Here is a 71,038-nt window from a genome sequence, read left to right as displayed (position 1 = left end):
CTCTAGCGTTTAGTTATTGGATGGGACAATAATATGTTTTGACATAACGATATCTCATTGTAAGGACGAACTAGGCCTAAAATTGATAAATCTTGAAGTCACATTGTTTAAATAGATGCCAAGTTACTCTATGATCAGTGGGAGATTGAGAATATTGAGATGGATGTCAGTTGATTGTAGTGAGGTATATATGTTTTAATCGATCCTTCTATGACAACTTTACGAGGATGAGATCGCTTAGGAATCTCTTGAGGTATTGAAGTGAAACTCTTACGTTTTTCGATAATGATGAGTTCAGGAGACTATTACATTGATTTTATGCCCTAAGATAGTTTCAATGGAACTAGTGAATCATCTATTGTGGTTTTCTTATAATTAAGGCTCAAGATATGACATAGATCATAAGTGGACAAATTTTGGATGAATACGACAATAGATATGTGATCATTATCTATTTCAATGTGATAATCGTATTACTTGGAGACATTCGTAAACACAATGAATCCAAATTAAATGGAATAACGCATGTGTACCCAATATCATGTCGTTGTTGCTACTAAATTGAGGATAGCTAAGTTATATTTAGGCAACAATTTTGGTTTGATTGAAGTCAATGAAACCCTTGTAAACGCGAGCAGGAGAATATAGATGGGTCTGTCTTGTCTTAGACTAGCCAAAGCTTGCCATATAGAGATGTTGATGACTTAGTATTCTTTTTTGGATAACCAATGGAAAGAATAAGGGGAAGTTAGGTTTTAACTTATTCAAGCATAGTACACATGCTGATCATATTGATTCTTTTGTCCATAAAGTTTTTATGATCTATAATATCATGTATAAGATTTGAGAGATATCGAGTATTTATTACTCTTTTGTTAAAATCTCTCTCACATGATCATTATCTTGAGCACAGTCTTCTCAAGCTTTGACTCATCAAAGTTTTAAACGTTTTTTGTGTTTTAGAAAGCTTCAAAGTGGAAAACACCTAAATGATTAATCCAAACATGCATAATGTTGTGCAATCACTTCTTATATGCATTGTTTGACGAAGTGACAAGTACAAAACGGGACGTATATATATAGTCTCAATGGTTGTATTGCATGCATATTGTTTTAATGGTTGTTATTGTAGTGGCCAAAAATTACGCCAGGCCCAAATCAATTATGCCATCAGCCCAATCAGAAACTATAGCCCAATAAACACTAAAGAGACCATCAAGTTAAGTCCGTAAGGAACTACTCTAAACAACCAGGCCCAGTCTATGCCCCAAATAAATCTTAGCCTACTCATCAAGGGTAATGTTGGATTCTGACTACTCTGTAAGCCCAAAAAGCTTTATAGCGGCAAAACGAGTCCAAAACATGGGCAAAGGAGTTGGGTCAATCTATAACTCACCCAAAAGAATAGGTCTTCCTCCTTTTCAGGAGGAAGACCGCTTCTCACGTTCACTCCTCAGTGGCTAAGCAACAGACTATTGAAAACTTTATAAAAGCAAGTTTCAGGACCTGAAGGGGGGAGACCTTTTTTATTCAAAAACTCAATCTCCCTCTAATACTGTCAGACCAATCACTTAGATCATCCTTCACTACCACATTACAGTGGATTTATTCGCTTGTTGTTTACTTTCCTTACATTTTCTTTATTCTATATTTGAATTGCTTACTGACTTGACCGTCGGAGTCCCTTCGGCTGGCATCACCCCGGTGTCCCAAGGCTTTTACGGTCATTCTTCCTTTATTCTACAGGTTGTTAGTGCCCGCGATCCATCCTTTCCGATCATTGTAGATTTCAGCCTCTACAATTTGGCGCCCACCGTGGGGCCCTGACAGACTGAATCAGGAGCAAAGGACGCACATCCATCTCCATGGAAAACTTGGAAGAAGGTGAGATCAACGTCCAAGCTCAGCTAGCTGCCCTGATGGCCCAGATGAAAGATACTAATGAAAGCCTCAGGATGGTGCAGCAAGAGAACATAGCATTCAGGGAGGAGAATGCCTTATTGAAGTCAAAAATGGAGATGTTGGAATCTACTCAACGCAGCGCAGCTGAATCCCAGATAAGGTTCCTGATAAGGTCGTTTTTGTATTAATATTTGTTAAGTTTTTCTATGCTTGGATGGTGTTATGATAGCATTTTTAATAGTTTTCACTAAGTTTCGTGATTCTACAACATATTTTCTACGTTACGTTTTATGATGATAAATCTGACATTTTGATGGCAAGTGTAGTTAAAATAAAGTTTTAGGAGTATTCAAAGCTTTCGGGATTGAAATGTAGAAGTGGTGACAACATGGAAGCTTTCTAAGATCAAGAATTGAAGAATTTTGAGGTAGGTCGCGGCTCATAAAACTCAGGTCGCGGCACTTTAAATGGAAATTGCAATGTCAGAATTTTTCTTCCAGACAGGCCGCTGCGCATAAAATTCAGGCCGCTGCCTATGGTGCCAGGCTGCTGCGCGAAAATTTCAGGCCGCTGCCTGAGGGACAGATTTAGGCATAGATTTTGTTCTAGGTCGCGGCTTGCGACGTCGTTTTCAGATTTTTTGTTTCTTTTTAATTAGAATTTAATTGAGACTATAAATAATTATTAGGGTTAATTTTAGAAAGAATCTTGATTACGGTTTAGAGAGACAAAAAGACTGAAAGGAGGCTGAAGAAAAGACTACAAGACTACATTACTTTTGTTCATCAATCTAGTTCTTTTCTTCCCTTTATCTCTTCAATTTTAATTATGATTATGTTTGTGATTATGATTACAATTATGGAGTAGATTCTTTTTAGGTTAAGGGTTAATTCAAAACCCAAGACATGAATTCTTGATTATTGATAATGAATATTGTTCTTCAATTTCTCTAAATATTAGATTGTTTCTATTTTTCCAATTTAATGTTATGAATCTTGTAATTTCTTGTTAGGTGGCCAACTAATTAAGGTTTTACATTGTTCAATTGTCATCTGAGAATTACTACTCACCTAATAGTTTAGGATTCTAAGTGTGTGTGATAAATTGCAATTGATAGTGAAGTCAAAAGAATTGTTGATTGTGATGAAAAATAGAACCTAGGTTAAATGAATTATATGCTTCATTAATTTATTGCCTAGATTAACTTGTTTCCATAGAACTTAATGCTTTATCTAAGTTAAATAGATTGTATGCTTCATAGATTTATTGCTTAGATAAAAGAGTTAATTATTGAGCGCTTCACCTTGATTACTTATAATAGGGAGACTGAGATAATTGACTGCTTCAGCATTATCTGCGGGGTTAATAGTTTAATTGAGAAATTGGAATAATATTTATTATTAGTGATTAGGAATGATTGTTGAGGGTGGAGATTAACCTTTAACTGCTTTTTTTAATATCGTAATCCCAATCTTTATTTTGCTTTCTAGTTTATGTTATTTAAATTTTGAGTTAAAAATCAAAATCCCCTTTTAAGTTTTAGTGTTAATTCTTGAATAATAAAGTGAACGATAGTCCTCGTGGGTTCCACCCATGTAACTGTTCGATACTACCCCAGGAGCAATGTCCAACCAAGCCTCAGGCCAACAGTTGACGATCACCGAAAGACCACAAGATCAGTTAGCAGGCCAACAGTTGACCCCGACAACTAATGGAATTGGTGGGTCAATCCCAGGGGGATCAACCCAAACCCATGGACCCCCGCCGATAGTCGACAATCCTATGACAAATGAGCAAATGCCAACTGCTCCAATAGGAGACAACCCAATGTCGAGTACTCCAGGGGGGCCACCCAAGACCTTTGATCCAACCCTTCCAACTGCAGGACGGAGCACTACGCTAACACCCGAAGAGATAATTGAGCAGCTGGTGGCAAAGAAGCTGGAAGGCATGGAAGCCAGGATCCATAGAATCCCAAGGGTCCCAGCGCCAATCCGGAAGAGCTTACCCAGTAGCTTTGCAGACTCTCCATTCGTGGATGCCATAGCACTCGTAGAGATGCCAAAAAAGTTTGTCTTCCCACTAATGAAGATGTACGATGGAACGACAGATCCGAATGATCACATAGCAAGCTACAAGCAACGAATGTTCACAGGTGCCATCCCTCGCGAACTACGCGAGGCTTGTATGTGTAAGGGGTTCGGATCCAGTTTGGTAGGCCCAGCCCTCCAATGGTATACGAACCTACCGAATAACTCTATATTTTCATTTGCTCAATTAACTGACATATTTGTAGAGCAATTTGCTTGTAGCAGGAAGCTGGAGAAGTTATCTGATGATCTTTATAGGATCAAACAAAGGAGGGGCGAGTCACTTAGAGACTACGTTGCTAGGTTCAATACGGAGAAAGTATCCATCACGTCATGCAACATTGATACAGCGATTACGACCTTTCGAAAAGGACTAATGGTAGATTCAGACCTTTATAAAGAACTAACCAAGTATCCTTGCAGGACCATGGAAGATGTGCTAGCCAAAGCTTGGGCTCAAATCAAATGGGAAGAAGATGAATCAAACAAACCTACATATTCGCCCTACCCAAATACAAGAGAAAGCAGAAGCACAAGGAGAATAGAACGCAGATATAGCCCATACTGCGAATTGCAACCAACTACCAGAACCAGTAGACCAGGAAGAGAGCCTAGGCACACACTACCATCCACAAGACCAAGAGAACAAGAGAAAACACCCATCCCAGAGTATAATCTAAATATAGACTCAGTGGAGATCGTAGCGGTGATGAAAGGGATGGGAAACAAAGTCAAGTGGCCTGAAAAGATAAAAAAGCCAGCTGATAAACGAGATACCACCAAGTGGTGCGAATTCCACAATGATCATGTCCATACGACAGTAGAATGCATTGCTCTACGTTTTGAGGTCGCAGGACTTCTCCGCCGAGGTCAACTTAGAGATTTTTTGTCAGACAAAGGAAAAATCACCATGACCAGGGGAGATACCAGACCAACCACGCCACCAGAGCCACCCCAACACACACGGACATGCAACGTAATATCTGGAGGATCAGAAGTGAGTGGAGTGACATACTCAGCTGCCAAGAGACATGCAAGGGAAGTCTCGGGGATGGACGGAAGACCAAAGAGGCCACCAACAAACTATACCGGACAAACCATAAGCTTTGTCAATGATGAAGCCTCAGATTTGCTTAATCCTCATCATGATGCTTTAGTCATTTCACTATTTATTTCAAACTGTTTAGCTAAACGAATATTGATTGACAATGGAAGTTCAGCTAACATCTTATTTTTGCATGCTCTTAGGGGGATGTGGATTGACGAATCTACCGTCATCCGTAAGTCAACCGTACTTGTGGGACTCAGCGGTGAGCAAAAGCATTCTGTTGGTGAGGTGACATTGTATGTGTATGCCAAAGGGGTCAATCTCCAAACCAAATTTTTAGTAGTCGACTCACCCTCAGCCTACAACACCATCCTTGGCCGTCCTTGGATTCACGCAATGAAAGCAGTCCCATCTACATACCATCAGGTCATCTGTTTTCCAACTAAGTGGGGAGTGAAGGAGATCTGTGGAGCACAAAAGATGGCTCGAGATTGTTATCAGACTACATTGAAAGACAAATAAGCCTCAGCATAGCAACTATAGCACGCTACATCATCGTGTGCACCTGTAGAGCCCGAGATGGAGGATCTCGATGATGTGAGCATCAGTGAAGACTTCCCGGAGCATACCATCCAAATAGGATCAAAGTTGACACCTGAGTTTCATGCTCGACTAATCGAGTTCCTGAAAAAGCACCATAACTGTTTCGCATGGTCTCATAAGGACATGACAGGTATTGACCCTAATATTATTGTTCATAAGTTGCAGGTAGACCCAGACTATCCCCCGATCAAGCAAAAAAGGAGAAAGTTTGCTCCAGACCGCAACAAAGTAATCAATGAAGAGATCCAAAAGCTGATCGACATAGGGTCTGTTCGAGAAGTTGACTATCCTGACTGGCTAGCTAATGTTGTTGTGGTAAAGAAGAAGAATGGTAAGTGGCGAATTTGTATTGATTTTACAGATCTAAACAAGGCGTGCCCCAAGGATTCGTTCCCATTGCCACACATAGATATGATGGTGGATGCAACAGCTGGACATGAGCTACTCAGCTTCATGGATGCCTTCTCAGGATACAACCAGATACTCATGCATCCGGAAGATCAAGAAAAGACAGCATTCATTACCGAACGAGGGACGTTCTGCTACAAAGTCATGCCCTTCGGACTCAAGAACGTGGGGGCAACATACCAAAGGCTAGTTAATCGGATGTTCGCAGAGATGCTAGGAAACTCGATGGAGGTCTACATAGATGATATGCTAGTCAAGTCGTTGGTTGCCCAAGACCACCTTGACCATCTCCAACAAGCGTTTAAGGTACTTGAAAAATATAACATGAAATTAAATCCTGCCAAATGTTCTTTTGCTGTATCATCAGGGAAATTCTTAGGCTACATGGTGACCAAGCGCGGAATAGAAGCCAATCCAGAGCAAATAAGGTCAATCCAAAACATCCAACCACCTAAGAACATCAAAGATATACAATGTTTAAATGGGAGGATAGCAGCACTAAGCCGATTCATATCAAAGTCATCTGAACGCTGCCATATCTTCTTCTCAAAGCTTCGGAAGACTGAAGACTTCATATGGACAGAAGAATGTCAGAAAGCACTCGACGAACTCAAGGCATATATCTTGTCACCACCACTGATGGCCAAGCCTAAAGATGGAGAAACGCTCTACATTTACCTAGCAGTATCAGAAACAGCCGTCAGTGCCGTTCTCATAAGAGAAGAAAATGGTAAGCAATAACCTGTGTATTATATATCTAAAACTCTATTGGATGCAGAAACTAGATACAACCAGCTAGAGAAGACGGAAGCTCAGACCCTATTTCCAGTGTCACCCTATAGTGGTACTTACGCAATATCCACTCCGTGCCATACTACACAAACCAGAGCTCTCAGGAAGATTAACAAAATGGGCTGTAGAGCTCAGTGAATACGATATCACATTTCAACCAAGGACCGCAATCAAATCTCAGGTATTAGCTGACTTTATTGCAGACTTCTCTAGTGATATGCAGATTCAAGCGGAGAAGGAGTTGTTATGTCTGGAACAATAATCAAATACCAAATGGAGGTTGTCGGTTGACGGGTCAATCAACAGCAAAGGATGCGGACTTGGGATAGTGCTCACAACCCCAACTGGAGACATTATACAACGATCCATTAGGTGCGAATTCAAAGCTACGAATAATGAAGCAAAATATGAGGCATTGATAGCTGGACTCGACTTAACAAGGGAATTGAATATAAAGAATATCAAAGTCACTTCGGACTCCCAGCTGGTGGTCAACCAACTCAATGGGACCTACCAAGCAAAAGACTCAAAAATGACAACATACTTGGAGGTAGTAAAAAAAAAGGTAAAACACTTCAATGAATTTTCAATTGTTCAAGTTCCTAGATTAGAGAATGACCATGCAGATGCACTCGCAAACTTGGGCTCGACAATCCAAATTAAGAATGGGGTTACAATCCCAGTAGTATACATGCAATGGCCAACCGTGTGGAAGCAACCAGAACAATCTACGAACACCATCGACAATCAATCTTGGATGACACCAATTATTGAGTACCTGCACCATGGTACTTTACCGGCGGACAAAAATGAGTCAAGAAAGCTAAGGACAAAGGCAGCCAGGTTCACCCTCAGCAGCGGTCGACTGTACAAAAGATCGTTCACTGGTCCTTTACTCAGGTGTTTGAATCCAGCCGAGGCAAAGTATATACTGACGGAGCTACACGAAGGCGAATGCGGAAACCATTTTGGATCAAGGAGCCTGTGTAACAAAGCCCTTACAACCGGGTATTATTGGCCAGCAATGAGGAAAGACTCAATTGAATTTGTTAAAAGGTGCAACAAGTGCTAGAGGTTTGCTCAAGTGTCGCATATGCCGCCTGAAAAACTCCATTCAACATTGACGCCATGGCCCTTCATGAAGTGAGGAATGGATATCGTAGGAAAGATGCCAACGGCTCCGGGACAAAGAGTATTTATGCTAGCAGTGACTGATTATTTCACCAAGTGGGTTAAAGCAGAAGCATACGTGCAAGTCAGGGACCGAGAAGTCAAGAGTTTTATCTGGAGAAATATCATATGCAGATTTGGGGTGCCAAGGGAGATTGTGATGGACAACGGTTCTCAATTCATAAGTATCGAATTTCAAGATTTTTGTAAAAAATGGGGAATAAAACTCTCGTTCTTGACACCCAGATACCCACAATCAAATGGACAAGCGGAAGTGACAAACAAGACTGTGGTAGCATCGCTAAAGAAAAGACTAGACAAAGCAAAAGGAAGGTGGGCAGATGAACTTCCAGGAGTACTATGGGCCTACCGAACAACAACAAAGACTTCAACTGGAGAAACCCTATTCTCGCTAACCTATGGAACCGAGGCAGTCATTCCCGTAGAGACAAGACTCCCTTCCACAAGATTCGATCACACGACAGATGCAAGAAACTGGAAAAACATGGGTCACGAGCTTGACATATTAGAGGAACGAAGGGAACAAGCATTAATAAGGGTCGCAGCCTACCAACATAAAGTGGCACAACACTTTAATAAGAATATTAGAGTTCGACAATTCCATGTTGGTGACTGGGTCTTAAGAAGGGTCTTCCAGAATACAAAAGAAGCAGGAGCTGGAAAGTTGGGTCCGACATGGGAAGGGCCCTATAAGATTACCAAAATAGTAAGACAAGGTGCATACAGACTTCAAGCGTATGATGGACGCAACATAAGTAACAGCTGGAACGTTGTTCATTTAAAACATTATCACTTCTAAACTCTTAACTCTAAGTACTTTACCTTTATCATTATTTAATCACAATACTAACTTAAGCATCGGAGGGTCAACGACCTTGCCATCGACCACACCCCCTAACATTCCAGGATTCGAAGACCGGCCAAGGAAACCCAACACATACCCATTAAATAGGTAAAAAGTTTCAATTGTTTATTATTCTTTATTATAAGATCTCAATACTGACTTACGCATCGGAGGTCTGCCGTCGACCGCACCCCCTGACATTACAGGATTCAAATATAATAGTCAAGAGGCTAGTGTGATGATCCATGTATCAGAAGTCTGAAGTAAACCTGGATGAACACCTGATAATGCATAATAATTCATACTTGACACAAGTCCAAGCATCGCCATATAACATACCAACACTTGGACTGGGGAGAAAGGAGAAGGTCGAAGAAATGCTTGAAAAGACCAAGACAATAATCGTAGACAACTTATGACGATTCCAGGTTTGAATATCTTCTATTTTTTTACTTTACTTTTCTCAAAAAATGTTGATTATGAATATTGTCATTTTACAATAAAATTTACACTTGGTCAAGTTTTACATACAAAATCAACCATCCCCAGATGGATGGATTGCCATAGGCTGGCACTCCTTGTTGCACAACCATCCCCAGATGGATGGTTGGCCCAAGGTTGTCACTCCTTGTTACGTGACCATCCCTAAACAGATGGCTTGCCCTAGGTTGGAACATCTTGTCACACAACCATCGCCGGACGGATGGATGGACCCCGGACGGATGGAAGACACCATCCCCAGATGGATGGATTGCCATAGGCTGGCATTCCTTGTTGCATAACCATCCTCAGATGGATGGTCGACCTAAGGTTGCCACTCCTTGTTACGTGACAATCCCTAAACGGATGGCTTGCCCTAGGTTGGCACTTTTTGTCACACGACCATCCCCGGACGGATGGATGGACCCCAGACGGATGGTGGATACCAGTCGGATGGATGGCCATAAATAGGCATTGTTTGGCACTTGACGGTCCTCAGACCAATGAATGGATCTCTAACAGATGGATGATGAATAACTATTGTTTGTCGCCTAACGTCTGATATTATTGTAGAATACTACCAATGGTGCTATCTGAGATAATCACATACCTTCTGTAGAGGACCATGATCACAATCACTTTATGCTTGGTCAAATTGTATGATATTCATTAAACTTCAATCACAGTTGACTACCAACATTCAACTGTAGTGAAAAGCATGATTTAACATAAAAAACCTCAACAATACAACAGAGAGCACAATTCGACATTCAAAAGGCTCAACAAAGAGCATCAAAAGGCTCAACAGCCAACATCACAATGTTAAACCAACAAAAGAGCAAAGCATATGACCAAAAATATAGTTTAGGTGTTGACAAACCAAACATCGTCCAACCGAGGAACAACACTCGACATACTACTGAGTCACCTCAGAATCAACAATAAACTGATGCTCAACAATATCCCCAACAACATGTCCAACAATCTGGTTGCCCTCATCCTCATCTTGAGGAATATCTGTGCAAAACCTAGGACCAATAGACCCCCCGTCGGTAGGGCCAGCCTCATCCTCAAACATACCAACGTAGAGTTCCAACTCTTACTTGCCTTCTTTGAACTCTGTCAACAGTTCTTTACGAGCTTTCCACATGGCCTTCACCGCAATATCCTCCAGCTGAGCACATAAATCATTCGAATTCTTCTTCTCCTTAACCAGTTCGCTCTCTTTATCCTTTAATTGCCTCTTCAACTCTTCGTTTAATTCTTTACTTGCCTTAAGCATCTCGTCAACTTTCGTAAGACCCGATCGAAACTCGGTGTTGGACTTTTTAAGATCACGGTTTTCCCTTCCGAGGCGTTGATGGTCTCGACGAATATGAATCGCATCAGAAAGCATCTGTAAAAATAAATGAGTCAGTACAAACAAAATATACAAAAATGAAATAAGTAAAATAGGTTGCTTACCCGATAGGCTCTAGACACCAAATCATTAGATGACTCGACGGATCCCATTTCCTTCAAACGAGTCTCATCACGATGACACAAGAGGGCTTCGACATATCCTTCAATAGACAAAGGGTTCGAATACACACAAGTATTCTTTGGAATGATGATAGAGATATTTTCTTCCTCATCAAAATCAACCCTAGGCCTCTTGCTTGATCCTCCTTCGATGGCCTTTGAAGGAACAATACTCTTTGAGGGCACGGGGTTTATTGATGGCTCTACAGCCGACGAATGACCTTTCTTCTTACTCGCCCCTTTCTTGGCTTTTGCCAAGGCATCAGGACCGGAAGGCATTTTGAATGACATCTTTTTCGAAAATTTATCCGCTAGATTACGTTCTTCTTCTGTCAGATGGTTAAGAAGAATAAACTTGATACTAATCAACTCTAAAGCTCGCTTCAACAAAAAAAAACAGGAATACGACCATCCGGTCCAATAAGAAGATTACCTTCACTCCGCCCCTCGACTTTGCTCCAAAGAAAACTCGAAGTCAAATTTGATTCCTTTAGCAATTTCTTCCAACTTCGTTGTTTTTCAGGGATTGCTAAAATTTTCTTCAAATTCTGGTCACTATCGTACGACAAAGCAGGAAGTATGGTCAATTCTTTATCTACAAAAAGAAAAAGAAAATACCAACATTAGGATTTCAATGGGTTGGAAACAAAAGACACAAGAAAAATAGGTAAAAAAAAATCTAGCATGCAACACCTACCTAATACCCGCCAACTAGTAGGAAACCTATCGGCTCCAGGCGAGAACATTTCTTTTCCATGGAAGAAACAATAGTGTTATTTCCAACCACGGTCATTGGATTTTATATTACAAACCAAGGACTTGTCTTCATTACGTGACACAAAACTATATCTTCCCTTCGCTTTATCATGTTCTCTCACTGTGTAATGAGCACGAAACTCTAATAACTCAACACTCATCCTGAACACCTCAGCAAACCTTTCGATGCCTAAGAGCACTCTCCATGCATTAGGCATTAGCTGACTAGGGGCCATCTGATACCAGTTAAGTACTTTTGAAACAAAAGGAGGGAAGGGGAACCTGAAACCTTGATGAAAGGTGTACTCATACATACCACACCAACCGGGGGTATCCTAATCGACCCATTCGACAAACTTGGGTAACCTCATCTTAATATTACGAGGAATATCGAAAGATAATCTCATCTTATCTAAAAGGGGAACTGTTAGTTGGGTTTCAGGATTTGCCCGTAAAATACCTTATGATCGGCCAGAAAAGCTTGGCCCATCATCTTCACCCACTAGTTGCGCCAAGACATAACCCATCACTGGAGCTTCTTCGCCAGGTACCGCCAACCCGACGACATCGTGGTCTTCAATATCCCCACCATAATAATCATCTACCACTGTAACAGGATTAATAGGCAAAGCATCTAGGACATCATCACCAAAGTCGTCATCCATATTGATAACCTGCTGACCATTACTATCAGTATCGGAATCTACCTCTACAAATGCGGGGTAGAACGCACTCCCGACGCTCGACATAAACTCCTATTTATGACATACGTTGTCAAAATCTTAAAGATATATATATGTAACGCCCTGGTTACCCCAGAACAGTTACGGTGAACCGGAAATTTGACCCGCTACCCGAGTCCTTTGGTTAAAAACGTGATCTAAGTGTTAATATCAGGTTAAGGTGAAAAACCAGCAAAAAGGAAAGGGTGCATTTTATTAAGTAAACAAACTGCTCATGAGCCTTTCAAAATGTTTACAAATAGTTCCTAATACAAAAGAGTCGCTACAGTTCCAAATTTACAATCCCCGCCGGCCTAGGCGGCAAATATAGGGTAAACCCCTAGTCCCTCTGAGAACTCCTTGACCGTGGCGGTCAAGCGGCCCTGTATGTACATCACATCGCCCAAGCTCTCCGCTCAAGGCTGGCCAAGCTTTTCCTTTCCTTTACCTGCACCACATAGCACCCATGAGCCAAGGCCCAGCAAGAAAACATAATAAAACATGATATAATATCAACAACGATCATAACAACCATTCGGGACTATCAGTCCGACAAATAGGTGACAATAGCCAAAAGTCACAATAATGAGCATCGCTCCTTCTAGCCATATGACGATAGGGTCACCAGGGCTTAGCTGATAGGTGATTTCTTTCATAAGCATGTTCAGGACAGGTGCATGGTGATTGGTCACCAACATAACCTTCCCCACGACTCTAGGGTCAAAACTATGGACAACGTCCCTTAGCCACGTGACAAACGGTCACTGGGGTCATATACCTTGGCTATAGTCATCTGGTCGTAGACCAGGCAAGCGCTTATAAGTTTATCGACCTTAGGGCCGGTCCCGCATTAACGCCATAGAGCCATTCAATGCGTGATCATCGACTTTAGAGTCGGTCCCTGACTAGTCAGTGTCTCAAGCAGGTAATCAGCATTCATTAGCATTTAATATGCAATCCACGTTCACATATATCAACCAACATGCCTCAATATCAAACCGTGCATGTCATATACCTGTACAGGGTGCAACTGTGTTCATACACTATTTTCTTACCTCAGGTTCGAGCGAGAAGTATGATAAAGACGACCCCTGAGAACGATCGATCTTTTAGTTCATTAGCGGTTACCTAATCACAACCAATTATAACCTCCATTAATGAGAATCCACAATAATAGGGTCTTAACCTAAGCACCACCCTCGGGACCCCGAAACATGCCCACACGGTGAGTAGATTCGATCCCGGGCCTTAAGGATTGAAACCCCAAGTCAAAAACCCTTAAAAACACTCAAAACAGGACTTAGAAGGAACAGGGTAGCGCTACAGCGCTCAACCCCTAGCGCCACAGCGCTCTACACAGAACCTCCCAAGCGCCAGAAAGCCTCCTGAGGAGTGCTATAGCGCCCTAGGGTGGGCGCTGTAGCGCTACCTCCAGGCCCAAACACCCCTGAACCGTCCTTCTTCATCTCCTTCGATTCTAACTCGATTTCCAAGCTTCCAAAGCCTATTCTTGATGCCAAATAAACCCAAAAACCATCCTAACACACCCCAAACATCACAAGCATGGGAACCCTAGCCAAAACTCCCAACAAAAACCATGAATTCATCCTAGTAATCTCAGCTGCAAAACAAACCAAAACAGAGCAAACTAGAGAAAACCATGGTTAGAAACTTACCCAAAGCTTGGCTTATGATGGCCTTCAATGATGGAACACACTCCCAAACTCCCAAGGCTTGCTTCCTAAGCTTGAATCCTCAAAATTGGTTCAAAAACCACAAAGAACAGTGAGGAGAAGAAGGTACGGGAGAACTCTAAAGTGTACTCTGTTTTTCCATCACTTTTCTCAGCTATCAAGGGTTATATCTATCCTAGGGGTGAAATGTCCATTTTACCCCTAGGTCATTTAATACTTTCTAAAGGCTCCTAAGGGCATTTTTGGTACTTTCCTCCTAACTCGTTAATCATAATTAATGCTCTCCAATTCCCGCTATTCTCAATAATCTCAAACACCAATAATTCACATCCCGTTACCCTTTATCTCCCGGTAACGCTCTAATCATCAAAACCACCCCGAGACTCAACCCAAGTCCCGACGCTTAATCCCGTTGTGACTAAACCGCTAATCAATAATCTACGATCGTCTCATGTCGAATAGCTCGAGCAAACCCACATCATAATGTGGTCTCAACACATAACATCGATATGCATACAAGTAACATTATATTATAATATAATTCTCATAAACATGCATAAACACATTTAATGGCGTAATTAAGCAATTATGGCCCTCCCGGCATACAAATCCAGCCGCTAAACCACATTAGGGAATCTGGGGCATTACAATATATATATGATATTGCAACACAAAAATCCTAATTGGCTATTTCACACAACACATTAATGACATAGAACCTCGAAGGCTCTATTCTCACACAACGATTCCACTAGACACCAATAAAAGTGTCCCATTTAAGCGCATAACACTTGTTCACGATCCACAAAAGACTCAGTTTCCTACGCTAGGGACAGCCTAAGGTGGTACCCCATTCTTTATCACCCTACGTCAGAAAAGAGGTTTTTTGTTCATATCCCCACGACCGTCCTTTTATTTACTAGGGACACCAACACGGAGGTGCCCCCTCATCCGACACGTGACGATCCCTAGATGGATACACAACTTGGGAGTGACCCTCTTTGGTACCCTACGATCCCAAGACGGATACACAACTTGGGAGTGACCTTCTTTGGTACATTACAATCCCAAGACTGATGGATGACATTGGGTCCACCAATTATAACTACAATCCCCAAGTAAATATGTGATATCAAGACTAGCATCTTCTCATCCTACAATCCACCAAATTGTATCAAATACTTAGTCAAATTTTGGGCAAAATACTTGCCAAATCAAAACCTAGAAAAGGCCCACAAACACAAAAGCCCATAAACACATTTAAATTTCTCTCACCATTCATTTCAGATCAAAAAGCCAAAATATCAAGAACACCAAGAACATTTAAACCTTTCATGAAAACCCTAGAAATGCATTTTTAAATACCATCCAAATTTGAACTAAACCCAAAAACATATACCAATATATATATACACACATATATATATAGAACTAAACCTGAATTTTTCGCTTTCTTTGACCTGAGGTGAGAAGTCCCAAACGTTGTTCTATCTTCTGCTCTTCCAGTAGACAAAAGAAGAATGGCTGATATTTTAAACTTCTATAGAAATGATATAATAAAAGAATATAAAGACTCAGCTTTTACCAGGGACATGACAACTTAAGGAGTTGTCAAACTTCGAATCAGGCAGCTGTATACGTCTAAATTCTGACAACAATATTGATGTCAAGCATTAAAGCTATATGCATGAAATAGACTAAGGACATAGGCCCACGAAGCCCAAAAAACAGATTTTGTGTGTTATATTTAAAACACATGACAAATGTTACCTTTTTTTATATATATAATTATATCTACACCTAGTCACGTGATTTTGTCAAAATAAGAATGATTATTTTGTTAACTTGACTCAGAAAGAAAACATGAACTTGACCTTGATCATTTCTATGGAATTCCATCACGTCATTTTATATATATGTATATATATATTTAATCTTTCACTTGATATTATTGTCCAAACTCCACCCTAAGTTGCTCTCCAAATCCAACACTTTTTCTTTAGGTCGCTCCATAGAATTCTCAATAAAGAATACATATTTCAATTTTTTGCCAGTCGATGCTACTACTCTCCAAGCCAACTTAACTTGACTCAGAGAGTAAGGGGCAAACTGTAGTGGCCAAAAATTACGCCAGGCCCAAATCAATTATGCCATCGGCCCAATCAGAAACTATAGCCCAATAAACACTAAAGAGACCATCAAGTTAAGTCCGTAAGGAACTACTCTAAACAACCAGGCCCAGTCTATGCCCCAAATAAATCTTAGCCTACTCATCAAGGGTAGTGTTGGATTTTTACTACTCTGTAAGCCCAAAAAGCTTTATAGAGGCAAAACAAGTCCAAAACGTGGGCAAAGGAGTTGGGTCAATCTATAACTCACCCAAAAGAATAGGTCTTCCTCCTTTTCAGGAGGAAGACCGCTTCTCACGTTCACTCCTCAGTGGCTAAGCAACAGACTATTGAAAACTTTATAAAAGCAAGTTTCAGGACCTGAAGGGGGGAGGCCTTTTTTATTCAAAAACTTAATCTCCCTCTAATACTGTCAGACCGATCACTTAGATCATCCTTCACTACCACATTACGGTGGATTTATTCGCTTGTTGTTTACTTTACTTACATTTTCTTTATTCTATATTTGAATTGCTTACTGACTTGACCGTCGGAGTCCCTTCGGCTGGCATCACCCCGGTGTCCCAAGGCTTTTACGGTCATTCTTCCTTTATTCTACAGGTTGTTAGTGCCCGCGATCCATCCTTTCCGATCATTGTAGATTTCAGCCTCTACAGTTATTATATTTGAATATCTTCCGGGTCAAATCATGTTTAATATATGTATCCTATCGGTATGATATTATACATGATTTATTTGACTGCCTATTAGATAATGAAGTTTAATATGGTGTTTGTTTAGTATATTGGTCCAAGTGGGAGAGATATTTGAATTTTTGTATGGACTAATATAATCATAAACATAATTCTATATTCACAACCATGTTAGGTGTTTAAATAGACAATATGAGTTAAGTATTTTGCTATGACTTTCAAAAGGATTTAGATTTGATGTTTTGTACTGTTTCATTTTGAATATATAGGTTGAGACTAAATAAGGATTTAATTTGCAGACCTTGTTTTTGGCCAATTACAATCTCAAAGTTTAATTGTTAAAGAGAAGATGATTATCTCAATGGTTATTTTTCGAGAGCACTATGGTTCATATAATTGTCTCTTCTATCCACTATTGATGATAAATAAATAAAGTTGTCTATGTTGGAGTTTCAAGTTGGGATTAGTCAAGGGTCAAAAGATTATTTAGGGAATAACTAGACTTATCCCTTGTTTTGCTTCCGTTGTTATTATTGTCGACCCTACAATCGGCCAAAATATGATAAGAAACTCCATATGTGAACAAGCAAAGATATAGGATCGAAATAGTTTTACAGACCTACAATTTCAAGCAAGAAATAAGGCTGGCGACATATACCTCAAAATTGTTAATCAAGAGCCATTAGTAGTTCTTAATCCTTATTTGGAGAGCTGATATGTTAATATCACGATTTCCAAGTTAAGATCAAGCATGGAAGTTTAGGCTTAATCACATGATAATTGGGAGATTTTTCTTGATGGCAGTTCTTGTTGAGAACAAACTATTTGAGGAACAAATTAAGGTTGATTAAAGCCTATAGCTAGTTACCATTATGATGGAATAAATTGTTCAAAATGCATTATTATTGGATGGTAAAGTGGTGACTATTTGGAAATCAATATATAAGGATGTGAGAACTAAATTCTTATTTTAGAATTTCATTTGGCTCAATCAAGCCTTGAGAAGGCAACTGACAAGGACACCCGAATTCAATGGATTATATTCGTTTTGGAAAGGCATCAAGACAATGGCTATTGTTATTCTCATAATGGACAATTCGAAACATTATCGTTAGTCAATATTATGAGAGAGATTAATGGGAACAATGATATGATTATATTATTACACGATATAGTACATTGTTCATATTTTATGATATCAATCTAATATGGAGACAAGTAAACCCGTTATTTGATAGTCTTTGTCGAATGAAGAATTTTAGAGAAGCCTTGCATGGTCTAAGTATTTAGATTATTTATGATGAGATCAACGGAAAGCTGAATTGTCTCATAGTTTATATTGACTAACTTTTGATGTGATTAATGTTTCAATTTAATTGAGAACTTTGGAATAGTCTAAAGTGTGATGTATTGTGAAAGGCCTAAAGTCCATGTGTATTGATAATAACGAGAGATCAATTTTGAGATTGTTCCATACATGCTTATTGAAGGCAGCCTGGAGTTTACTAAAGTATACGCATTCCCTATTGTGATATTTGTCATGGGCATGCTGGATTGATACTTGAGTAGTCATCCTTATGGTATCAAGGATGTGTTTGCAATCGACAAATCAACATTATGACACTCAATAGTTGGTTTTAGTGATATCGACTGGACAGGCTGCATGGATGACAAAATCCTTTTCTAAGCATTTATAATGGTAGGAGAAGCTATTTTGTGATTAAGTGTCTTATAAAATAAACACCTACAATTTCCTCTCTCATACATGCATGTATAATGGTAAGAGGAGTTATTTTGTAATTAGGTGTTAGGTGGACACTTACAGCATCCTCATTCATAGATGTAGAGTGAGTGACGTGTTATGAGGACATGGTTTATACAGTATAGCTGTGATATTTCGTTTCAGTGTCAAGAGTAGTTGACTCTATTGTAAGTTTACTAAACTTATGTGATAAATGTCACAGTCATATCTTTCTCTCGGAACTTGCAGAGTCTTTTTCCATTAATGATGATGGCGTTCCATTTGCAGTGAGAAATTTGTTGAGTCCTTTATTTGCATCATGACACGCACTTATAAATAGCATGTCAATAACTACACTGACAAGGCTTACCTAACCGTGTGTACGGAGAACATACTTCTTATGTGGATTGTTAGGTGCCAGAGATGTATTTAATTAGTGGGAGTCACCATTTTCATATATGGTAGACATGTTAAGGATTGTTATTTATTGTTGAATATATGCATATTGTGGATTACTCTTTGGCATTATGAGTGCACACTCGTTTGGTAATGATATAATGATGCGAGCCAATGGCTTAGTCTAGATATCATGTTTGAGTGGATCCATAATGGGAGTTATCGCCATGCTTTGTGAATCTCCAATGTCTCTTTATGTATCATATTTGTATCTTATCGATACAGTATGATGCATAATTGGTTTTATAGACATTTGTGTTTCTTGAGATTCTTGTATATAGACACTATTGTTCAATGAGCATTTGTTGGTGTAATTATGTAGTCCAAGTGGGAGAATGTTAGAATATTTTATATGGACTGACATAATTATATGTTGCTCACGTAGTGTCATGATTAACATGTAAGGATAATTATATAATCGGTATTGCATGCTATTACCATCGGGTCATAATGAGATGGACATAATATACTGACACGCTCGGGGCCCGTTGACACGCTCTCAATGTCTTTAGGCCAGCCCATTGGGCCAAGACAATTAATCCTCTCATTGGGTATCTAGGCCCAATAAGCCCAGTATGGTTTATAAAAAGGGCTACATCATTTTATTAAGTGTGTGTGGACAATTGGTGTTTTAGAAGAAAAATGAGAGAGAGAGAGTAGTGTTCATCTACACCCCAAGCACCTCTTTGATATTTGATGTGTAGGTGGTTGAATTGTAATGAGCATAATTATGGAGAATGATGGTTCACAAACTTGATCACAAAAGTAAGTAAAGTTTCATTTTATTCATATTATGTTTGATGCCTTAAATAAGATGTTTTCAATGTGCGATGTTTTCAATGTGCAATGTTGAGCATGAATATGTTTGATAAATTTTTAATTATTGTTTTATGCTCAATTAATTTTAACATTGGAAGCATAATTTTTTCACTTAAGCTTGAGTACTAAGAATATCTTGGACGAGACTATTTGTTTTGTGTAAAAAATTGATTTCTATTTGATCAGAAAAAGATAAAAATTGATATACAAGCTAAATTTAGTGTTTTTGGAATAAGCTATCCATTATCTTTTTGGAATAGAATAAGCTAATTAAAAAAAATTAGAAAAAAGAAGTTGAAACTAAACTTTTTTTAATAAATTTAAAAAATGAAGGACACTTAGCTATAAAAAAGCGTTCACGGTGGGACTCGAACCCACAATCTCCCGCTCCGGAGGCGAGCGCCTTATCCATTAGGCCACGCGAACAACTGATGCCTATTTTTCTACATTTTTAAAAGATAAATTAATGTATTATTAATTAATTTATTTATTTTTTCTCACACGTGCGAGAACCAGAAATGTGCGAATTTCACTTCGGGGACGACGGCTTAAATCTCCATTAAACCTTCGAGCTCGACTTTTTCCCAAATTGATTTTTGAGTCAAAGCAAATGGCTTTGGCAATCTCCAATTCCCTTCGCTGCCCCAATCCCAAGCTTCATCTTCCTCAAAGGAATTCTAATTCTCCTCCAAATGCTTCGCTTTCCACTTTTCCATCTTCCTTCCTCAGGTACAATTTTCTCGGAAAGTTATCTCATCGTTTCGTTTGTATTGTTTGTTCTTTAACTTTTTATTCCATACCAGTGAATTATGAAGCGTTTGGCAGTGTTTTGGTAGTTTTTCTTATCGATTTTCTTTTGGTTTGGGTATTGGTGGATAAGATGCAATGAATAATATCATATTGGTGTTTGTTTGTTTTGAACGTATGACAATGAAAGTAGTGTTAAATTGACCAGGTTTCAGAGGACATTAACATGGAAGGGGAGAGTAGTTTGTTGTGCTGCTGCTGCAGCTGGAAGTTCTAGTCCAGACAGTGACATAAATCCATACGAGGTGATTTAAGCTCATATGATAATATGGGCACCTGTTTACATTGATTGACAAATGCGTTTATATATATATATGTGTGTGTGTGTGTGTGTTTATATTTATCTGTATGTACACATACACTCAATTGGGTTTTCTCTTCAATGTTCTTGTTTTCAGGTTCTTGGTGTTAACCCAATTGAGGGTTTTGATACAATAAAGGCGAAATATAAGAGAAAGCGCAAGGATGCTGAGAATAGAGGTGATGAAGCAACTGCTACCAGAGTAGGTTTCAACTCTCTCTTTAAAATATTGGCTAAATAAAATGTTGTTCATTTATGTAATATTGTACATTTTTGTTTATGTAGCTGGAAAAGGCATATGACAAGGTCATGATGGCACAATTACAGAATAGGAAGAAGGGCATGACATTTGGTTCATTCAAGGTACAGTGTGATAATTTGCCATATTTGTTGGCCCTCTATTAAAGCTTCGAAACTAATAAAATTATGGGAGAAAGAAAACGCTTCTTCCTTTCTTATTTAGTCTTTGTAATGTTTTGAGTTATCTTATGAAAACCTAGCATTATAGATTGTCTGCAAGAAATTGCAGTCGAATATTCTAAAAGCATAAAATGCAAGACAATGTCACATATACACTGTCTGAGTGTCTTTGTATGTGTAGTCTTCTTCTGCCATGAGTTCTCTTTTCTGTTAGCTCTCCTTCCATTTACATTTTTAAATAATTCTAGATTCTCTATTGCTTGTTGTTTTTGTTACTTCCTCTGTAGTTAATATTCATCTCATCCATACACTGTGAAGATTTATATTAATTAAGTTTTCTTTTTTATTAATGTCGAATGTGTTTATAACCTTTTGCTTAGTACAATGTTTAGAATGTGTCTTTTTTTGTAGCGTGTTGATACTTATGTTATGCTTCCTTTTCTGCTTGTTTCTTTGAATATATTATTGAAGATTAAAAAGCTCTCATCTGTTTCATCTTGTATTAGCTATCCTTATAGAATGATTTAAAATGCAGGTCTCTAAGGATGTTAAATATGCTGATAAGCAGCCAATTGTACCGTGGGGGCCAAGGTTAGTGTTTATCTATATATAAGCTGTGCGTGTGTACATAAATAATTTTTCTCTGCGTCTATTTAATTTGGAAATATATATTATTCTACATTTCATAATGAACTGAGATTTAATAAGTGGGAGGGCAAAAGGAAGTGGATACAATTTTATGGTAGGCAAAAATCATAATTTACGTATCTGACATGTGCCAAGGTATCATGTTCTAATGTGGTGCCAGCTGGTTCCTCAATCACTTCCCTTCCAGAACCATATTAAAACTATTTTGCCACCATTGTTTGCTTCAGGAGATTTGACAATTGTGCAATATGAATACAGTCAGTTAGCAAAAGACCTTTGCAGATCTGGTTTAACACAAGAATTTTAGCACATTTTTTGTAAATATGGATGGTGAAATTATTTCTCAATCTGCATTGACTTTTCCTAACAAGCTGTGTTGGACAACTCGTGGTTCTTGTAAATGTTAGAGCTCAAGCTTTGTTACTCTCCCATGTCTGGCACAGCAGCCTGTTTTAAGATTTCTGTGTAGGACTGTGATATTGCTATACATTCTAATTGTATTATGATTTCTTTCCAGATTCACCAAGTCCTCTGTGCAAGATATACGCATCAACCTTGCAATATCTGCCGTCTTTGTAAGTAGTGACAATTTAGAGAGTGGTTTATCCTGTGTCCATATTTGTATTTGCGATTGTCGTTTGCAGATAGTGTTGATAATATATATATATATATATATATATATATAAAAGACACATTTTCCAATTCATTCTAGAAAATTGAAGGTTGAGCCTTTTACCTTTAGGAGTAGTAATTGATACTTATGACTGTTTCTATAAGATCTATAGTGTTGAATGGCAGGTCCAGCCTTCATTACATCTTCAAGTACATTAACAATTCAAAAATTATGGCTTGGATTAATCACAATTTTTGCATCCTCATCTTTGCTTACCTTTCTGCAGATGGCTTGGATTCTCATCAAGCGGAATGCTGAGTATAAACCTTTGCAGTTTCTAGGTTTTGCATTTGTTTATCGGTTATTTGAGAAGCTGAAGTCTTTTGAACCAGCTGTATCACCAACATTTACAGTGAGTAATGCAAAATCAAAACATTTTTACTCAAATTCTGTGGCTCAGAAACAAGAAACACTAACTTGCAAATTGGTTGATACTCAAGTTGATCTTTGCTGCAGGAAGATGGTGAAGATTCAGGGAGGGGACTGCGTATGGGGAAACGGCTGCTTCGTTCCCTTTGTCTAGTTTTTGGCTGTATCTCTGTTGCCTCTCTTGTATGATTTTTGTTTAACTAGTTAATGCATATTTTTCATAGATTGGTAAAGTCTTCTGGTTTTTGGTAAACCAGATAATAGAACCTATCCCTTACGGGTGATAAAAGGTCAGCTTTTTATAGTGTTAGCATGCATACCAGATTTATTTTAGTGGACTTCTATATTTAGTAGAATGTCTGTAACCTTTATTTTCCTCCTTCCGTTTAGTTTAACATGGATGTTTTTGTAGATTGTGCGTGTAATCCTTTCAATAAATTGATTGAAATTCTTAAATGTTTTTCATGTCAAAACCATCTTCACTATAACTTCTTGTTCTCAATGTTATTTTACTATCCTCCTCTGCATTTATGGCTGTCTTCTGTTTTTTCTCTTCTGTATTTATGGTTGTCTTTTATTTGTTAATAGTTTCAATTTTGTGTATGTGTGTGTGCAGGCATATACTGGCATTTTGAATCTGATTGAATACGCGGGAGGCTACATTCCTGCTTTGCTTTACAATAACCAGGTATCACCATTTTCTTCTTGGCATGAACTCTCACTTCATATTATAAGATGTAAGGATCCTACATTGTAATATTGCATTACTTAAATTAATAAACCTAGTCTTAGATCTTAGACAAAGACATTCACAATAATGTTCCTCATTGAAATGGCTTTTCGAATTGTTGCATGCAGTTAATTGCAGAAACTAGTTCATTATTGTACTTGTTCTACTTCCTTTGTTTTAAAATGAATAAAATTTTGGAATTGCATCACATTTTGATTATAACCACATTTTAACAACCTGTTGCAGCAATGCAAAATAACAACGGACTTGACTATTTTGAGTTGTATGCGCTTCCCCTAGTAGCTTCAACATTTGTTTTTTACAACCTTGTGACAATGTTTACCTTTGTAGGAACTGCTGATAACCTCATCAACTGCCGTCATGCTCTCCATTATGGCCTCCTACTACAGATAATGGATACATTCTAAAGAACTTAGGGAGAGCCCAAGACAGGTCACCATATACCGGCTTTCTTCTCAGTTAATTTTGACTTAAATTTTGTCAAATGAGGTTTCAATTATTTTTCCAATCTAGTAAGTATGTGTAAATACCATCTTATTATCAGTATGCTTTGTTCTTAAGTTGCTTCTTGCTGATAGAATAAAAAATATTTAGTTTTTTCTTCAGTAAATGGGATTGAACTCGAAATTTAATTTGGAAAAGAGATCTCCATCTTTTGTCTTGTGATTACTTCCCCAAAGGATTTTTTAATGTGCTGCAGGGTTACATCTTAATTTCTGTAAAAAAAGAAAAGAAAAGAGCAAATCTTGAGTTTTTAAAGGTGTAAAACAATGAGAAAAATAGGTGGCAAAATAATTACAAAATTTTGGCCTAAATCATCATTCAATGTAGGAATTGATATAAGAATGTGTTACTTATTTATCAATTTAATTTTGAGATAAAGTTTTATTACTCTTGATATGTTATTTTAGAGTTTGATAATTTAAACAAGTATCCATCCAAAGTTTTTTTTTGTAACAATGGTACCATTTCAACTCGTTTTCTTTGTGTCAGTGAACATTGGACGATACTGTGCTGGTGATATGAATTATGGAGTGTTTGTTTTGGTGGGTTGAAAAGTATATTTACAATAAACATGAAAAGATTATAGGTAAATCATAAATAGTGACTTTCAAGCGGTGATTATAGGCAAAATATTTAACTAGTAGTAAAATCTTTTATTAAATTAACTAATATTATTGAGGTTTGAAACATTTTGGGAAAAATATAATATATTATATAAAAGAATTTGTGATATTTAAACACTATTTCTTGTTATTTTATTAGTTACATATTATGTCATTAACATTCAAATTATTATGATCATTGAAGGAAAAGAAAAAAAAATGCACTTTAATGAAATAAAAATTGTATAATTGATAATCTAGTTAGTCAATTTTGGTGTGTTTGGTTTAAATGGTATTTCAACGTTTTTCTTCCTACTAGCGTTATTTGTCACTAGTCCTTTTGGCTATCAACCGTCTCTATTTCTTTCCTTCTTGTTGCTAATGACTTCACTCACTTGAAAGTAAAATGATTACATTAAGCAAATTTTGAGCTATCTTTAAAGTATTAAAACGATAAAGAAATTTTACGGTAGTTCAAATGTTAAATAATTTTACATTCACAAATTAATATTATCTTTTGGTATTTCAAAGAATCAAGACCATAATTATTGAGTTTTCTTCAAAGTGCACATTAAACTTGTTAAATAGCAAGTAATAATATGCCAATTGTCTTATGTATATAATGTTCATTACACCTTTCTTTGATATTACAATCAAGGACAAGAAAGATATTGAAAACGTCATGCGGATCACTTGTCCCGACTTGAATTCAGCGATCCCGCTAATGGCCCACCTATTCATGATGATTTCCCCGATAAAAAATTACTTTCTGTTACTAAGTTACCATGGTATGCTCACATTGTGAACTACTTAATAACATGTGAACTTCCTCCTGAGTGGAGTTCACAAGATAAACGCAAATTTCTAGTCGAGGTGCGAAATTTCTTTTGGGATGACCCATACTTATTCAAGTATTGTCCTGACCAAATCATGCGAAGGTGCATTCCTAACAATGAGGTGTCTAGTGTGCTTAATTTTTGCCATAATGATACTTGTGGTGGTTACTTCTCCATGAAGAAAACTGCTGCAAAAATCTTACAAAGCGGTCTTTGCTAGCTCAATTTGTTTAAAGACACCAATGATTTCTGTTGTTCTTGTATAAGGTGCCAAAAGTTAGGTTCCTTGTTAGTCGACACATGATACCCTTGAACCCAATTCTTGTTATCGAAATATTTTATTGTTGGGGGATAGACTTTATAGGACCATTTTCATCTTCTTTTGGCTACCTTTACATTATTCTCACTGTGGATTATGTTTCAAAATGGGTCGAGGTCGTACCTTGTCGAACCAATGATAACACTACAGTTGTCAAATTCTTGAAAGAAAATGTATGTTATCAAGGTTCGGTACTCCTCGCGCTATCATCAGTGATCAAGGCACTCATTTTTGCAACAGATATTTTGAAGCTCTTATGTGCAAGTACGATGTACTTCATAAAGTGGCAAATGTCTATCATCCACAGACTAATGGCCAAGCTTAGTTAGCTAATAAGGAGATAAAACACATTCTGGAAAAGACGGTAAATTTAGACCGCAAAGATTGGTCTACACGTCTTTTAGACGCTCTTTGGGCATACCGCACTGCTTTCAAATCCCATATTGGGATGTCTCCCATCGGCTTCTCTTTGGAAAAGCATGTCATTTACCTGTCGAGCTCGAGCATAAAGCTTATTGGGCTATCAAAGCCATCAACTTTGATCTTAATGCCGCATGTATCAATCGCAAACTCCAATTGCCTGAAATTGAGGAGTTGAGAAACGACGCATATAACAATTCCAGGATCTATAAAGCGAAGTTGAAAATCACTCATGATAAACAGATCCTACGAAAACACTTTGAGACAAATCAGAAAGTGCATCTGTATGATTCTCGTTTACACTTGCACCCCCGTAAACTGAGATCACGATAGACTGGTCCATTTGTAGTGAAGCAAGAATTTCCCAACAGTTATGTTGAGGTCGTGGACCCAACCGATGGGAGAATTTTTAAAGTCAATGGCCAAAGACTAAAGCATTACATTAAGAGTGAGTCACATTAAAGAGGTCATTCTTAAGGACCCAGTTTATACACTTAGAAATTCTGAATGGTTTGTTTGTTTTTATTTTTCTGTCTTTCTTTTATTTTTTGTATGTTTTTTGTTCTTGTATTTTGTTTGTTTTGGGTATTGTTATCAGGTTATTTCAACTATCGCCTCATGGACATTGTCATCATCCATGTGTTATATTTCCCTATCTTTTTCATTAAATATTCATTTTGACATCGAGGACACTGTCTGGTTTTTGGTTGGGGTGGTGACATTCATTTTGAGAATCTTATTGTCTTGTTGAATTTTTAAGTTAAATTTTCTCAAAATTATTCGAGCATGAATACAATTTGTTGGTTTGAGTAAGTTTTTATTATGTTTAGCTATTAAGAAGTGATTTTCAAAGTTCTTTTATGCACTTTCCAAACATGTGGTAAATTGGTGTTAACACAAATAGTTGAGAGAAATTTCAAGTTTAAAGATTTTCATTTCTTGGTGAAACTCTCTGCCGATGAAGACATATCACACTTTATATGATTTAAAGGCACGATCGTTGTGAGAGTTAAGAAAATAACTTTTTGAAATTTTATTGATCATTTGAGTTGACAAAAAATAATTTTTGAGATTTAAAACGTGATATTTACTGGAGGGATAATTTTTGTTTGAATGAGCATTTGTTGTAATCTTTTCATTTTCTTGTATTTTGTCTTTATTTTTTATGTTGTCTATTATCAAAAAAATAAATACTATAAAAAAATCAAAAATAAAATATATATAAAAAAATCAAAAAAATAAATAAAAAAAAAAGAACAAGAGCAACATTTCTCATTTTTCATCTTTTGTAGTTTTGTTGAAGTAAAAATAAAAATAAAAAATACCAACATTACTACATTTGTTTTCAATTTATGTTTTAAAAAAAAGGGTTGTGTATTTTATTTTTCATTATTGGCTCCTAGTGTTGTTTTGTAAATCCTGAAAGTTTTTATATCATTTGAATTCCAATTAATTGATTAATCTATCTTTTGATCAATGTTTGTTCAAATTGTTTGTCCTAAAAAATTATCTTCTCTCATTTGAGCGTTAATTGTTACATTTCCAATTCCAATAGTGTTATCCATACCATTAAAGTTCTTTCAGTGACCGTGAGAAATTTGGAGTTGAGGCATTTTTACTTTTGAGATGTTTCGATACTATTTGTGTTGTGACTTGCGATAAAAAAAAATATAGTTTGGTGCACACACATACAACTCTAGAATTGCAACTGAAGTAGCTTAGATAGTAATTTCTGATTTCTTGCTCATACTTTAAAAATACTTAGATGATTTTACTTGGTTTGACTTGATTATTCAACTTGATAATTTTCTTTTCAGTTTGAATTGCTAGGGACTAGTAATAAACTAGTCGAGGGATGTGATTAGTGCTAAAAAATGTCAATTTATCAGTTTTAAAGTGTAAAATAAATTAAGTTTTAATTAATATTTTCATGAATTTATTGTAATATATTTTATAATTAAAAATATTAATTTTAATTTAATTTTTGTTTAATTTTCAAGAAATAAATTGCATTTTGAACATTAATAAAAAGAAAGAATAATAAAATAGTTGAAATTGGAGAAAAGAATGAAAAGTTGGCATTTTTGTGGTCCAAGCCCAGCAGGAGTAGGCCCAAGTGCAGCCCCACGCCTGGCCCAGTCCGCATGTTGACCCGGTCAAACAGGGTCCTCTCCTTAGCTGCTCAGCATCCAAGTGTCGCCTCCCCACTGGTCCAACCCCTGCCTTCAGCTCTAAGCATGCGCCAGATGGCATTTTTCTACTGGCTGCAAGTTGGTCAATGCCACCAGTTGCCACATTGTGTTGACAGCCCATTTTGGGTGCTTTTTACCTATTTATTTTGAGTTTTAAAACTCACATTTTGTGTTTATTTATAAAATTGGGCATGATAATCATTTACTAACATAGCTAGATTAATATTAATAATAAGATTTGATTTTTTAAAATCATATTTTATTATTAATATTTCAAATTTATTTTGTAAATCTCATTTGTAGTTTAATTTATTTTTAGTCATTTTCTTGTTCTATAAACAGAGATTATTCTTTCACATTTGGTATGTAATTTTGGAGAGTAGATAAACTATAACAAAATTTCTACTAACTTTCTTCTTAGAATTTTGTAAGCATTATGAGCATAATGGTCTAATCTTTCTATGAAGATTAGAGATGATTCCATATGCTAATGATGTTATTTTGTTATTTTGATTTGCTATATTCTTAATATAATGCATTTTAGTTGTTTATGTTATTTCAATCTCATCTTTATTTACTTGTGCTAATAGTATATATGATTAGTCATGCTCTTTCTATGTGTTTATAATTAGTAAAAGTAATATTAATACATAATTTGATGTCTAATCTTCTATTACATTATTGTCTTTGGGTATTTTGTCATTTTTAGATTTTTTATAAGATTAGTATTGTACTCTAAAGTAAAAAACTTTATAACTCAAATTGACTTTTGTTAGAAAAAAATATGGACTTTAATGTTAGATTTTCTAAGTAAATGTTGGGATGTGAACTATTTACTTATGTAGTTTTGTAAATCAAGTAACTAAGTAACTAAACAAGCATATGGATGATTATTGAAACCTTTCTACTTTTCAACTCTTGATTACATCTTGTTTTTCTTTTTCACTTGTCTCATTTTATCATTTCGTAAAAAATATAACAAAAAAATCTCAAATCTCCATTTCCATCACTTTGTACTAATCTTTTGTGTTTATTTTTTCTACTAATGTTTTTGTTCTTAGTTACCTCCTTGTGGAATTGACCGTTCATCTACACTACAACCATTGCTTAGTGGATGCACATTTTAGGCGCTAAACAATAACGATGATGAATGAGTGATCCCTGATCACATCAAAGATATGGTTGTCGGCGTCCCTGTTGAGAAAAATCATGTAGGAAGGCCGGAGAAGAAGAAATTGGGTAGGTCGAAGAACAACTGCTATCTTTCTAGCGGGGAAACGGTCGTCCAGCCATGTAAGTGTAGCAGATGTGGTGGCAGTGAGCACAATAGGAATCCATGTAATGCTAGGCTTTAAACATTGTCTTATCAATATGTTGTTGACTACTTACTCACTTGTCTATCATCACATTATCGTGTTATGCAAACTCCTAGTGTATGAATTGATGTCACTGGGATATTGTTGTTATATCATTCGGGTTCTTCTACTGTTATTTTGTTGGTTTTGATCTAAATGGAAAAAAACTTAGCAATTTTTTCCCTATTTGCCTCGACAGGCCTCGACACGTCTCGATGGGGCCTCGACACGCCTCGATGTCTATCTAGGTCTATCGATGTATCATCAAGGCCCATCGAGGCCGCTATGTTCATAACTTGATGATGTCTATCGATGTCTGTCAAGGTAGCATCGAGACCCATCGAAGCCGCTATGTATATAACTTGATTTGGCCCCATCGGGGCCTGTCGAGGTAGCATTGAGGCTGCTATGTTCATAACTTGATTTGGCCCCATCGAGACCTGTCGAGGCAGATTTATTTTAACATTTTGAAGGTCCTTAGATGGTGTTGTCGACGCCCATCGAGGCGGTTTGTTTGACCTATCGATTTTTGTCGAGGCAGACACATTTATGTGATTTTCGTTGTATTTTTTAATATTAGTGAAAATTTTGGGTCGAGTTTAATCGAGTTATATCGAGGCAGATCGATGTAGAAAAATAGTGATATTTTTTTCGAGTATGTACAAAAAAATAATGTTCACCAATTGAACCATATACAAAAAAATATCATCATGGTGCCAATGTCTGAAAGAATAGGTCCACACACCATTGGGTTCTGAAAAACTGCATGTTCGCACCGGTAATGATATCGAGTGGTAACCTAGCAATCAAATGCTTGATATATTTGATGGCAAACATAACACAATTCCCATTGCATATAATTGAATTTGTGTCAATTATAAATAAATTTAAAAGTGAATTTTATTGTTTATGTTTGACATAAATATTCTATATTTATTTATTATGTATTTTTAATTTATATCAACTATAGCTGATAATCTCACTAAATTTGTACTTAATGAATAAAATTTTGTTGTGTAGAACAATCATACACCATGTAATTGATGTTTTAATCAATGTAATTTAGATAAAAAAAATGAAAATAGAGAAATATTTCCTAAATTCCTTTTATTTATATTAAAGGATTTTTTTTTGGACAAAAATATAATATTTGAGCTAATACATCAATAGTGAACAATATAACATAAAAAATTAATTAATAATAAAGGCGAGAGAGACCGAGACGAGAGAGATAAGAGAAAACCCTCACAAATCGGGACAGACACACTGTGGAGACAAACAACGAACACACCGAAACGCTAGGGTTTAATCGACTCTTCTCTGTCTCTGATTCTAGCTCTTTCAGAAAGCTAGGGTTTTCCCCTTTAATGTTTGTTCTTCTCCCCAGAATAGCAGTGCGAGGGTTTTTCTAAAAAAGGGGCCAAGATGAGGATTATGATCAAGGGTGGTGTTTGGAAGAACACCGAGGATGAGATCCTTAAAGCCGCGGTTATGAAGTATGGAAAGAATCAGTGGGCTCGAATCTCTTCGCTTTTGGTTCGCAAATCCGCCAAGCAGTGTAAGGCTCGCTGGTACGAGTGGCTTGATCCTTCCATCAAAAAGGTATTTTTATTTCTTCCTCTTCTTCCGTTAGGAACTTATGCTCTTTTTTTTAATGGATGAATAGAGTAGTAAATGAATGTTTTTGACCCAAAATTTAGCATTTCTTACTGTTCTGCACTCTTTAGATTTGAGCTAAGAGTTAGTTCTTGAAGTTTTTATTCTTGTATTGCATAATTTGCGGCAGTAACTCTCTATTCGACCTCAAGTTTTACATTGTGCTTTTTGCACTTGTTAAAATGAGAGCACACCTTGACGAAATTTTTAAGAATTAGAAGACCAGAGTATTCTTTTCTTATATATTCCATGATCAATTAAATGGGTTATGATTTTATTTAATGCTATGTTAATTTCCTTGGAAATAGTTACTTTCTACGTTCTCATTCAAAAGAGCTATTCTGAACCAATTATGCTGTCTTTATATCTGGAATACACTTGTCCATTTATGAGTGCAATTCAACTGATGTTTTAATTTGAATTAATTTTGTAGACCGAGTGGACAAGGGAAGAGGATGAGAAACTGCTTCATCTTGCCAAGCTCATGCCCACGCAGTGGAGAACTATTGCTCCAATTGTTGGCCGTACTCCATCCCAGTGCCTTGAGCGGTATGAGAAGCTTCTTGATGCTGCTTGTGTTAAGGATGACAACTATGAACCTGGTGATGATCCACGGAAATTGCGTCCTGGAGAGATTGATCCAAACCCCGAGTCAAAGCCTGCACGGCCAGATCCTGTTGATATGGATGAGGATGAGAAGGAAATGCTTTCGGAGGCACGAGCTCGGTTAGCAAACACAAGGGGTAAGAAGGCAAAAAGGAAAGCCAGGGAGAAGCAGCTTGAAGAGGCAAGAAGGCTTGCTTCTTTACAGAAAAGGAGAGAATTAAAGGCTGCTGGGATTGACACTAGGCAGCGGAAGAGGAAAAGGAAGGGAATAGACTACAATGCAGAAATTCCCTTTGAAAAGAAGCCTCCTCCAGGTTTCTATGATGTTACTGAAGAAGACAGAACTGTTGAACAACCCAGTTTCCCAACCACTATAGAGGAACTCGAAGGAAAAAGAAGAATTGATGTGGAAGCACAGATGAGAAAGCAAGACATTGCGAAGAATAAAATTGCAGAAAGGCAGGATGCCCCATCGGCCATATTGCAAGCCAACAAATTGAATGATCCCGAAGCAGTTAGGAAGAGGTCAAAGCTGATGCTTCCTGCTCCCCAAATTTCAGACCATGAACTGGAAGAGATTGCAAAGATTGGTTATGCTAGTGATCTTCTTGCTGGTGGGGAGGATCTCACTGATGGGAATGGTGCAACACGTGCTCTACTTGCAAATTATGGTCAGACACCCCGACAGGGAGTCACTCCTTTACGAACTCCACAAAGAACGCCTGCTGGTAAGGGTGATGCTATCATGATGGAAGCAGAAAACTTGGCAAGGTTGAGGGAGTCTCAAACACCATTGTTAGGTGGGGAGAATCCAGAGTTGCATCCTTCAGATTTTTCAGGGGTCACCCCTAAGAAGAAGGAGATCCAAACGCCAAACCCAATGCTAACTCCATCTGCAACACCTGGAGCTGCGGGCCTTACTCCTAGAATTGGTATGACACCAACCAGAGATGGCTATTCTTTTGGTATGACACCAAAGGGTACTCCGATTAGGGATGAACTCCGCATCAATGAAGATATGGAGCTCCATGAAAGTTCAAAACTTGAGCTACGGAGACAGGCTGATATGAGAAGAAACTTAATTTCAGGCCTTAGCAATCTATCACAACCAAAGAATGAGTATCAGTTAGTTGTGCAGCCTGGTCCAGAAGATAATGAAGAACCAGAACAAAATATCGAAGAAGATATGTCTGACAGGCTAGCTAGAGAAAAGGCTGCAGAAGAAGCACGACTGCAAGCATTACTTAAGAAAAGATCCAAAGTGCTTCAGAGGGAGCTTCCTAGACCTCCTGCTGCTTCACTGGAATTAATTAAAAATTCCTTGATGAGAGCAGATGGAGACAAGAGTTCTTTTGTGCCTCCTACAGTAATAGAACAGGCTGATGAAATGATAAGAAAAGAGCTTCTGACATTGCTAGAGCATGATAATGCTAAGTATCCACTGAATGAAAAGGTGAACAAAGAGAAAAAGAAAGGTGCAAGGCGCTCTGCAAATGGTTCTGCTGCTCCCGTCCCAGAGATAGAAGATTTTGAAGAAGATGAGCTGAGAGAGGTATCTTTATATTCTTGTGCTCTGTTGTAGATTCTCTAGTCATGTCCTGCTCTCTCTCATTCAATATGCACCTTTATTAGCATTTTAAAACACGAAGAAGACATAAATTTCTCTGAAGCTTTATTTAAAAGGCAGTAAATTTTGAAAATCACCAGCTTATTGTTTCTAATTGCACATTTTGAAATGGTCAATTCTGATTCCATTTTCTGTTTTTTTTTTAAAATAAACCGACTTATTTGATGGTATATCAACTGGATACAGTAGTTTGGTTATCTTCCATAAAATTCTAGCAGGATTTTAATAGTGGATTTGTTTGAGGCATGAGTATGTGCTCTATGAGAATCAATGTGTCAGCAAGCCAAGCACCTCATCACCCTCCTTTTCCATTTCTTCCATTTATATTTTGAATATAGTCTTATTTCAATATAGCTGCTTCGCATGATCCTCTTGAGCATTCTAGTGAGAACTACTCATTTGCATTATTATAATGGTAAAATATGATTTTGCTATCAGGCTGATAATTTCATCAAGGAAGAGGCTGGGTATCTTCGTGTAGCAATGGGACATGAAAGTGAATCACTCGATGAGTTTGTGGATGCACACAATACATGTTTAAATGATCTCATGTACTTTCCTACCCGTAATGCTTATGGCCTATCGAGTGTCGCTGGAAACATGGAGAAACTTGCTGCCTTGCAGAATGAGTATGAAAACGTCAGAAAGAATGTGGAAGATGATATCAAGAAGGCAGCAAACCTTGAAAAGAAGACTAAAATTCTCACTGATGGTTATGAGGTATGTTTATGTCTGGCTTAGCTTTTGCATCTTATTTCTGGCATAATTTTTCAATGTGAAAGCATGGTCAATGGGACATTTTGTGGCAATGTCCACTTCTGCCCAACATCAACTTTGTTGAATAAGTAATTGAATTGACTTGCTTAGGATTGTAGATTGACTGGGGTTTTCAATTATTAAGTTTTCTGTTTAAATAAGTTCATTTTTTCTGTTGTCTGTTTTATGCATTACCAAAGTATAGATTTCCCTGGGTGAAGAAAAAAAGTGAACAGATGTTTAGGTTGGTTACTAACTAGTGTTCATATCTGCTGTTTAGTTGCGGGCTAAAAAGAGTCTTTGGCCACAAATTGAGGAGACTTTCAAACAAATGGATACTGCTGCAAAAGAACTCGAGTGCTTCCAAGCTTTACAAAAGCAAGAGCAATTAGCAGCATCACATCGGATTAATAATATCTGGGAAGAGGTTAAGAAGCAGAAGGAGCTTGAGCGAACTTTACAAAAGCGGTATGGAGATCTGTTAGAGGAGCTAGAAAGGACACGGCACCAAATGGATGAATTCAGAGTGCAAGCACAAAAGCAAGAAGAGATAGCACAAAAGCAAGAAGAGATAGCAGCAAATAATTGCGAGACTGAGTTAGCTGAATCCGCAGTAAATCAATCTGTTGAACAGAGCACAGAGGATTCTGGGTTAACAGTTGCCTCAGATGAGGTTGGTAGTGCTATGTCCATCGACCCATCTCGCGATGAAAATGCTAGTCAGCAAACGGAATCTATTCAAGAGCATGCTCAATCTCCCGCAGCTCATGATAAAATACCTCCTGCTGCAGATGGAGAGCACTTGACAGTGGTAGAAGGAAATGGTTCTAACAGTCAACTCTCCATTCCGAATGGCATGGGAGACGGTTTGAGCGAGGTGGTCGCTGAGGAAAAGAAAGTGGCACAAAACTCTGTTGATGAAGTGGCCAATGATGACATGACCACGGATGAGATAACCAAGGATGTCAAGAATCAGCAAAATGCAACAATACAGGAAAGCAGCATTCCAGAAACTGCCAGTGATGGTGGTTTTGTTGGAGATGCCAAGGAGGTTTCTGGTAATGGCAGGGAGATGTGAAGTAGCTTGGTTAACTCTTGTCAATAAGAATCCTCACTTGTTGAATTTCAATGGCATGCAGTCTAAATTTGGATGGGAATTGTTGAGAAAAATAACTCAAAATGAGGGATAGATGGTTTGAATTGGAAAGTGAGAAATGGTATTGCTTGCCAGAGGTTATTGTATGAACATCAGTGTTTCCGAACAAATCGTTGGTCAGCTGGCCGAAGCTTCATGAGATGTTTGAAACTGTTCTAAAGAACTTTAGGCATCCATTCATTGTTTTTATCAGAAGGGAAGGAAAAAAAAATGGTAAATGGTCTATTTTACTCAGTTTGGACATTTGAAAATGTTATATCTGGTAATTGACCGACCATTTGTGCGGTGCAACTATTATTAGAGTGAGGAAATCTTTGTGTAATTGCATCTCTTCCTCGAGGATTTTGTATTGATATTATTGTCACATCTTTTTCTAATTGTTTAATATTGCCTAATACTAGTCAAATTTTGTTCTACCATCGAGTCAGGTATCCTAATCGAGATGGAGTTTGAGCACATGAATAGTACTTGTCACAAGACATCAATTTGGATTCAAATTTTATCAGCCATCATGTATTAAAAAAGTTAGTTTTGGATAGTATTGTTAGTGAAAGCCCTGTATGCAAATATTAATGTATATATATATGTATATGTATAGTTGCTAATCATTAATATTAGAATAGACGTGATGTAATTTGATTGGAGTAAGAAATATAAGAGAAAAAAATTGATATAAAATCATACATTTTTGTCTTACATTTAGGGTTATGGGAAATAATTAGGTGGATGAATTCAATTTTTTCTTATCTTATCATAAGCTTTTTTTTCCTTCAAAAAGTAAGCCCCATTATATTGGTAAGTGGATCGACACCCCATTGTGAGACTTAAAAAAAGTCTTATTTTTTTCTTTTAATAAAAATTGTTTCGAACAACACAATTATATGTGGGCCAATAAACCAGAAATGGATGGACAAGTCCAAAGTAGTGTCGTGTCTCTTATGTGTCAAAAGCAAAATTGAACTAAATGCATATCTATCTCCAAATACATTTCATCTCTATTGAACTAAATAATTAATTAAATTTAGGTCCTCAGAGATAACAATTCCAACTAAGCAGCCCCAAAAAACCATTTTGAACTCTTTTCTTTTCTTGATGGATTAAGCTCATGCGTCATGCACTGAGCTGAGCTTAGCAGCACTCCCATAAATACCTTCTTCCTCTTCTTATCTAACACACTCTCTCTTCTCTCACACCTTCAAGGCTTTTAACATTCATAAACAAGGTACGGCTTTCATTTTCTAACATATATTTTTTTATCTTCTATTATGTGTTTTATTTTTAATATACATATATATCTATCTATGTTTGTATGAACTGGTCCATATTTATCAACGTGTCATCATATATGTATGTACACAAATGTTTGTGAGGTCTTTATTAAGCGTAAGGATTCCATAGTGGTCGATAGTGATGATGCTGATTCCATATACAACTATGTAACGACGACGACCTTTGTAGTCTTGTCTCAAAAAATAAAGTACTGTTTCACAGCATGAGAACGTGAAGAAAAAGTAAGACTCTCTCCCCCATTGAAAAAAAAAATCAAGTTGGACCACTGTGGATCCTGCTAAAAAAAAATCAAACCAGAGAATTGAAATAAAACAAAATCAGGGAGGGTGGGGGGCCGGAATCTAACACAAAATGATACAATAGTTTTACTAGAATATTCAGATTTTAAATGAATGTGTTTACATATAATGACATAACAATAGTTTGGTTGATGATGATTGATGAATATATATTACTAGTCAATACCAAAAATATATAAAAAAAGAACAGTGGAAAAGGGACAAGAAAAGAGAGGTCGGAATAGATATTGATGTGTCTATAAGTGCCACACTAATTGTATGTAGGCTTTAATCTTCTTTTTTTGTGTGAGTGACACCACTTGAGATTTCATTCTTTTTCTTGTGATTCTATGCTTTCCTTTTCTTATTTGGTTTGTTTTATCTCATCATTTTTTTAGCTTTAAGATTCCACTTGTCCTTTAACTTTTCTGGGTGTTGCTTTGTCCACTGCATGGACTACTAATAAGTGGCCAACTTAGGCTATACACACATAATAAGTAGCAAAAAGTTGGGTGAATTTTAGTGGTTCTTTTGGAGTTTTCTTGATAAATAGTGCTTTCTTTGGGTTCTTTGTTCACAGGCAGCAAACTCTTGTAGACTCTCCTATTAACTGAAGAAAAAGTTTGAGTTTATCAAAAGGTGAGTTTGTTGCCTGTTTAATTAAGCTTTTTTATCTTTAAATAATGATTAACAAATTTTTTTAAGGAGGTATTCACACTATCAAAAAGTGCTTTAGCATGTTTAGAAAACTTAACCAAACTGTTTATAAACTGTTTGTGTTGATAACCCTAAGAGTTTTTCCAAGTTGTTTTAGGTGGTAGCTTTAGTTTTATTTTTGCATGCAGTCTATTCTTACATGTTATTTTTGTTCTTCTCACTCTCTGGTCATTTTATCTGAGTTTTGTATTATACTTTCTGGGTTTTGAGCATAATTCCTCTAAATTAATACGCTTAGTCCTTGTAGAAAGTTTCTTCATTTTTGTAATTTTATGCAGAATTTGGTATGGTAAACTGATTCTTCATTCTTCATAACTTTGGTTTTTGGAATGAGTTTTGAGTTTTGGTACATTAGTTTTCGTTTTCCTTAAGAATAGTTCCAAGATAAGATGTACACGGTAGCTATGAAAATTATTATTACCAAACAGGTCCTTACCCCTGTATTTGTCATAGGAAAGATCTCAACTTTCTTCTATTTTCTTTACAATTCTACTTCTTAAATAACGATTCATCATCTTGGTCTTGGTGGGTCGCACTCGTAGCCAAATGAAATATTTTTTGGGTTTATATTAACAAGTTAATATGTTTCCTTTGTTAGAATTTGTATCAGTGAAAATGGTGACAAGAAGAGTGGATCTCCGGTCTGACACAGTGACCAAACCAACCGAAACAATGCGAGCTGCCATGGCTACGGCTGAAGTGGACGACGACGTTTTGGGAAATGACCCGACTGCGTTTCGATTGGAATCAGAAATGGCAAAGATGATGGACAAAGAAGCTGCACTTTTTGTTCCCTCAGGGACTATGGGGAACCTAATTAGTGTTCTTGTTCATTGTGACATAAGGGGGAGTGAAGTCATTCTTGGACACAATTCCCATATTCATATTTATGAGAATGGAGGCATTTCAACCATTGGTGGGGTTCATCCCAGAACAGTCAAGAACAATGCTGATGGAACTATGGATATTGATGCAATCGAGGCCTCCATTAGAGACCCCAAAGGAGAGCTTGTCTACCCAACTACAAGGCTCATCTGCTTGGAAAATACACATGGAAAGTAAGGATCTTCATTTTTTGTCTGAACTCATACTATAATATAGGTTTTTTCTTAAATTATATATACATATTATAATACCCTGTTGGCAGATTTTCCAATGCCTGGTCTTATTATAATGATAAACTTTAGAGTTGGTACTGGTGTTGTATTTTAATGCTGTCACATGTTGCCAAATGGCTAAGCTATCACTGCACTGCTTTTCACTTGTGGTCAATATGTGCTGAGGAACTGAAATGATTATATTTATAATATATATTTGGTATGTTTGAGCTTCAACAAGTCTTAAATAGTACTCATTTGGAGTTTTTATTATCCTTATAAAAGGAACCCTGCAATCTTTCTCACTCTTAAATATATTAATTCTAGTGTCATATACGACAAATATGCTTCACTTCACCCAATTAATTGTTTAGATAGATGGCTGTGATAATTCAGATGTCCTAGCCACTCTTTAAACTTTAATGACTTCTTCTTTTGTCAAAATAAGATGCCATTCTTGGATAAAGTTTAGTTGGTTGTGTTTTCTTTCCAAATTATCTCTTGGATATCTTTAGCAAACAATATGAGCTAACTTCTCAAGCTGTCTTGGAAATCTCCCAATGGGATATTTCTGAAATGCAGCACTGGTGGTAGAGTGCTCTCTGTAGAATATACAGACAGAGTGGGAGAGGTAGCTAAGAAGCATGGTTTGAAGCTTCATATCGACGGAGCCCGAATTTTCAATGCAGCAGTTGTGAGTAAACTTTTCCTTTATACATTCTCTTTACTAAACACTTAGAAATAGTAAGTTGGTTGGCACTCTTGAAAATCTATGATGGTGTTACAATTCAGTTGATAATGATCACTTCAAAACTTGAGTTATAACTAACTGATCCTTTAAAATTTCAGAAAGGTATTTCCCAACATTGAAATTTGGTGATGAATTTAATCCTCGAGCTATAAATTGTTGATCCTTTAAGAATAGATTTTCATTGTCAACTTTTGTCTATGATTTCCATTTATTTAAATGGCATGGTTTTCATCATTGATTCTCAAACAATTAGCTTGTTGCTAAAAATGTATGATCTTGCATTTTGTTCTAAAAAATAATGTCTTATAACTCTAATGGAAAATGATTTGTTCACAGGCACTTGGTGTTCCTGTCAGCAGGCTTGTGCAAGCAGCTGATTCTGTTTCGGTATGATTTCCAACAATGGCGTTCTTACTTATCTAGTTCTTTTTGGTTTTTAATGACTGATTTATAAAAGAATTGTTTTTGTTTTTATGGTTTGAGTAAACTATGTTGCAGTACTAACTAGTCTCAAATCTGTGAACTAAGCAGGTATGTCTATCAAAAGGTCTGGGAGCTCCAGTTGGGACTATCATTGTTGGTTCCCAGAGCTTTATCAACAAGGTAAGAAGAACATAATTAAGTTTCGAATAACCAGGACTAGTTATGAATGAATGAATGAAATCTTTTTAATCATAATAAACTTGGTTCTTACATAGGCTAGAAGGTTGAGAAAAACTCTAGGTGGAGGAATGAGACAGGTTGGCGTTCTTTGTGCCGCCGCTTTGGTTGCTGTGCAAGAGAATGTTGCGAAACTAGAGTCTGATCACAAGAAAACCAAGTTTTTGGCAGGTTGATATAATATTAATCAGTACTAACTAAGTTATTTACTTATCCCAATTAGCTTATATTTACTTTAACCAATGGATGATCTTGTGAGCTTAGATGGGCTGAGTAAGGTGGAAGGACTAGAGGTGGATGTTGATTCAGTAGAGACCAACATGGTGAGCCATTTTCATTACCAAAATTTCTAAATGTTGCCATGTTTGGCAGCATTTTCATTACCATCTGACATATTTTTTTATTCATTTTTCAACAGATATTCATCGAAATACTCAAACACTCGAAGTTGAATGCAGAAAAGCTTCGCAAGAAGCTAGAAGAGCATGGCATATTTATGATGCAAGAGAGCTCATCCAGGTCTGTTTTTTGACATTACCAAAGCTCCAATTTAGATGGTTGATTACATGTAGACTAGTAGTAAAAACATTTAGTGTTTTTGGTCTTGGTTTCAGAATAAGAATTGTTATGCACCACCAAATTTCATTCAATGATGCCCAATTTACCTTGTCATGCTTTCAGGTGATCAAACATCTTATAATGTAATTTTTTTTTCCAGTGGTTAATTTTTTTTTAACTTACTGACTTTGTTTTATTTGTCTCTTTTGTTGTAAAATTATGCAGCAAGCTCTGGGTGGAGTGCATGAAGAAAATGGCAACTAGTTGCAGAACCAAAGAAATTTAAAAAAATGCCTACCTCATTTCCAATGAGGAGCATTTTCATCTGCTTCTTTGAAATATATATATATATATATATATATATGCTTAAATTTGGAATTTAATTGTGTCAACTCTTGACATTGATTAATATGTTATTAATAAAAATAATGCTTAGACTTGTTTGAACTTTCTTGTTCTTTTTCCTTTTAGCAACCACAAGTTTGTCATGTATATTTAATAATTTATATTTAATATTTATATTTAATATTTATATGGGTGGTTTATTCAAGCGTATATGAATGATTAATTTGATTTATAAATTAATGGGTAAAAATGTTAACAAATGATTATGTTGAAAAAGATGTATTAGTATAAATTCCTTTTGTACACGCCACCAATCTCAGTCATTATAAAGTATGAAATGTGCACCTAGCCGTGTCTCATTAGTTGACCTAATGTTTTAGGTTTGTGTAATGTTTTAATGTTTTAGTGTATTATTTCGGTATATTATTATTCAATAAGCAAATGGTTAATAGTTTTGTCTCATTACTTGTTTAGAATGTGTGTTAGGACAAATTACTTTTTAAACCATATATTTTGTAAAATTATTTAATTAGAACTCTAAACCCAATTTTGGGTCAAATATTTCTCAACTGAAATCACATATAATTTACCAAACTAACAATTCAGAACAAAAATAAAATCATTCTACTTATATTAGTGAATACCCACGAGACAATGAAAGAAAACCTTATATAACCAAAAGTCCAAGAGTACAAACCAAACCACAACAGAAAATACACACCTAACAGAAACCAATTACAACAACCAAATACTAATATTCCTAATACACCCCCTCAAGATGAACTGTATAATTTTTTTACATTCATCTTGGAGATTAACTCATGAAATTGATTTGAAAACAGGGGCTTTGTGAGAACATCAGCAAGGTTGTGCTTTGAGGGGACATGAATAAGTTTGATGGAGCCATCTTGGACTCTTTCACGAATAAGGTGACAATCGATCTCGATATGCTTCGTCCTCTTATGAAACACCAGGTTTTCCGAGATGTGTATAGCAGCCGTGTTGTCACAATAGAGAATGGCGGGATGTGAATGTTGAATATCAAAGTCCTTCAGTAAGGAGAGAAGCCATGTGATCTCGCATGTGGTGTTGGCCATAGCACGGTATTCAGCTTCAGCTGACGATCTAGAGACAGTGGTTTGCTTCTTAGATTTCCATGAGATGAGAGATTGGCCAAGGAAGACACAGTAACCAGACACAGACCGTCTGGGTATCACTACAAGAAGCCCAATCTGCATCTGTGAAAATTTTGAGAGATAGATCTTCACATTTAAAGTTAGTTTCAGCATAAGCATTTAAGTGAGGAGGGGATTTAGCATAAAAAAAGAGGCCTTGGCCAGGAGTGCCCTTTAAATATTGAAGGATACGATGCGCTGCATTGAGATGAGGAGTCCTTGGAGAAGCTAAGAATTGACTTAGCTTATTGACAGCAAAAGAAATGTCAGGACGAGTAATCGTTAAGTAGATGAGTTTACCGATTAATCGTCTATATATGGTGGGGTCAGCTAAGAGATCCCCTTCATCTTTATTGAGTTTTGCATTAGGCTCCATTGGAGTGGAAGAAGGTTTGACCCCCAAGTAACCTGTATCACTCAATAATTGTAAGGTAAATGGGCGCTGAGACATAGATATACCTTTGGGAGAACGCCCAATCTCAAGGCCTAAGAAGAATCGTAAAGGGCCAAGGTCTTTTAGTTGAAAAACAGAGTGTAACATGTCTTTAAAATGAGAGGTAGCATCATCATTATTTGAGGCAATAATAATATCGTCAACATAGATTAGAAGAGCAATAAAGATATTAGAAGTGTTCTTAATGAATAATGTGTGGTCCGATTGAGATTGACGGAAACCACTAGAAATAAGATATGTGCTAAGTTTGTAGTACCATTGTCTTGGGGCTTGTTTTAAGCCATAAAGACTTTTGGTTAACTTACAAACCGCATCTTTTGGTAGGGGACTATTGGATTGATACCCTTTTGGAATTGTCATGTAGACATCTTCATTTAAGTCCCCATGTAAGAAAGCATTGTTGATATCTAATTGGTATAAAGACCAATTTTTAATGGCAGCAACAGCAAGAAGTAATTTAAGAGTATTAAACTTTGCAACAGGTGCAAAAGTGTCAGAGTAATCAATACCTTGCTTTTGGTTGTAGCCTTTGGCAACTAACCAGGCCTTGTAGCGATCAATGGCTCCACTTGGTTGATATTTGATTTTGTAGAGCCATTTGCAACCTATAGCATGCTGGCCAGGAGGAAGAGAGACAATTTCCCAAGTGTGATTTCGGTCAAGTGCATGGAGTTCATCATGCATAGCTTGCTGCCACTCTGGAATGTTTGAAGCTTGCTTGTAACTGGATGGTTCTACTACCATATGAGCAGACAAAATGGCAGCCCTAAAGTGATCATTTAACCTATCATAAGAGAGAACATCAGATAAGGGGTAAGTAGTAGAAGACTTAGAAATAACAAAGTTACAAGCATAGTCTTTGAGATAAGAGGGGCGAGAAATAGTTTGGCCACTTTTAGAAGTGGTACCCACAGGAGAGGGATCCTCAAGGGTGTTATTGAAAGAAGAGGGCACTTGAGGATGAGGAGATCCTGTATCAAACACTTTGGTTAGGAGAAATGAATCATTAGACACAGTAGAGTTATCATTCTTCAAAGGATAAATATGTTCATAGAAGATGACATCTCTAGATTGAAATATCTGGTGAGTCTCAATATCAAGCAAAGTATAGGCCTTCATTCCATGAGGATAACCAATAAAAACACAAGCTTTAGATCTAGGTGAGAATTTATGTCTATTCCAATCTAAAGTAGAGGCATAAGCAAGGCAACCAAAGTTTCTAAGATGCTCATACGAGGGCAATTTATTATAAAGCAGCTCAAATGAAGTCTTTTTCTTTAAAAGTAAAGATGGAGTTCTATTAATTAGATAGACAGTTGTGGTAATGAGATATGACCAATAAGATAGAGAAATATGAGATTGAAATAATAATGACCGAGCAACATTGAGGATGTGTTGATGCTTTCGTTCAACCACGGAATTTTGTTGAGGCCGATCAACACATGAGTGAAATTGTTCAATCCCTTTGGAAGCATAGAAAGAAGATAGGTTAAGTTCTTTTGCATTATCACATCTAACAACTTTAATAGAAATGGAAAATTGAGTAGCAATTAGAGAAAAAAACTGAGGAATAACAGTTTGCACATCAGATTTTGCTTTAAGTAAATATACCCATGTAAATCGAGTGTGATCATCGACCATTGTAAGAAAATACTTGTAACCTTCTATGCTAATAACATGAAAGGGCCCCCAAATGTCAAAATGAACAAGATCAAAATGCTGAGAAGCACGATTATTATTAGACACAAAGGGAAGTCGTTTTTGTTTAGCTAAGTGACAAATAGAGCAAACATGATCATAAGACTTGTTAGAAAAAACAAGAGTTTTATTTATTGAATTTGAAATTGACATAGATGGATGGCCAAGGCAGAAATTCCATTGGTCCATTTTAGTACAAGTATTAAGAGTATTGTCAGAATGTACAACATGTAAGAATTGACGGTCTTGTTCAAAGTAAAACAGCCGGCCTATTTTCTTAGCAATCCCAATCTTGGAAGTCCGAGAGGGTGCCTGAATAAAGCATTCAGAAGCAGAAAAAATTAGAGAGTTATGACTATGTTGCAAGAAAGCATTAACCGAGAAGAGATTATGCTGAAAATCAGGTACAAATAAAACATCAGTCAAGATAATGCAGCTAGAAAGCTGAACAGTGCCAGAATAAGAAATAGGAATGATATGTCCATCAGGTAAAGTTACTAAAGTGGCAGTAGGATGTTTATCAATAGTCTTAAAGCATTTAAGGGAGTAACACAGACATGAAGGAAAGTCAACGAGATTACCAGATACTTGTGAGACAATCGGCATATTGGTGTCTGTGGCAGCCACGGTGTGCTGAAGATTCTGACTTAGAAGGGAGATAAGCTGCTGATTGAGCTCGGTTTGGGACAGCACAGGTGGTTTGCCTAAAATCGACCCAGAAGCGGAAGCTTGATGAACAGAAGGTTTGATAGCTTCATCTTGACGACGCTTGTCACCGTACCCAGGAGGAAACCCATGAAGAAAAAAGCATTTTTCCACTAAGTGACCCGGCTTGAGACAATGAGAACAAGTGGGTCTCGGTTTCTTTGATCTTGATGAAGGAGGCTTGGTAGAAGTGTGTGAACCCGCAGTAGCAGCAATGAAAGGCATGGTGTGGCCTAGACTTCTTTGTCTTTTTTCTTGAGAGATCATGGAGAAAACTTTGGACAGCAGAGGAAGAGGATCATAGAGCAGAATTTGGGCTCTCACAGAAGAAAAAGAGTCATTGAGACCCGCCAGAAATTGTATAATTTGATCCCTGTGATAATATCCAAGCAATCTTTCAACAACACCACATTTACAGCCACAAGAACAAGGGATAATTGGCTGAAACTCCTTAAGTTCATCCCAAATAGCTTTGAGACGAGTAAAGTAGGAATTGACATCCGAGTCACCTTGTTTGATGGTGTGGACTGAAGTGTGAAGCTGGAATATCCGAGGACCATTGCCTTGATTAAATCGCTCATGGAGGTCCTTCCACATAGCGGTGGCTGAATCTTGAAACATAATGCTAGCTGCAATTTCACGAGAAACGGATTGTAAAATCCAAGCCATAACCATATTATTACACTTAACCCAAGCATGAAAAAAAGGATCATGGGTAGGGGTTGAGGCAGGGACCCGTTTATAAACTAGGTTTTATTTTTAGCAGCAATGGAGATGGAAGCAGCCCTCTTCCATGGCTGAAAATTGTCTTGCCCTGTTAAAATATGAGTTTGTACGCCTTGGTTTTCCCACGGGCTGGTTAGCAGATCGGGCCTCGGACTAATCAAGGATTAGTCCGTAAGCCTCCCCAGGTCAGAGATCCGGTTTTCCAGGTCGTACCCACTTAGCTCGAGGCATCCTCAAGAACCCGCCAATGCTGCCCAAGACTAGGGGAAGGAGTCCTTAAGGCCGAAGGTTGGGTCAGTGAAGCAGCTCGTTGTGCGAGCTTATGCTCGTGGATTCCTGATCCTTTGTAAAGTCAACACACGCAAGATAAACGTGCCTATATCTGACATCACGTGTCCGATATCTCCCTGACTTTCCGGGCACGCATCAGGAACGTGCGCATTCAGACACCCACGGCTGGGTTGGGTCGTGCGACCCATTATCTCCTTACATACTGATTAGACCACACTTATGTGTCAGGTTTAGGAATTAATCATAAATGTTATAGAGTTGATATGACCAATGGTAAGGTCACGTGATGACCTCCCTACCAACTTCCAGGTGCCTTCTCCTATAAATATGGGGACCCTGGGAGTTGATAGGGGTTGGACAAAATAGTCTCGAAAGAGCCATATACTTTGTAAACCAAATACCCAGAATATATCAATAATATTGACTAGTGGAGTAGAAGGATTTTAACCTTTGAACCACTTAAAAAACGTGTCTTGAGTCACATAGTTCATTCTCTAAGATTTCATATCTGTGACGGTTCTATTTTCAGCACTAATCCCTTTCTCTTCTTCTCTTAATTACCTGTTGGCGAAGAACCGCGTCAACAGTTTGGTGCTTTCATTGAGAGCAAGTTCGATTAGTGCTACCGCAAACACCCAACTATGGTGACCACTCGATCTAGGCATGGCAACGAAACATAACCTCATGATGGGCAGGAGGCCCACCATATTACCATCCCTGATGAGCAAATTCCTGAAGTCCAGCAGAGGCCAAGAAAGCAGCCGGCGGGCCAGGAGGACACTGGTAGCTCAGCACCCCGGCCACCTAATCCAAACCCGTGTTATTATACTGCGGTGGAGATGGAGAATGCTCAACTGAGGAGCCAGTTAGCAACAGCCGGTCGGCAGATCGAGGATTTTCTGGCCCGACTACCCCCTCTCACAACCAACGTTAACGTTGGAGAGAGGCAAGGTGAGGCTCCTAAGTCTCGCCGGAGTAATCGGTCCAGACATAGTCGTTCAGATAGGCCTCATGCAGCCAACTCCGCCCCTTCATCGCACCATCAAGAGGCAAACTTCAGGGAAAGGCCTGGGGTCAGACAACAGGATTACAGCCATTCAGTGAGGACGTCAACCCCTAGCTCTCAACCTTCCTCGAGGACGCCCAGGAGAGCTCGAGGAAACTCCCGAAGGAGATCCAGGACGGGCCAGCAGCGCCAGCCCGTCCCAGAAGACCGTCCTGCACCTCGTCCAGCTCGCCCTGCGCAGGACCAGCAAGCTGCCAGGGCCGAAAGGCCCCCGCCAAATTTGATCCGTACGGACGGAACTAGGATCGCCTCCCCAATCAGGCATCCTCCTTCTCCAATCAGATACCCATCTCCTCAACCCATTCGGGACGTCCCAGCCTACGGGAGTAGTAGGAGAGACCCGCCGTCGGCCGGGCCTTCCTAGCGCAGCAGGGTGCCAGGGGAAGGGTCAGGTCGTAACCGCCAAAGACGCACTCCAAGCCTATCCAGCAGGAGCCACTGGACCGGTAGTCACCGGAGTGATCTCTCGGGAGGAGACCTGCGTCAGCGACTGAGTTCGGCACAAAGTATCCAGACTACACAAGGAGGCGACCTCTGAGATCACCTCAACTCTCACAGAGACGATCGAACCGAAGGTGGTAGGCAGGCCCGCTCGGCAGGGGTCCGATCCGAAGTACGTAACGGAGGGAATGTCCCAAATAACCTATCTCAAGATAGGAGGGGCAACAACCCACCTAATGTGTACAATGGGTCCGGAGCTCCGGAACAGCCCCGGAATAACCCAGGATCTCAGGACAAAACCCTTGAGCGCCTGACTCAGATGGAGGAACTGATGAGAAAGCTCCTGACAGAGAAAGAAAAAGACGAGTATGATTCTGGCGACGAAATGGAACTCTTCGCCCCCAATATAGCAGCGACGGCCTACCCATCCGGTTTCTGGATGCCCTATTTGTCAAAGTTCAACAGGGACAGAGACCCGTCGGATCATTTGGGAATGTTCAACACCCTAATGATGGCTCATAACATTGGCCCGGAGCTGCGTTGCTTGATATTTCCGTCCACATTGATCGGACCTGCCAGGCAGTGGTTCAAGCAAAGTAAAAGACAGTCAATCAGTTCCTGGAAGACTTTTTCAGCTGACTTCAAAAGGGCATTCCGCGCCTCCCAGGCCGCCCGAATCCAGGCAGACTCCCTAGCTAACGTAAGACAGCAGCCCGGTGAGACGCTAAAAGCCTACTTGAGCAGATTCACGAATGTCGCTGCTCGAGCTCGGGACGCTGACGATAGCTCTAAGCTCATGGCCATGAGAACCGGAATCCTGGTCGGGGGAGACCTGTGGAAAGATATCCAGAGGAAGGGAGTCAGCTCGGTTAACGAATTTCTTAACAGAGCCCAAGAATTGATAAACTTAGAAGAAGCAGAAGCTTCAGCCGCGGGGACCAGCCAGGTTCTCGAGAAGCCCGCTGGGCAGGGACGGAAATCGCGGTGGCAATCCCCGACGACGCGCAGAACAACCAGCCCGGCGGTGGCAAAAGAAAGGGAAACGGTGAAAACAGCCAGCACGGTCAGAAGAAGAATAAGTCTGTGGACAAATTCAAGCCCGTGTTTACAACGTATACCAAGCTCACCCAGTCTAGGGAAAACATTTTCCTGGCCAACGCTGCTCGGGTACCCTGGAAGAGGCCGGAGCCATTGAAGCACCACAAGGGAAAGAGAGATACTTCGAAGTTCTGCCATTTCCATAACAACATCGGCCACAATACCGACGATTGCAGACATCTGAAAGATGAAATCGAGACTCTCATCCGAGCAGGCCCCTTGGCGCAATATTCACGAAACAGGGTCCCAGCGGGTCGACCAACTCCAGAAGTCCCAGCCAATCAGCCCGGGCCTCGGGTAGATCAGGACGTCCCTCCTCCCGTGATCGAGGGAGAGATATTCACCATCTCTGGAGGGCCGCATATGGCTGGCACGAGCAGAGGTGCACAGAAGAGGTATGTGAATGAGTTAAAGACTCATAACGGAGCGGAGTTCGCCCCGGAGCAACGTCAGTCAAAACAACAACGGTTAGAGAAACAACCGATAACTTTCACGGAGGAAGACGCAGGCCATGTCCAATTCCCTCATAACGATCCCTTGGTCGTAGCAGTCCAGCTCGCCAACCGGAAAGTAAGGAGAGTGTTGGTGGACAATGGGAGCTCGGTGAACCTCCTATTCCGATCCACCTTAGAAAAGATGGGTCTGACTGTCGCCGAGCTAAAGGCCACCTCGATGATGCTGTATGGCTTTTCGGGAGAAGGATCGGCAGTGATAGGGACGATCGAGCTGGTAATCACCCTAGGAGAAGAGTCTCGGACAGTCTCCAAGCTACTTGAGTTCGTGGTCATTGACTGCTCCGCTGCCTACAACGCCATTTTGGGCCGACCTGCACTCATAGCTTTCGAAGCCATCACTTCCGTTCGACACCTCGCCATGAAGTTCCCAACTGCAACGGGAGTCAGTACCATCAAGGGCGATCAGCTCGCTGCCAGGGAATGCTACAGCATTTCCATGAAGGGAAAGTCTAAACCCGGGCAGCTGGCAATGGCCATTCAAGGCGAAGAGGAATCTCGGGGACCCAAGGCGGCTCCCGAGATTGAAAAACCTCAGATTTCCGAAGAGGAAAAGATCGCCCTAAATGAGGAAATTGACCCCCGAGTAGGCGAGGATAGATCCGAGCTCCAGGCTATTGAGGAGCTCGAGGAGGTGATCATTGACGAACAGAATCCGTCACGGACGGTTAAGCTTGGGAAGAACCTCTGCGACAAGAGAAAGGCGGAGCTGATTGCATTTCTGAGGAATAGCTTGGACGTATTCGCCTGGTCCCACGAGGACATGGTGGGGATTAGTCCGAGTGTCATCATGCATACACTCCACCTGGATAAAAGTGTTCCTGCCAGATCCCAAAAGCAGAGACGTTTAGGAACGACCCGAGCCGAAGCCCTTGAAGAAGAAGTGGCCCGGCTCAAAAAATGTGGTTTTATCCGCGAAGCCAAATTTCCAATTTGGGTCGCTAATCCCGTGCTGGTTCCAAAGCCCAACGGGAAGTGGCAGACCTGTATTGATTTCTCCGACCTGAATAAAGCCTGCCCCAAGGATTGCTTTCCATTGCCAAGGATCGATCAGCTGGTGGATGCCACGGCGGGGCACGAGCTCATGTCCTTCATGGACGCGTACTCAGGCTACAATCAGATCGCGATGAACCCAGCGGACCAGGAGCATACCAGCTTCATGACCCCAACGAATGTCTATTGCTATAAAGTCATGCCATTCGGTTTGAAGAATGCCAGAGCTACCTATCAGAGGTTAGTAAATAGAATGTTCGCGGACCAGATCGGAAAGAACATGGAGTTGTATGTTGATGACATGCTTGTCAAATCAAAGACTGCCAACAACCATGTTCCCGACCAGGAAGAATGTTTTAAAATATTATGAGAATACGGCATGAGGCTAAATCCTCAGAAATGCACGTTCGGTGTCGCATCAGGGAAATTCCTGGGGTTCATAGTCAATACCCGAGGAATCGAGGCAAACCCCGACAAAATCAGGTCACTGCTCGAGCTTCCTTCCCCCAGGTCGCGGAAAGACGTCCAAGGCCTCACAGGAAGAGTGGCAGCACTCAACCGGTTCATTTCCAAATCAATCGACAAGTGTTTGCCCTTCTACAAGCTGCTCCGGGGAAACAAGAAGTTTGAATGGACGGTAGAAGGCGAAAGTGCATTCCTCGACTTGAAGGCGCATCTGGCTGAGCCGCCCGTGTTGTCCAAGCCCAGGGCAGGAGAACCTCTTTATCTGTACATGGCCATCACTGAGGATGCAGCAAGCGCCGTGCTAGTGCGAGAAGAGGACCAAGTTCAAAAGCCATTCTACTACATCAGCAAGAGACTCCTCGGAGCAGAGTCACGATACCCACTGATGGAAAAACTGGCGTTCTGCCTAATCACGGCCTCGCGAAAGCTCAGGCCGTACTTCCAGTCCCACTCTGTGCACGTCATGACCGATCAGCCCATGAGGCAGGTGTTGCAAAAGCCTGAAGCATCGGGATGTTTGCTAAAGTGGGCGATCGAACTCAGTCAGTTCGAGATTTTCTATACTCCGCGAACTGCCATAAAAAGTCAGGCCTTGGCCGACTTCGTGGCGGAGTGCACAGGATTCCAGGAGAATCCATCAGAAGGCTTGCTTCAGGTCACCTCCCCACTTTCGTCGTGGAAGATATTCGTCGATGGTTCATCTAACAAGAACGGCTCCAGGGCCGGAATCATCCTGATATCCCCCGAGGGACATAGATTCCACTCGGCGCTAAGGTTTGGGTTCAAGGCGTCTAACAACGAAGCAGAGTACGAGGCTTTGTTGGCTGGGCTGAGGGTAGCTAGCGAGCTAAAGGCGAACTCCGTCCAGTGCTTCAGTGACTCCCAGCTCGTGGTGAACCAGGTTCTGGGAGAATATCAGGCGCGGGGACCAAAGATGGCTGCCTACTTGGCAAAAGTAAAAGTCGAGCTGTCCGTGTTTGGGCGAGGTTCGATCGAACAAATACCTCGGGAGCAGAACGCCAACGCAGATGCTCTCGCCAAACTCGCCACCTCGGGAGAGGCAGAAACCCTGGGGTTGGTGCCAATAGAATTCTTGGAGAAGCCAAGTATAGAGGGAGGTCAGATAGAGATCGAGATGATTGATATTAGGCTGACCTGGATGACTCCCATTCTTGAGTATCTCGTCAAGGGCAGGTTACCCGAAGAGCGTAACGACGCACGACGAGTCCTTTATCAAGCTCCGAGATATACGTTAATCGAAGGAGTATTGTACCGACGTGGGCACTCCCTACCTCTCCTTCGGTGCGTTCTTCCAAGCGAAGCGAAGGCCATCCTGCAGGAAGTTCACGAAGGATTCTGCGGAGACCACACTGGGGGGCAAAGCCTGGCCTTAAAGGTTCTCAGGAAAGGTTATTATTGGCCGACTCTGTCCAAAGACTCAGTCTCGTATGTGAAAAGGTGCGACAAGTGTCAGCGATTCGCTGTGGTTGCCCGAGCTCCTCCGGTCGAGCTAAAAATGATCTCGGCTCCTTAGCCATTTGCCGTTTGGGGAATAGATCTAGTGGGCGCCCTGCCCACCGGGAAGGGCGGGGTTCGCTACGCCGTGGTAGCCATTGACTACTTCACCAAGTGGGCCGAAGCAAAGCCATTGGCGACAATAACGCCAAAGAAAGTACTCGACTTTGTGGTAAAAAGCATCATTTGTCGATATGGCCTTCCTAAGAAGATCGTCTCCGACAACGGCACCCAATTTGACAGCGATCTGTTCACCGAATTTTGTGAAAGGCATGGAATTGTGAAAAGTTTCTCGTTCGTGGCCTATCCCCAGGCGAACGGCCAGGTCGAGGCTGTGAACAAAACACTAAAGACAAGCCTCAAGAAGAGGCTAGACGAGGCAAAAGGGGTCTGGCCAGACCAGCTCCCCCAGGTCCTGTAGGCATACCGGACCTTGCATCGAACTCCCACGGGTCACACTCCTTTCTCCCTAGCCTTCGGGAGTGAAGCAGTCCTCCCCATGGAGGTTAAGGTTCTGTCGCATAGAGTCCAATCCTCCGACCAAGACCAGAACCACGAACTCCTGTTCCATTCCCTAGACCTGATTGATGAAAAGCGGGAGGATTCGCAACTCCAACTCGCCCATTATCAACAAAATATCACTCGCTACTTCAACGCCAAGGTCAAAAAATGCTTCTTTAGCATTGGCGATTTGGTCCTAAGGAGAGTTTTCCTGGCCGGTAAAGATCCCAAAGATGGGGTTTTGGGACCGAACTGGGAAGGACCATACCAGGTCGTAGAAGTCATCAAGGAGGGAACTTATAAGTTAGCTCGACTTGATGGAGGGGCGATCCCGCGGACTTGGAATGCCATCCACTTAAAGAAATACTATCAGTGATCCACTTGTAAGGCATGGAGGGCCACTTTCTATGTATAAATAAGAATCGAATGTTTCTTTCTATTTGCAAGTGTGATTTTAAAAGTAACCACGAAAGACCCTTTCCCAGTTACTTGGGGGGCATATGGTACCTGGACATAACCAGGTCTCCTTAATGACTTAGGTGTTGACTCTTATCTATGGGTAAGGGTTAGCGCGAACTAAGTTTTCAAAATAAGTTCCTGGTTTTAACCGGGTCATAAAACTTAGAAGTTAACTTAAATTTATTGATCGTGGTTCTTCTTAAAGAACTCGGGATATGGATAAGAGTTAACACGAACTAAGTTTTCAAAATGAGTTCCTGGTTTTAACCGGGTCATAAAACTTAGAAGTTAACTTAAATTTATTGATCGTGGTTCTTCTTAAAGAGCTCGGGATATGGATAAAAGTTAACACGAACTAAGTTTTCAAAATGAGTTCCTGGTTTTAACCTGGTCATAAAACTTAGAATTTAACTTAAATTTATTGATCGTGGTTCTTCTTAAAGAGCTCGGGATATGGATAAAAGTTAACACGAACTAAGTTTTCAAAATAAGTTCCTGGTTTTAACCGGGTCATAAAACTTAGAAGTTAACTTAAATTTATTGATCGTGGTTCTTCTTAAAGAGCTCGGGATATGAATAAAAGTTAACACGAACTAAGTTTTCAAAATGAGTTCCTCGTTTTAACCGGGTCATAAAACTTGGAAGTTAACTTAAGTTTATTGGTCGTGGCTTTTTCTTAAAGAGCTCGGGATATAAATAACGGTTAGCATGAACTAGGCTTATAAATAAAAAAAATATATATATTTATAAGTTGAGATTGCCAAGTAAATCGTCTCAAGGTGAAAACACCTCATGAAAAGGTTACAAAGAAAATAAAAATAATTAAAAATGCTCAAAGAGAAGTGCCCTAGGCCCCGTCAGCTGGTCCTTTTGAGGTCGCAGTCTCATCCTGCTCCACCGCGCCAGAGGCCTCCCCAGTCTCTGAGGGCGGTGCCTCTTTGTTTAGGCGGGCTTGGAGCTTCGGCAGCAAGGAAGCCCAGAGGTCCGGCGACATAAAGGAGAAGTCAGCATCCAGGTTATGGGCCCAGCAGTGATAGAACAGGTCCTGCAGGGACTGCTCCGAGATGGCCCGCTCGGCTTCCAAGGCGGCCTCCAGGGCAGTCTGGGCCTCGGTCTTCGCTGCCTCGAGATCTGCTCGCGAAGTGGCAAGGGAGGTTTTAAGTTCTCGGTTCTCGGAGCGGCTCCTCTCTAGCTCGTCCTTCGAAGCCGCCAGCGCATATTTCACCGCCTGAGCTTCCTGAAGGGTGGCCTGGCGCTCAGCCTCCATCTCCTCGAGCTGAGCCTTGGTCCTAGCGATACCTCGATGAGCGGCAGCAATGCCCTGCGAGAAAGGAAGGATAAGTTGGCTAAGTGGAAAAACAAGGCATTGTACAAGTGTTACAACTTTAAAGGAGTGGGGCAGATTACCGTTACGGTCATGTCCAACGAAGACTCTATGACTCGGACCGGGCTCGTTGCTTCGATAGCCCGGAGATCCTTCTCTTTGAGCTTGTAGAAGAGGCCGACGACATAGCTCGCCGACTCATACACCGTTCCCCGGAATGCTTCTGGGATCTTTCCCAGATCCTGAGGGTCGACCGGGATGCGTACGTCCGGAGTCCCGACCTCCAGTACCACGTTCTGGGCGGTTGGTGGAGACCGCTGGCGCGGCGGGGGCATGTGTCCTGCTCGGGCAACGGGGAAGATCGCCCCCTCGACCTGGGATGGCGGGGTCTTTTCCTTCTCCTTGGCCGGGGATTTGGTGGAAGCCCCGGCCGCGCTCTTGGACTCTCGGAGCCTTTTCAACCTTGGCCCTGCTGGGGGATTCCCGCCGAAGACTACACCCCGCAAATTACCCCCGGGCTGAGAAATCTCTTCTGCCAAAGAAAAACATGGTTATTACAAGTTAGCAAACATGCAGAAGTTAAAAGCAAAAAAAAAGTATACGAATATTAAGGGAGCCCTACCCCCCGAACTGGAAGAGCCTAGGACAATTATCTCACGAACTGGCGCGGATTCTAGGTCCGGTCCTGACTCGGGGCTCGACTCCTCTACATACTGTCTAAACCCCGGGGCATAGGCACCCCTCTGAAATGATGGCCATGTGCGTAAGTTGGTCCCATACTCAAAAAAAGGATCGACCTAAAAGCTAGGGTGTTATCTACTACTATGGTACCCCTAGGCCGACTCTCTTGGTGATCCAGCACGAGTCGGTCAACACAATGGAGCAAGAGTGTATTCAGGTCCGGGTCCCTCCCGTGATGATGGACGATCTGCCTAGGGTTGAACCTAACCAGCCAGGGGTCTGTAGTGGCCTTATCTATACTCTTAAACAAATAAGGGTTACCTTGGCCGGAAGGACCCGCGGCTGCTCCGGTTCAGATCCTCTCCTCGTCCATCCCTTGAGCGACCTCCAAGGTCCTCTTTCTATTCCTCACGAGCGGAACTTCAGCTGTGTCGTCCTCCTCTTCCGCGACCTCCTCCACTATGATAGGTCTGTTTGCGCGAGCTGGGGGCCCTCGGGGTCTCTTCAGGTTCAGAGTCTGATTTGGAAAAATCAGTTTGCAGAACGCCATCGTCTCGTCCGTCACGAGCACGCGGTAGTCCTTTTCGCTGGGGGGCAAGCCCGCCAGTGTTTCATATTGACCCCCGAGGGTCGCAGACTTCTCGGTCCTCGCGTAAATGGCTGCAAGAGTTGGGCTGGAGTCAGAATGGAATACGGGAGAGCTAAAATTAAACAAAACTCAAAAGGCGAGCTAGGGTCAGGGTTCACTTACGAGGACGATTGAAGTAGTGGTGCTCACAGTTCCGGAACCCAGTTGACATGAAAAACTGGTCCTTGAAGTCATTTGGATGACTTGGCAGCTCGATGACCGTCGCCGTATTTGGAAAACGGGTTAAATAGTAAAACCCGTCACCTCGCCCTCGCTGATCCGGGCTGGCTTTGAGGCAAAAGAAATATAAAATATCAGCAGGAGTAGGGACCTCCCACTCCTACTTCTTGAACAAGTACCTCAACCCCGCCAGCAGATGGTAGGAGTTGGGGGGAAGCTGAAATGGGGCCAGCCCCACGTAATTCAGAAAGTCGGCGAAGTACTGGTCCAGGGGGAGGAAGGCCCCTGCCTTGAAGTGCTCACCGCTCCAGGCCGTGAACGATTCGTCTAGCGGCGTACAGCTCCGCTCGCCCTCCGCGGCAGGTCGGGCTATGACTGAGGCCTTCCCCAGTGGGTTCTTGTGGGTGAGAAAAAGTTTGTTGATCTTCGCCTGGTCAGTCACCTTTGAGACGATCCTCTCCGCCTCAAAGAATGCATTGGGGGCCACCTCGACTTGTCTCTCCACGGCCGGGCCAAAGTGGGGGATCGGCGAGCTGGGCATCACCGCTTTTCCTTTTTCTTGCTGGGAGATCGAGCTTCCCACGTTCTTCTGAGGCAAGTCCCTTTTTGGAGCCATCTGGTCGCCTATCGAACAAAAGAAAACACTTTAGAAAAGGCGACCCAAGCAGAAGGACGAAGCAATTATTATTTACACGAGCTGAGGTAAGCCCAGCCCGTGGAGAGTGGAACCACGCGGTTCAATGAACACGCGCGTATGCTCCCAACAGATCCCAGGTTTACTCAGAATTCGTGTGTCAGGGGGCTCAGAGTAAAAATTTGCCTTGGGGGGAAAGTTCCAACAGGCAGAACGATGCAAAACCGCTTTTGAAGCGTATCCCCTAAGCTACCCGGTTTTGCACCCAAAGTTCCTAAAAATCCTAACCATAAATTGTTCCTGAAGAAACATCTTGAAACCCATACTCTAAGGCAATTTCCTACAACAAGTGTGCCCTAGCCTAAAAGGGGCTGTTGCCCTCCTACCCACGCAACCCAGAAAACCCTTGCATGCGGCTACAGTAAAAAAAATTTTTACCTAAGCTACAGCGGCATTTCTTTTTCAAAATGACCAGGGTCAGAAGACTTACAATATATGGCTGGATGGAAAACGTGAGTGTTGCGTTGATAGGAGCCTCGTCAATACGATAGCTTCCAAAGCTTTGGAGGAACTCGTGCGCCTGAGCTTCGAGAACAAGGAAAATGGTAGCAGTAGAGTCGAGGGTTTCGTTCTTCTGAGAGTCAGAGAAGGAAGAAGGAAAGAGATTTTGGGAAATTTCTGAATGAAGGGGTGGTCCGTGCGTAGGATGGCCACCCCCTTTTTTATATAAGGGAAGGATCACGTGAAGAAGGCTCTTGGATGACCCTAGTGAGGGATCCGAGGCCTTCCACTCGAAATATGAAACGACGGCTGGGCAATAGGCTAGGCCATTAAATGCGGTTCTCGTAAAACGTACCGTCACCACCCACGGCGTTCCACGTATTAGACGCCTGCACAAAAAGTGGAATGTGAAGGGTTGTAGGGAAGTCTAAAAGCCCCTACTGTGGTCTTCTATATATGACGTCATATACCACGAGCAGGAGCTTGGGGGGCAGATGTACGCCTTGGTTTTCCCACGGGCTGGTTAGCAGATCGGGCCTCGGACTAATCAAGGATTAGTCCGTAAGCCTCCCCAGGTCAGAGATCCGGTTTTCCAGGTCGTACCCACTTAGCTCGAGGCATCCTCAAGAACCCGCCAATGCTGCCCAAGACTGGGGGAAGGAGTCCTTAAGGCCGAAGGTTGGGTCAGTGAAGCAGCTCGTTGTGCGAGCTTATGCTCGTGGATTCCTGATCCTTTGTAAAGTCAACACACGCAAGATAAACGTGCCTATATCTGACATCACGTGTCCGATATCTCCCTGACTTTCCGGGCACGCATCAGGAACGTGCGCATTCAGACACCCACGGCTGGGTTGGGCCGTGCGGCCCATTATCTCCTTACATACTGATTAGACCACACTTATGTGTCAGGTTTAGGAATTAATCATAAATGTTACAGAGTTGATATGACGAATGGTAAGGTCACGTGATGACCTCCCTACCAACTTCCAGGTGCCTTCTCCTATAAATATGGGGACCCTGGGAGTTGATAGGGGTTGGAAAAAATAGTCTCGAAAGAGCCATATACTTTGTAAACCAAATACCCAGAATATATCAATAATATTGACTAGTGGAGTAAAAGGATTTTAACCTTTGAACCACTTAAAAAACGTGTCTTGAGTCACATAGTTCATTCTCTAAGATTTCATATCTGTAACGGTTCTATTTTCAGCACTAATCCCTTTCTCTTCTTCTCTTAATTACCTGTTGGCGAAGAACCACGTCAACAGAGTTGATATCAGAAAATTGGGATTGTCTCCGGTTCCCAAGTGATAGATGTGATCAAATTGAGAAGGTTGACATATAGGGGCTGTTGAGGCACACGGAATGCCAAGGCTCGGAGGACCATCGCCAGAAGGAGCAGAGCACCTCGGGAGAACAGTGGCCGGAGGAGGGGGCTGAGGACCCGGAGAGGGAGGCGATGGGGCAGCTGGCAGACCGTCACGAGGAGGTGAGGAAGACGATTCAGCAAGAGGCGCAGCAACACTAGGGTTCGGAGAAGGACCAGGCGCCATGGCCGGAGCTGAAGGAGACGCACCAGGGACGGTGGCCGGCGCAGGGGGCAAGCTGGAGACCGATGAGCTTCGTGGCTGAGATTGTCTTGTGCGAGCCATGAGCAACGAACCAGGCGGCTGAGCAGGGAGGATGGACGCGAACCAGGCGGCTGAGCAGAGGACACAGCTGAGCAGAGACGACCCACGCGAACCAGGCGGCTGAGAAGGTCACGGTTGAGCAGAGAGGACCCAGGCGGCTGAGGGTTTCAAGAACAAGGGAGGGTTTCGGTTTTTTCAAGAAAAGGGTTTCAAAAAAAAGCAGAAGAGGGTTTCAGTTTGTGTTTCCAAGACAAGGGTGACAGAGAAAAAAACAAAAACAGGGTTTCAAGAAAAGGAATATACTCTCTGATACCATATTAGTGAATACCCACGAGACAATGAAAGAAAACCTCTCTAACTTTATTATTACACAAATGACCCTTATATAACCAAAGGTCCAAGAGTACAAACCAAACCACAACAGAAAATACACACCTAACAGAAACCAGTTACAACAACCAAATACTAATATTCCTAATACTAATATTCCTAATAACTTAAAAACTATGTTGTTAGAGCATCTCCAACCTGACACCAAATTTGGTGTCAAAAATTATTTTCACTCTAATCACAATACTAAAAACTACACAATTTTTTTTTCTTTATTATTATATTATTTTTTTAAATAAATTGAATATTCTTTTTATTATTATATTAATTTATCAAAATCATCACAATTATTATATCTAATTAATGTTTTAAATAAACTACTCATTAATTACATGACAATAATACTATATAAATAATTAAAACTCCATAAATTAAAAGATCATATTGCATGTAGTAACATAAAGATTACATCACTAGAGAAAAAATATTACATTTATGGAAAAAAAATATTACATTACATTAGATTAAATTAAACCTAAAAGACACACTTGAAAATATATTTTTTAATTTTGTGAGTTACCATATTCGTCCCACAAGTGCTCAAATTGTAATGTGATTGTGAATGTTGAGAATGCGTACTATTGATTATAATGAGAATGTGATGTTTAATGTGTTCAATTTTAATTTTTTTAATGTGTCTTTAAATTTGTAACATGTAATATTAAAAAAAAAATACAAATCTTTAATAATCTTTAATAATATTTTTTTTATGGTATATACAATTTAATCTCCACATAATAAACTAAATTTTAAATTATATATATAATAATATAAATATATATATAAATAACAATATAAATATATATAATAAAATAATAAAAGAAAAAAAAAAGAGTTAATACCGTGTGCTACAGTACACGCGGCATATATACTGTATACTGTAATAAACACAGCAAAATATAGTAGATTATAATGTTACCTTGGAGAGATATCTGCACAAAATATAACATTTTACATTGTAGATGCTCTTACATTCAATTTTTTTCTTCATCAAAATTAAAATTAGGGTTAGGAGTCTATTTAAATAATTTTACAAAATATATAGTCCAAAAATAACTTTTTTAAAACAAACAATTCAAAGAGCTGATAAAAACACATCATCCAAAATATATAAATTTTTAAACAAATAAAATCCATAGATAAATAACTCGAAAAACCCAATCCGAACCGCACCCGATGGATCCGAAAATAACAAAACTCGTTTCTAGCGGGCTAAATCCGACCCGAACCCGATTAGTAAAACCGTAAATCTACCCAGCCGCCTCCTCTATCTCTCTCTCACGATCCCTCGTTCCTTCCCGACCGTCCGTAGGTGTCGCCGTGGGTGTAAAAGATGCAGAACGATGAGGTTATATGGCAGGTTATCAGGCACAAGCACTGCAGTTTTATGGCCAAGTTAGTCTCTTTTTCATATTTTTGTAAAGCTGAATTTCTCTGTTCTACATTTTCCATTACTGGCCATCTTAAAAGTTTTGATGGGCAATTTGTAAAAAAGTGGTAATTGGTGTTTTGGGTGTTGTAGAATTGAAACTGGGATTTTTTGCCGAAACCCATATAATGTGACTGGAATCTGTAACCGGAGCTCTTGCCCTCTTGCCAATAGTCGCTACGCCACCATTCGTGACCATGATGGTAATTGGTTTTCATTTTCCCTTGCTCTAATGTTATGATTTTCAAATTTTTTATTTGCTTTTGTTTGGTTACTTAGAAAGTAGAAGACTCATTAGGCTTGCCCATTTCTGTCTTTTATTTGTATGTGTGTGCTATCAAGGTTTGTTTTACCTATTTCATGAGAATAGTTTACTGGGTCTCATTGGCTAAAATTGTTAACTTATGAAATCAACTTTGAGAGAAGATAAATGATCTTTTGCAGCTTTAGTTCCGTAGCTATTTGGCTTAAAGTATGTTCCTTTATGGGGTGTTATAACTTATATGATTTGAGCATTATTATTTATATATATTATTATGTTATGTGATTGTATTGCAGGAGTGTTCTATCTTTATATGAAAACAATTGAAAGAGCTCATATGCCTAACAAATTGTGGGAAAGAGTTAAGTTGCCCAGGAATTATGAAAAAGCACTCGAAATCATTGACAAACATTTGGTATTAAAATTCTCCATTAATTATGTAATGAATTATTTTGATCCAAAGGTGTTTAATTGCTAATTTTTAATTACCCTCTTAAATTCACAGATGTATTGGCCTAAATTTCTTGTACACAAGACGAAGCAGCGGCTGACAAAAATGACACAAATGAGGATACGGATGAGGAAGCTTGCATTAAAAACAAGGTTTAGTTTATCTCATGTTATTGTTGCTTCGCTTTTCATCATGTGATGTCTTAATTGATCCTAAGATAAGACATTATTATGTGTGCATAAAGTTCATGATTTGATTAGCTATTGCTGAGTGATATCTTTTACATGATGCATCTAACTTGTAATTTTTTTTTCCGCTCTTCTGTTTTTGTGTCTAACAGGGAGAAAATAATGACAACACCTAGAAAAGAGAAAAAGAGGGAGTCTAGGAGAGAAGAAAAGGCTGAAAAAGCTGCTTTGTTGGATAAGGTTATAAATCTGCAATGCTGTACTAATGTTTAAAAATTATGTTTTCTCCAACGGATCTATAAAGGGTTTGGGCTTTTTTCCACAGAGTATCGAAAAAGAATTACTAGAACGCCTTAAAAAAGGAGTTTATGGTGATATATATAACTATCCTGTCAAAGAATACAACAAGGTTCTCGAGCAGGAAGAATTACAGCTTGCCAGCGAAGAAGAAGAAGTTGAGGAGGTATTCTTGTATAATATGTCCTTTTTTATGTTACTGTTGAAAATGTGAATTGTATGGACTGCTTATATTTCCTCCTCTGCTCTTTTCTGTTCTTGGAAAATGCAGGAACCTGAGATTGAATATGTTGAAGGTTATGAGGAACTTGAGGAAGAGGATGATATAGAAGATTTTGATGGTCTTGGAATTGACCAAAGTCACACGGATGATGATGATAATGGTAAAGCTGGTTCTAATGTCCTATTTGTTTAACATTTAAACCTCCTATATCCCGATTTGCTCTGTTTTTATTTTGCTTATTGGTTATAAGACTATGGGGAAATGCTCAAATATATCCATGAGATGTAACTCATATAAAGCTGACTCTTGTAGTTGGACTGGATGAAGATGATGAAGATGCGGAACCACTTCTTCGCAAGAGAGTAAGAAAAGAGTCTGTTATGGCTGCTAGAAAGATTGAGAAAGATGGAGCTGTTGCTAAATTGAAAAAGAAGGCGAGGGTAATTGTTGAGGTAAATATGCAAACTTACAGTTTGTTATGAACATATCATTGTGTAGAAAATGATCTTTTATTCCTTTAGTGGTGTAGATTTCTTCTTATAACTGAATGGTAGAGATGTGTATTACTTTTGTTGTAAATTACCAGAGTTCTGTCAATAACTAAAATAGTGTTATCAGTCCCTCTCAGTAAATAAACTATGGGTAGCTTGATATAATAATACTGTCTATTATAGCTAGCTGAATATGCATAGTAAATAACGTTTGTCAGGTTGAGCATGAAGAAGATGGTGATGGAAGACAGAAGGCAGTCCAAAGTATTGCTTGATTTTTTTGCCCCATGAAAGATATTGCTGCAGGGGTCCTTTCTATGAGGTCAGATGTAGATTTTTCCCAAAGCTTACCAAGCCAAAAGAAAGTAGAATAGGAAAAACTCGCAACTACAGACAACAGAATTTTGATAGTTGGGTCACCTAATTATAATTAAAACTATTTCATTTGAAGAGAATTTTGTCCGAGATGCTAAGTTTTGTTCTTTATTCTCACCCACCTGTATTTTAGGAGTAGAATATTTTTCGAAAAATGATCACATTGAGTTTTTTTTTTTTAACCTTATTTAGTTAGGGAGACATTGTTTGTTGGTTTCAATCTGTAGACATTCTTTGAACTTCGCAAGGTAGGCTGTTTTTTGTGCTTATTCAACTAAATTGCTTGTAAATGAAAGTGGGTTCCTTATACTTGTGAATGAGATCCAATTGGATTAAGGAGAAAAGATAGGGAATGTTTTTTTCCATGTTCTCCTTAAGTAATGACATTGCCCTTCAAAGATTTTATTTTTTATGTTTTAAAATTAAAAGATATGTTTACCCTAAAATAATCAAAAAAATTATTATTATATATATTTTTAGAAGAAGGCTGCATTATGTTTGGATTGAAATAAAACACAGTTATAAATAAGAGGAGTTTTTTTTCTTGGTCATCTTGCCTAAGGGTGTGCTTAACTAATTCATGGGTCACATTGTTAAATTACAATTAGAAAATTAGACAGTAGAGCTTTAATATAAGAAAAGATAACTCCTAATTCATTACTATACGCAATGTTATTGATTACAGACAAGACTAAGGAGAGTGAATTGGAGAAAATGCTTGAACTAGAAGACCAATAGATTGAGCCCAATTTAGTCCCATCAAAAGGGTAAGTGCTTCGGCTTGAAATGTCGTTGAGACACTTGTACCACCAAAACAATAAGGCTTGAAATGCCATTAAAGACACTTGGAATCTTGGATTACCAAAACATTAAAGTAAGAGACTTTTTTTACAGACATGGCTGCAATTGACACTGTAGTTGATGTTCTCAGTTCGGGCAAATGTTTTTTCTAAGCACATCCAAACATTATGAGATGTTCTTAGTCTTGTCGTTGGACTAAGAGTGTCTTTCAGTCATGGTGCCCATTGTTAAACTTTTGAGTAGTTGGTCTGTTCATTTTAATAGGTAGATAGGAATCTTGAAGTTGCTCAACATGTGATTGGGTATCCCTATACTTATTTTGTTGGGGTTTTGCGCTCAGGTCAGTAGCTGACTCTTCCAACCTCGCACTCTAGAATCCGATTGACTATATCTATCATTTGTGCTTTTGTGGGCCATTTAGTGAAAGGTAGAATGCTCTGCTAGTCTTTACTTATAAATCCATGTCTTCCTTCTTCCACTAGCTAGGAGAAAATTATCAAATGTCTGATTCGTTATTACAACCTTATTTTTTGATGTCAAAGACTGGAAGCTACACGCATGTCTCAATCCTATTTCAAATAAAAAAAAAAAGCAGCAAAGATGGGAAATCTTCGTAAAGGCTGTAAGGGGTGTCGCCTTCGAATTGAGTAGTGAGTCTTATTTCTACTCTACTTTTTTGTAATCGAAACTCTAATTGAAAATAGACTCAAGCCTCGCCTTTTTTTTTTTTTTTTTTCTGTATGTGAATTTTCTAAACTCTCAAAATTTAGAATGTCGCTTTTAGGATTAATGCCTTAAAAGCATGTAAAGATATTTTATTGATTTAAATAAAAGTACAATTTTATTATATTTGAATAGTATAATTATTGTTTGAATAAATTATATAATAATATTAAAAAATCTCATATTCATTTATGAGGATATGATCATGTATTAATACGAGGGAATTAAAGTCATTTATAATAAATAAAATAGTCAATAACATATTAAAGTAAATAATCTTTAATGAATGGTTACTAGTACGGCTTACTAAGCATACGGGTTGCAAGTGATCTAGGTTAAGATTACTGATGTAGATAGACATATATAATAGAAATTATATATGATAGGACCGATATGAATTAATTGTCTTAATAAACTTACCGTTTGACATAAATATTTAATTCTTATCCCAATAGATGATCATTTGTAGATCAATCTAAATTGGATCTTTTGATTCATTCGTTAAGGTCTCTTGTATAATGAGGCTAATAACTTTTGTCTTGGAGATTCAATATTATAAATCAACATTTAAATCCTACACGCCCGCACACATCTTTGTTTGTATGAGGATTAATCAGAAAGATTAGGGTGTGCGCTTTCAAGAAAATGATAGGAAGATTGTTGATTTATACAAGAAGATTCAAGGACACTTGATAGGCTACAAGAGGTAATCTCTTATTTATTTATGTGTCATTTAATATATTTATATATGTATAGTTCTAACTAGTATCAATAATTTTTTAAAAGATCCATTCTGTTGCGTATTCTTGATTTTTCATATTTAATACCAACAATCACTACCGAGTACCTTACTAGAAATAACATCTCCAAATATGACTTCACCATTTTTCAAAGGGTTGAAGCCAGTGAGTATGCTTTTGTTACCTGTCATATGCCTAGAACAACCACTGTAACGTCCCAAATTTCCTAATAAGGCTTAAGACCTTGATTATGAGGTCGGGAGGGCCATAATTGATTTATTATGCTATTAAATGATTATATGCATATTTAGATGTATTAAATATGCACGTGAACCCAATTTTGTTCAATTTGGTGATTTTCATATTTTGGTCATTTCAGGTATATTTGGCATATATGTGGCATGTGTGAGGTGCTTCATTATTATTTGGTTATGCTAGGGTTACTCAGCACGAGACGATCCTAGGAGGTAGGCTAGTGGGAAAGTCACAACGGGATTTATACTTGACTCAGAGTGAGTCAAGGGGTATTTAACACATTACCAGGATATTAGGTAATGTGAATAAATATTTGATGATAAATTGGGAGTTAGTAAGATTAGGGGAAAATTATGGGAGTTTGACTATTTTACCCCGGGGGCGTTTTCAGGACCCCGAGCATTAGGATTTGCTTGAGGCTACTTAAGCTTGAAGTAACCTATTAAGAAATAAAAAGAACGTTCAGTACGTTCTCTCTCCCTCAAAGTTCCATTTTCGATACCCGATCACATTTTCGAAGGAAACTTGAGTTCTAGGACTCGGATTCAAGCGAGGATCGAGGCATAGCGATTCTAGGGAAGATTAGAAGCTTATTAGCCGGAAGATTTATCTGGGAAACAACTCAATTGGAGGTAATACAAGTTTTAAGTTCTGAGTGTTTAAAGTTTTTAAGCTTGAATTGGATTTTGTGTTTTGATGAGTTTTTGAATGAATTTAAGCTTGGGTTTTAGTGGTTTTGGTTAATTAGGATGTTTGGGAACTTTGATTTTGGAATTTGGAGATATTTGGATAGGTTTTTGGAAGGTTTTTAAATGGAGAAAACGAGGTTTTTGGGCTGGTTCGTGGTTGGGCCGCGGCCCTATTCTAGGGCGCCGCAGCCTAGGCTTGAAGAATGAGGAGGCTGGCTCTGTCTGGAGGCGGGCCTATAATGCCCCGAATTTCCTAATAAGGTTTAGGACCTTGATTAGGAGGCCGGGAGGGCCATAATTGATTTATTACGATATTAGATGATTATATGCATGTTTATGTGAATTATATTATAATATGATGATAAACGCATGCATATGGGTTCATATTTCATTAGAAAGGCATTTTGGAAATTTGGCCCGTTGAGGGCGTAATTGTGTATTTTCGTGCATGTGGGTGAGTTATGAATGGTACCACATTATATGTGGATTTTTTCGAGCATTTTGGCATGAGACGGTCATGAAATGCAAGTGTTCGGTCTGGTCATAACGGGATTAAGTTCAGGGCTCGGGATAAGTCTCAGGGTGATTTTAATGATTAGAACATTACCGGGAATTAAAGGGTAACAGGATATGAATTATTGGTATATGAGGATATTGAGAATAACGAGAATTGGAGGGTGTTAATTATGATTAACAAAATAGGTGTGAAATGACGATTGTTCCCTTGGTGGCTGTTAAGGTTTATTTTAGACTTGAGGGCATTTAGGTCTTTTCACCCTAAAGGATATATATTAATCATTAAGGTTGTAGGAAGCTGTAGAAAACAGAGTCTCCTTCCCTTCTTTCCTGATGGTCATTTCTCCCCCATTTCTCTTTGGATTTTCAAGCTCTTTTTAAGGAACCAAGCCAAGGAACCAAGCTGTGATAAGCTAGGGTTATGCTCTACCATTGAAGAGGGTGTGTTGCTAAGATTGAGGTGAGTTTTTAGCCATTAAAACTCTTGGTCTTGCTCTGTTTTCATTTGAGTTTCAGTTGGGTTTGTGAGTTGGAAAGTTAAGTTTCAATGGATGTTTTTGGCTAAGGTTCTTGGGGTTGTGGTGCCTAGGACATGTGGGGATGGGTTTGGGGTTCATTTGGGACTTAATTTGATGTTTGGAAGCATTTGAATCAAGTTGGGAATGAAGGAGTCGAAGGAGAAAGGTTCAGGGGCACTTCAGGCTGGAGGTAGCGCTACAGCGCCCACAAGGGGGCGCTACAGCGCTACCCAAGGATACTTGGGGGTCGGTTTTGGTCTGTCTTGAGCGTTGGGGTGCTAGGGGGGTAGCGCTACCCTGTTTCTTCAAAATCCTGTTTTGAATGTTTTTAAGGGATTTTGGCTCGGGGTTTCAATCCTTAAGGCCCGGGATCGAACCTACTCACCGTGTGGGTACATTTTGGGGTCTCGAGGGTGGGGTTTAGATCAAGACCCTATTATTGTTGATTTTCATTAATGGATGTTATATTTGGTTATGACTAGGTGACTGCTAAAGGATTAAAAGGTCGATCGTTCTCAAGGGTCGTTCAATTATTGTTTCTCGCTCGAACCAGAGGTAAGAAAACTGCACCCTGTGTATATGTGACATGGATGGTTATTCTTGATGCATATTGGATGTTTAAATGTAATGCATGTGATGCACGAGAAACATGTGACTAGGACATTCCATGAATATTGAATATGAGATTGTTCAGAGCTTGATTCTCTGTGTTTATGCATGATCTTAATTATGCTAGCAATTATTAAGTAAGCATGATGAATGCCCTATATTCGGATATTTGACATATGATATATGTTTGGTAGCATTGCTTACTTGTGTATGGCACTGACTAGTCAGGGTCGACACTGGTCACATATTACTGACCTGAGAGTCAGAAACGGCATAAGTATCCTGAACGTAGGGCCGATAAAAGATTACATCTAATCGATATCAGCATTGAATGACTCTGGGAGCATTGATGCTGGATCGACCCTAAGGTCGATGAAAATTATAAGCGCTTGACTAGTCTAGGACTAGTTACTCAGAGCCAGGGCCAAAGGCCTAGGTGACTGTTTGTCACGTGGCTAGGGAGCGGAATCCCATGGTTGTGACTCTATGGTCATGCGATAGGTTATATTAGTGACTAGTTCATCGAACACCTATCTTGTTTAAGCTAGTGAAATGATCACTTATCTACAAAGCCCCGGTGACACTATCGTCACATGGCTAATGGGAACGGAACCCACCTTAGTGACGACTACAATTGTCACTCTTTTATTTGGGTTTGAAAGCCCTGGATGATTATTATGATCATCGGTTGATGTTGTATATTCATCATTACGTGAACTCATTTGCCTGCTTGAATAGAGCTATATTTGCTAGGCGTGTGCCTTATGATTTGATGATAGGATATTAGTGTTCATGAGCATATTGAGTTTTCTTGTTAGGCTTCGGCTCACGGGTGCTATGTGGTGCAGGTAAAGGCAAAAGAAATCTGGATCATCCTTGAGTTGGAGAGCTTAGGTGACGATGTGTACATATGCGGTTGCTCGACCGCCACAGCCGAGGGTTGAAAGAGGAACTAGGGTTAAACCCTGTTTTGCCGCTTAGATCGGCTGATTGTAAATATTTTCTTGTAATAGACCTTTAAATTATATTTCTGGAATCCCAATGTATACAGTAAATGTAACGCCCCAACTCTAGGGACCGTTACGGTGTGCCTTGTAAACAGTGCTAAACTCGCTAATCGAGTCATTTGGCCAAAATCGTGTAACTAGGTGTGATTAGCGGTTTAGGGATTAAAATTTTTGGTTAAGATGTAACGTTTCACTAGAACGTTTAATGTATATACATTGGGATCCCGAAAATATAATTTCAGAGTTTATTACAGAAGATGTTTACAACAAGCCGTTCTAAGCGGCAAAACAGGGTTCAACCCTAGTTCCACTTTAAACCTCGGCCGTGGCGGACGAGCAGCTGCATATGTACACGTCATCACCTAAGCTCTCCAACTCAAGGATGGTCCAGCTTCCTCTTGCATTTACCTGCACCACGTAGCACCCGTGAGCCGAAGCCTAGCAAGAAAACACAATCCAACATGATATAATATCAACAGATAACATGACGTAATATCATCAGATAACATGATATAATATCAACAGATAACATGGTATAATACCAACAGATAACATGATATAATATCAACAGATAACATGGTATAATACCAACAGATAACATGATATAATATTAACAGTAATTGTAACAGCCATTCAGGACCAACGGTCCATACATATAGGTGACAGTAGCCAAAAGTCACAATAATGAGCATCGCTCCCTCTAGCCATGTGACGATAGGGTCACTAGGGCTTAACTGATAAGTGATCCTTTCATAAGTTTGATTAGGACAGGTGCATGGTGATTGGTCACCAACATAACCTTCCTCTTGACCCTAGAGTCGAAGCTATGGACAACGTCCCCTAGCCATGTGACAAACGGTCACCGGGGTCATATACCTTGGATATAGTCATCTGGTCGTAGACCAGGCAAGCGCTTATAAGTTCTTCGACCCTAGGGTCGGTCTAGCATTAATGCCATAGAGCCATTCAATGCATGATTCTCGACTTTAGAGTCGGTCCCTGACTAGTCAGTGTCCTTCACTAGTAAGACATGCCACCAATCACATATCACATGTTCCATATCCATAAACGAGGCATTTAGCATGCTTACTAAACAGGTATTAATGTTATTAGGGCCATGCATAAACACAGAGGCTCAAGCTCTGAACGATATCATACTCAGTATATAAAGCATGTCCCAATCACATGTTTCTCATGCATCATATGCAATAAATCCAGCAATCTAACATGCACCAATAATAGCCATGCATGTCACGTTTAATAACCAACCAACATGCATCAAGAATAGCCATGCATGTCATACATAATAATCAACCGACATGCATCAATAATAGCCATGCATGTCATACTCAATAATCAACCAACATGCATCATAATAGCCATGCATGTCATACATAATAATCAACCAACATGCATCATAATAGCCATGCATGTCTCATATACACAGGGTGTAGTTTTCTTACCTCAAAGTCGAGCTAGAACGATTTAAAGAACGACCCTTGAGAACGATCAACCTTTAGTCCTTTAGCGGTCACCTAGTCATAACCAAATATAAGATACCATCAATAAAAATGGTCAACATAAGTTCCCAAACCAATATCTAGCCTCCGGGACATCAATCTCCACTTAACCGGGTACTAGGATCAACCCCGAGGCCTTAAGCTAGCATCCTTAGGCCAAAAACCCATTTTTGGCCAAATCTGCCTTGATGGGCTGCGACTCACCACAGCCATGCCGCGGCTCATCACCCTGACAGAGGCATTTCTGCCTCAGAAACCACCTTAGGCCGCGGCACACAAAAGCCAGGCCGCGGC

The 71,038-nt window shown here is 39.4% G+C and overlaps 6 protein-coding genes and 1 non-coding gene across 9 annotated transcripts; 5 read left to right on the top strand and 2 right to left on the bottom strand.

The window, feature by feature from the left end:
- Positions 1–3,525: 3,525 nt before the first annotated feature.
- Positions 3,526–5,562, top strand: LOC133791376 (uncharacterized). Its single transcript, XM_062229304.1, has one exon. It carries the CDS (start codon positions 3,526–3,528, stop codon positions 5,560–5,562), a length of 2,037 nt encoding a protein of 678 aa, XP_062085288.1.
- A 14,679-nt stretch (positions 5,563–20,241) lies between these two features.
- On the bottom strand, positions 20,242–20,314 carry TRNAR-CCG (transfer RNA arginine (anticodon CCG)). The gene has a single exon. It is a non-coding gene; the product is annotated as a tRNA-Arg (tRNA).
- A 112-nt stretch (positions 20,315–20,426) lies between these two features.
- Positions 20,427–24,526, top strand: LOC133790690 (protein CHLOROPLAST J-LIKE DOMAIN 1, chloroplastic). Its single transcript, XM_062228427.1, has 10 exons — positions 20,427–20,617; positions 20,844–20,940; positions 21,094–21,198; positions 21,282–21,359; positions 21,952–22,007; positions 22,582–22,639; positions 22,964–23,089; positions 23,194–23,289; positions 23,723–23,794; positions 24,188–24,526. The coding sequence occupies exons 1-10, from the start codon at positions 20,499–20,501 to the stop codon at positions 24,248–24,250; spliced, it is 870 nt and encodes a 289-aa protein (XP_062084411.1). The 5' UTR covers positions 20,427–20,498; the 3' UTR covers positions 24,251–24,526.
- Positions 24,527–31,292: 6,766 nt separating this feature from the next.
- On the top strand, positions 31,293–36,302 carry LOC133790689 (cell division cycle 5-like protein). The gene is made up of 4 exons (XM_062228426.1): positions 31,293–31,687; positions 32,175–33,899; positions 34,413–34,694; positions 35,011–36,302. The coding sequence occupies exons 1-4, from the start codon at positions 31,511–31,513 to the stop codon at positions 35,806–35,808; spliced, it is 2,982 nt and encodes a 993-aa protein (XP_062084410.1). The 5' UTR covers positions 31,293–31,510; the 3' UTR covers positions 35,809–36,302.
- A 626-nt stretch (positions 36,303–36,928) lies between these two features.
- LOC133790682 (low-specificity L-threonine aldolase 1-like) lies at positions 36,929–41,684 on the top strand. Of its 3 annotated transcripts, XM_062228419.1 has the most exons (11): positions 36,929–37,108; positions 38,035–38,093; positions 38,770–39,229; positions 39,851–39,962; positions 40,356–40,406; positions 40,551–40,622; positions 40,718–40,850; positions 40,944–41,002; positions 41,098–41,198; positions 41,294–41,360; positions 41,463–41,684. In XM_062228419.1, the coding sequence occupies exons 3-11, from the start codon at positions 38,787–38,789 to the stop codon at positions 41,499–41,501; spliced, it is 1,077 nt and encodes a 358-aa protein (XP_062084403.1). In that variant the 5' UTR covers positions 36,929–37,108; positions 38,035–38,093; positions 38,770–38,786; the 3' UTR covers positions 41,502–41,684. The 3 variants fall into 3 exon arrangements, with proteins under 3 accessions (XP_062084403.1, XP_062084404.1, XP_062084402.1); XM_062228420.1 differs by lacking the exon at positions 38,035–38,093; XM_062228418.1 differs by lacking the exon at positions 36,929–37,108 and having other exon boundaries at positions 37,887–38,093.
- Positions 41,685–45,122: 3,438 nt separating this feature from the next.
- On the bottom strand, positions 45,123–46,784 carry LOC133790687 (uncharacterized). Its single transcript, XM_062228424.1, has 2 exons — positions 45,491–46,784; positions 45,123–45,221 (listed from the first exon to the last, which is right to left on the bottom strand). Exons 1-2 carry the CDS (start codon positions 46,287–46,289, stop codon positions 45,187–45,189), a joined length of 834 nt encoding a protein of 277 aa, XP_062084408.1. The 5' UTR covers positions 46,290–46,784; the 3' UTR covers positions 45,123–45,186.
- Positions 46,785–60,751: 13,967 nt separating this feature from the next.
- LOC133790686 (uncharacterized) lies at positions 60,752–63,731 on the top strand. Its single transcript, XM_062228423.1, has 9 exons — positions 60,752–61,045; positions 61,173–61,282; positions 61,638–61,756; positions 61,847–61,944; positions 62,133–62,220; positions 62,306–62,443; positions 62,549–62,660; positions 62,813–62,952; positions 63,210–63,731. The coding sequence occupies exons 1-9, from the start codon at positions 60,984–60,986 to the stop codon at positions 63,264–63,266; spliced, it is 924 nt and encodes a 307-aa protein (XP_062084407.1). The 5' UTR covers positions 60,752–60,983; the 3' UTR covers positions 63,267–63,731.
- The last annotated feature ends 7,307 nt before the right edge of the window (positions 63,732–71,038 follow it).

This window comes from Humulus lupulus, chromosome 7, assembly GCF_963169125.1.
Source record: "Humulus lupulus chromosome 7, drHumLupu1.1, whole genome shotgun sequence".
Lineage (NCBI taxonomy): Eukaryota > Viridiplantae > Streptophyta > Magnoliopsida > Rosales > Cannabaceae > Humulus > Humulus lupulus.
Note: the sequence above shows the minus strand (reverse complement) of the source record. Positions and strands in the feature narration are given on the sequence as shown.

Bases quoted from the DNA above. Each gene is read 5' to 3' on its own strand.
- LOC133791376 (XM_062229304.1), top strand. From the start codon at position 3,526: ATGTCCAACCAAGCCTCAGGCCAACAGTTGACGATCACCGAAAGACCA.
- LOC133790690 (XM_062228427.1), top strand. From the start codon at position 20,499: ATGGCTTTGGCAATCTCCAATTCCCTTCGCTGCCCCAATCCCAAGCTT. The intron at 20,941-21,093 runs GTGATTTAAGCT...TCTTGTTTTCAG, and splicing joins GTGACATAAATCCATACGAG to GTTCTTGGTGTTAACCCAAT. The intron at 21,199-21,281 runs GTAGGTTTCAAC...TTGTTTATGTAG, and splicing joins ATGAAGCAACTGCTACCAGA to CTGGAAAAGGCATATGACAA.
- LOC133790689 (XM_062228426.1), top strand. From the start codon at position 31,511: ATGAGGATTATGATCAAGGGTGGTGTTTGGAAGAACACCGAGGATGAG. The intron at 33,900-34,412 runs GTATCTTTATAT...TTTTGCTATCAG, and splicing joins AAGAAGATGAGCTGAGAGAG to GCTGATAATTTCATCAAGGA. The intron at 34,695-35,010 runs GTATGTTTATGT...TCTGCTGTTTAG, and splicing joins TTCTCACTGATGGTTATGAG to TTGCGGGCTAAAAAGAGTCT.
- LOC133790682 (XM_062228420.1), top strand. From the start codon at position 38,787: ATGGTGACAAGAAGAGTGGATCTCCGGTCTGACACAGTGACCAAACCA. The intron at 41,199-41,293 runs GTCTGTTTTTTG...TCTTGGTTTCAG, and splicing joins ATGCAAGAGAGCTCATCCAG to AATAAGAATTGTTATGCACC. The intron at 41,361-41,462 runs GTGATCAAACAT...AAAATTATGCAG, and splicing joins TTACCTTGTCATGCTTTCAG to CAAGCTCTGGGTGGAGTGCA.
- LOC133790687 (XM_062228424.1), bottom strand. From the start codon at position 46,289: ATGGTTATGGCTTGGATTTTACAATCCGTTTCTCGTGAAATTGCAGCT. The intron at 45,222-45,490 runs GTAATCTCGTTG...TGCTTTATTCAG, and splicing joins GATTGTCTCACAAGTATCTG to GCACCCTCTCGGACTTCCAA.
- LOC133790686 (XM_062228423.1), top strand. From the start codon at position 60,984: ATGCAGAACGATGAGGTTATATGGCAGGTTATCAGGCACAAGCACTGC. The intron at 62,221-62,305 runs GTTATAAATCTG...TTTTTTCCACAG, and splicing joins AAGCTGCTTTGTTGGATAAG to AGTATCGAAAAAGAATTACT. The intron at 62,444-62,548 runs GTATTCTTGTAT...TGGAAAATGCAG, and splicing joins AAGAAGAAGAAGTTGAGGAG to GAACCTGAGATTGAATATGT.